Here is a 72089-nt window from a genome sequence, read left to right on the forward strand (position 1 = left end):
TCTTAGTAAATTCCGTCAATCCTCCTACGATTCAGATAATCGCTTGATCAGACATATATTCACAATGAAGAAAGCTTAATACCAAATCAGAGCTTCTATGGAATGTGACTATTATTATTTGCTGTGAGATGTAAACGACACTGACAAACTCGGTGGACGGAACCTTTGACACAAATCCCATGTTAAGCTGTAATCATAGCTTAGCCGTACTGAATTAAATTCTTGAATTCGAAATTAAAAGAAATAACGTAAATTTTTTCCAAAGTTTAGCGATCTTGTTTTCATCTAATTACTGTTATCGAAATTTTTTCTAGTTCAAAAGTAGTCCATCGACGGTTTAATGTTGACAAATTTGAATACATCAATACATTAGGATCAAAATTACTCGACCCAAAAAAACTCGAATTGAACCAAACCCAAAAATTGAGAACCTAAATCATACTGTATTTCATTCTAAAAGAATCCAACCTGATCCGACTGAACCATTTCTCAAATTTAGTTATCTTGATTAAATACTCCATATATGCTAAATATATACTACCGGAAACACCAAAGCGGCCGATCGCTCCTTCAAATCCACGGTTTCATCGTCGGCAACAATCTCAATACTAACCTTAATGAGTTAATGGGGTTTGTTCGGGATATTTATATGTTTTTGTTCTTGTCGAAATCTTGTTGCTCAAATTTGTACAAATGGGAAGGGAAACAGTTGCATAGTCTGTTAATTAGAAGTGGGTTTTGTTCGGATTTGTTTGTCTCGACGTCGATGGTGGATATGTCTGCACGGAAGGTGTTTGATGAAATGCCTAAGAGAAGTGTGGTGTCGTGGACGGCTTTGGTATGTGGGTATGCTAAATCAGGGGATATTTTCAATGCTAGGAAGTATTTTGATGAGATGCCTGATAAGGATGTAGCAGCTTACAACGCGATAATTGATGCATGTGTGAAAGTAGGGGACACGAGATCGGCTCAAAGGTTGTTTGAAATGATGCCGCAGAGGAATATTGTCTCTTGGACTACTATGATTTCTGGGTTTTGCAATAATAATGACACAGTGACAGCCAGGAGAAAGTGTTGCATTCCATGCCGTATGAGGCTAATGAGATAGTCATTAGCTCCTTCCTGTCTGCTTGTGTCAATCGTAAAGATTTATTTCGAGCTGAAGAGTCTTAAATGAAGTTGCTAAAGTGAACCCGTTAAAATGTTAAATGCCGTAAACTATGTTTTACTCAGGAACTTGTATGCGATGGAAAACAGATGGGCAGAAGTAAGAGGAGTAAACGGATTAATGAGGGCCAGTGGTGTAATAAAAAAAAGAAGCTGGTTTTAGTGCAATTGAAGCTAATGGTATGCTTTGGGATTTTGTATCGGGTGGTCTAACACATTCTCGGATCAAACATATACAGTTAGTTTTGGGGCATCTCGAGATGCATATGAATATGGAGGAGGAATGCCTGCAAAACAGACTTTAGTTATTGCATTTTGCAGTGAAACTTGGGTGAAGTTGATAACAAACGGCTAATAAAATTGAGGTAAGGTCTTGGTAATTGAAAATTTGCGATTTTTGTGCCCTCAGAGGTTTCACTATTTTCAATCCCCTGTCTACTATAAAAGAATAGGGAATCTCTCAATTTTTCCCTCTAAAAAGCATTAAATAAGGAAACTAATACTCTCTCATATTCTAGATAAATGTCTCATTTCGTGGATGGCACAAGAATTAAGGAGATGAGTTAAATAATGAGGTAATTGGAGAGATATAAAGGTATTGTGGGGTATTATTGTGAGTAGAGTCAGTGGCGGAGCCAGGATTTAAAATTAGGGGGGCGAACGACTAATTTCATAATGTACATTTGAAAAAATTTCAGTAAATTTAACTAAAAACTTCGAAAATTTCATCCGCCAGGGGGGCGACCGCCTCTGCTATATTAACAATATACCTTCCTCTATTAACATATCACAAGATATTCATTAGTCTCTTCCTCAAGAAATGTATTATTGCATTTCTACTGTAATCTTAGCAAGTAAATATTTTGTGTATACTCTTAGCATTAGTATAAATACATTGTAATTGGCATTCAATAAAATCATCCTTTACAATATCAAAACCCTTGTCTTATATGGTATCAGAGCTATCGTAGGTAGCCTACAATACTTATCCCTAACTCGACCTGACATAGCATTTACTGTCAACCGACCAGCACAATTTCTCCACCATCCCACTCACAACCACTGGACGGCACTCAAACGTCTTCTTCGCTACCTTCAAGGTACTCAAACTCATGGCATTCAATTGCATAAGACAACACCTCTCTGCCTTCATGCATTTTGTGATGCGGATTTCGCTGGCGACAAAGACAATTTTTTGTCCACAACCGGATACATTATCTACCTTGGATGGAACCCTATCTCATGGTCCTCGAAAAAGCAACGAGGCTTGGCACTCTCTACCACCGAAGCTGAATTTCGTGTTGTTGCTTCTATCACCACCGAAACTCTTTGGCTACGAAACCTCCTCACCGAACTCAACATTCAAATCACTCGACCTCCAGCTCTTTACTGCGACAATATGTCAGCTACTCTATACGCAAAGAACCCAGTCTTTCACTCTCGCATGAAGCACATGGCACTCTCCTTCCATTTTGTTCGAGAACAGCTGCAGCTAGGCCACATTCGAATCCAACATGTCGCAAGCAATGATCAACTCGCAGACGCTCTCACAAAACCACTTCCAAAGCAACGATTCCTTGAGCTACGAAACAAGATTGGCCTTCATCCATCGACGTCCATCTTGCGGGGGCGTATTAACAATATACCTTCCTCTATTAACATATCACAAGATATTCATTAGTCTCTTCCTCAAGAAATGTATTATTGCATTTCTACTGTAATCTTAGCAAGTACTACCTCCATTCAACTCCACTCTACCTATTTCATTTTTGAACACTATTCACGAATGAGTATTCAATTTCAATTTTCTCTCGATACGTAAGTGAAAATATATTCATGTGGGATCTTGTTTGATTCGTCTTTACGAGTACATTAAAAATATCTAACTTTTATATTTTTTGGAAATACGTAGCTAACGATATTTAGCGCGTAAAACACGCGTTGGCAAACGTGAAAAAAGAAAGTGGTAGAGTGGAGTTGAATGGAGGAAGTAAATATTTTGTGTATACTCTTAGCATTAGTATAAATACATTGTAATTGGCATTCAATAAAATCATCCTTTACAATATCAAAACCTTTGTCTTATATGCTAGCCCCCCTAGCTCCACCACTGAGTAGAGTGCGTGATTAAAATAAGTATTGTTGTGAGTTGAGGTGGACTATTGTTGTGGGTTGAAGTGATTAAAATAAGTATAAAAGTTTAACAAAAATAGACAATGAGACATTATTGTGAATAGACCGAAATAGACAATGGGACGGTTATGTAGAATAGGAGGGAGTAATATACTTTATTTCATTAACTTATTATCTTCTCATTAAAATTAACCTTTTCATCAAATTATATTATTTTCACTAAACACTAAAGTATAATATCTTAATTAAAATATAGGGTTATTTCATAACAATAATCCATCCTATTGGTGATATGCAATAATCACTTCATCTTATCAATAATCCCAATCACCTGATATTTTTTTAAGTTTATGTTGTAATATTTGATAGTTTTGGACAATTTAGCTGGTATATGTGATGTTTATGTGTAATATTTTCAAGTGATGAATCAAATTCTTGGTTTATTTGATACACATAAACAACAACATTACCAGAGTGCCTCCATGGTAAGGGGGTCGGATGTACGCAGTCCTACCCTTATGTTAGCAACACAAAGAGACTGTTTCCGAATGACCCAAAATGAAAATTGCGTTGAAAACTACATCGAATGACGGGTTCATCCTATTTTCAGTTTAATAACAAAGGGGAGAAATTGGTTCATCCTATGTTAACCAAAATGAAATCATGAAATCTCAAGTTATGAAAATGAATGCAGTAGCGAAAATTCAAAAATAATTTCTTGATTTCAGGTACTCTGCAAAGTCTTGAGGTGCATACTGATGTAATTTGTGGCTACTGCTGATAAAAGAAGAAAAAGATGACGGCAGATTGAGATTATCAGGCATTTATGGTCTCCATTGATTCAGATTGAGATTTTCACGAAAGGTAAATTCTTTCTGCACCTTTTCTCGCTGATTCTCTCCTAGTTTGGTGCATATGTACATCAGTACATGATCATTATACCCTTTGTCATATTCTTTGCAGAGTAATGGTGTTTCTTATGGAAAGAGTGCACTACGGCAGGGTGATTCCTAATCTCCTCTTCTCTTTGCCCATTATATGGACGTGCTTTCGAGACATCTTTGTCTATTGAAGAGTCAGCCTCACTTCTCTTATCATCCTATATGCACCAGGCTGGGATTGACACACCCTTTGTTTGCGGATGTCATCGAGGTGATCTTCCTTCCATTGTTGCAGTTAAAAGAACTTCGGAAATGCTTTCTGCCACTTCTGGTCTTATTCCTAATCCCTCCAAAACTAGTGTTAAAAGAAACATCTTGCAGTGTACAGAAATATCCATTTAAATTAGACCCGATTTTGGGGTTTACTCCAAAAAAAAAAATAAAAAAATAAAAAAATAAAAAAAAAATAATAATAATAATAATAATAATACACCTAATGTATTAGACTCAAACGTTTAAATATTATAATAATAACTTTCCAAATTTACTCCCACGGTTCTGTAAGGTGGAACTACATAAATTACCAACGTAAAAACTACTGTATAAAATACGCGTTTCCTAATTCTGACCTGATTCTGCTTTGGTATAGTATAACTTACAACAGAATTAGGTCTTCCGTTTTGTGTTAAAGGAGCTACAAGGGCGTTGCAAATTAAATACAAGCCGAAAAAAATTCAAACCTGCAATGTATCGTCCACGGTCCACAGACTCGAGAATTTGATTTTGTTTTCCGCAACAATGTATTCTGAAGACGACGATATATATTCTGAAGACGAAGATATATACCCTGATGAAGACATATATTCTGAAGATGAAGACAACTATGAAACTGACAGCGAATTTGACACCAGCGATTTTGCAGCGAATGACATGTTTCAGAAAAGTTACAGAGTCATGCAGGAGGCTGATGTCCGAGAGCTCCTAGACAATGTAGTTGGACATGTTTCCTCTGCTCTCTTTATCTCCGAAGATGAGGCAATCAAAGTGCTTTATCACTATAAGTGGAATGACTCGTTGCTACTCGACGAGTGGTTCTCCAATGAAGAACGGGTTCGAGAGGACGTTGGCTTGCCGACCACCCCTGCCCAGTTTAGCTGTTCTGGACAATTGACTCGCTGTGGGATTTGTCTCGAGTCGTTTCCTCTTGATAATCGCCACTTTTATCCCATACTGTGTGGGCATCTCTATTGTGTAACATGTTGGAAAGGTTACCTTAGTATATCAATAAAAGACGGCCCTGGATGCTTGTCATTGAGATGCCCGGATCCTGCGTGCCACGCTGCTGTTGTCGGTCAGGATATGGTTGATAAACTTGCATCAGATGAAGAGAGAAAAAAATATGCGCATTATTTATTTCGGTCATATGTCGAAGAAAACAAGAAGATGAAATGGTGTCCAGGTCCCGGATGTGAGAATGCCGTTGAATTTGAGATTGGAAGCGAGGGCGTTTATAATGTTACCTGCCTTTGCTCACACGCTTTCTGTTGGAACTGTATCGAGGAGGACCACCGACCTGTGGATTGTGACACAGTGGCAAAGTGGACCCTGAAGAACACGTCGCAATCTGAAAATACAAACTGGATTGTTGCCAACTCAAAGCCGTGTCCAAAGTGCAAGCGTCCGATTCAGAAGGACCAAGGTTGTATGCATATGACATGCAGCAAGCCCTGCCTCTATGAATTCTGCTGGCTATGCCTTGAACCATGGTCGAACCACGGTGCAAATACAGGGGGCTACTATCTATGTAATATATACAAGGCTGCAAAAGAAAGTGGCAAGTATGATGATGAAGAACGGCAGAAAAAAGTGGCGGAAAAAAATTTAAGGAAATACGTACATTATTATGAAAGATGGGTAGGTAACCATAATTCAAGGGAAAGGGCTATTGACGATTTGCGCAAGACGAAAACTGATTTAAATCAGCTTAGTGACAAGTTTAAGATTACCGATACTGAACTCGTGTTTATGATAGAAGCTTGGGAACAGATTATAGAGTGCAGACGGGTTTTAAAGTGGACTTATGCATATGGCTTTTATTTACATGAGGATTTAGTTGCCAAGAAAACCTTGTTCGAGTACTTACAAGGTCAGGCCGAGGCTTGTCTTGAGAGGATTCATCAATGTGTAGAACAAGAGCTATCGGTTTTCAAAGTTTTCCTTAAAGACGACACAGAAGTAGAAAACCAGGATGAAGAAGATTCCAAAACATTGTGCAAGGGAGATACAAGGGAAGAGTTCAAAAAGTTACTCAGGGAAGAGTCCGAAAAGAAACAGAAGCTAGAAGCGGAACTTAGAGCATTACGACTCAAGCTGACTAATCTAACCAGTGTGACGCGGTCATATTTTGACAATTTGGTTAGGGGACTGGTGAATAATTTGTCGGAAGTTAAATCAACATGTAAGAGGAAGTACTTGAAGCCGACAAAGAAGAAAGGACATAAGCAGAGGTATTTCAATAGAATAGTTAGATCACAAAGGTAATACTCCATCAATCAAAATGTAGCAACAAATGGTTTCAGATTACAATTCTGTCAACATATTTTTGAGCAGCAGGAATAAAATCAGATTTTTATAAGCATGCATCATGGAAATCGGAAAGGATGCTGAAACCAGGAGCGAATCTAGGCCCGGTTTACTAGGGCTATAGCCCTAGATGTAATTAAGTATTCATGTAGTAGAGTATCATTGCAATTCGTTTGTGTTCAATTCTCCCATCAGGCAGTTTTTGGGCTACCTACCATTTTTATTCTCCATTTGGTTTCTCTTTTCTTTTGGCCCATGCGTATGAGTTGCATTTTGAAAAATTTAATCGTCATGCATTTTGACGTTCATCCTTAATTCATGTAATCGATGGATTTGGGTTTTGCTTCTTTTTATAAAGTCGTATGTCTATTTTATGGTCTTTTATAGGTAGGAAGTTTAATAAAGTTGCTCATAGACTTGCCTATAACGTCGTGATGCTGGCTAGGAACTAGAAAGTGGTTATCGAGTCTTAAAACTTGTTATTTGATTTATTTGGCCCAATTCTTCATTTGTTTAAAAATCCAAATTTTCGATCATTGTTGATTGTATAATAAAGATCGATCTAGCTTTGATGAAATTTATATTCTATTTGTATTTACTATGTCACATAAAATTTACACATGCATTCCTTATATATGGAGTGTATGAAATGAGGAATAGAGAAAATTTACTACTCATAAAATACCCGTTTAAATTTTTTTAAATTTAGCCCTAGGTAATTGTAGTTCCTGGTTCCGCCCCTGGGTGAAACTTAGATAGATAGCATAAATTTTACCTTTAAGGACACATGGATGTAAGGGCAGGTCTTGCTGTTTCATGACCAACTCTTGTACACTTCCGGTATTTGTTGATATCTGTCCTCTAACAAAGCACATAATCTGCTGAGGGAAATACTCTTTGTAACTTCCATCAACTCTCCAACAATTCAATAAAATAATCGCTCGATCACACATATTTTCACAAATGAAAAAAGTTTGATGAAAGAATTACGTATTTTCTCCGATCCTCAATGCTTGAATTTAAAGTTAAAAGAAATAACGTCACCCTAAATTCCTAATTCCTAATATATTTTGCCAGGTCCGAAGTTTAAGTAGTCCCATTGATGGTTTAATATCTTAACGAATTTGACCATAACAAAATTCACCACTCAATAGCTTTGCCGATTAATCGATTATAAACAAACTGAACATCAATAAATTAGAATCAAAATTCCACAACCTAAAACAAACTCGAATTGAATCCAACTAGTCCCAATTTTTTTATTTTCCAAAACGGAGAACCCAATCCGATCCGACTAAACCGTTTCTCAAATTTAGTTATTGTTAGTTAAATTTTGACACCTTGGCACCTAATAATTTTACCCAACGATAATACAAACATATAAATAGAAAGAGTTTTGAAAAATACCAAAACAGAGAGCTAAATGAATTGGCTATGGAGTCCAATTGAACGGAAATGTATCTCTCTACTCCAGCAACGCCAAAGCGGCCGAACACTCCTTCAAATTCACGGCTTCATCGTCTGCAACAATCTCGACACTAACCTTAATATCATCACTAAATTCATTGCTGCCTGTTCTGCCCAATTGTTTTCGAAACCCGGCATTCAGCATGCACGCCAAGTGTTCGATAAAATTCCTCGCAAAAACGACACCTTTCTCTGCAATGTTATGATTAAATCTCATATTGGTAATGACCAATTTGATGAGGCATTGTTTCTTTTCAGGGATTTGTTGAGAACGACGGAGTTTGTTCCGGATATTTATACGTTTTTGTTCTTGTCGAAATCTTGTTGCTCAAGTTTGTACAAATGGGAAGGGAAACAGTTGCATTGTCGGTTGATTAGAAGTGGGTTTTGTTCGGATTTGTTTGTCTCGACGTCGATGGTGGATATGTATGCTAAAATGGGTGATATGGGTTCTGCACGGAAGGTGTTTGATGAAATGCCTAACAGAAGTGTGGTGTCGTGGACGGCTTTGGTATGTGGGTATGCTAAATCAGGAGATATTTTCAATGCTAGGAAGTATTTTGATGAGATGCCTGATAAGGATGTAGCAGCTTACAACGCGATAATTGATGCATGTGTGAAAGTAGGAGACATGAGATCGGCTCAAAGATTGTTTGAAATGATGCCGCAGAGGAATGTCGTCTCTTGGACAACTATGATCTCTGGGTTTTGTAATAATAATGACACGGTGACGGCCAGGATTGTATTTGATGCTATGCCTGAGAAGAATCAGTGTTCTTGGAATGCCATGATCGGTGGGTATTGCCAAAATAAACAACCACATGAAGCTCTTAAGCTATTCCATGAATTGCTGTTGAATAGAGTTCTTGAACCTGATGAAGTTACCATCATTAGCATTCTGCCGGCAATAGCTGATTTGGGTGCACTCGATATGGGATGTTGGGTTCATCAGTATGTTAAGAGGAAAAAATTAGACCAACGGATCAAGATAAGCACTTCACTGATAGATATGTATGCAAAATGTGGCGAGATCACCAAGGCCATGTCTGTTTTTGAAAAGATCCCTCGAAAAGCCACATGTTCGTGGAATGCCATTATAAATGGGTTAGCAGTCAATGGATATGGCAATGAAGCACTACTAGTGTTTGATGACATGATAAAAAGTGGATATAAACCAAATTCAGTAACAATGATCGGTGTTCTATCTGCTTGCAGCCATAGCGGTTTGGTTAAAGAGGGAAAGAAGTGGCTAAAAGATATGGAGAAGTTCGGTCTCACCCCACAAATTGAGCATTATGGTTGTGTGATTGATCTTTTCGGCAGAATAGGGGACTTGGATGAAGCCGAGAAAGTGTTGCATTCCATGCCGTATGAGGCTAATGAGATAGTTATTAGCTCCTTCCTGTCTGCTTGTGTCAATCGTAAAGATTTATTTCGAGCTGAGAGAGTGTTAAATGAAGCTGTTAAAGTGAACCCGTTAAATGCCGGAAACTATGTTTTACTCAGGAACTTGTATGCCATGGAAAACAAATGGACGGAAGTAAGAGGAGTAAATGGATTAATGAGGGATAGTGGTGCAAAAAAAGAAGCTGGTTTTAGTGCAATTGAAGCTAATGGTATGCTTTGGGAGTTTGTATCAGGTGGTCTAACACATCCTCGGTTTGACGATATACTGTTAGTTTTGAGGCATCTCCAGATGCATATGAATATGGAGGAGGAATGCATTTTGGCAGCGAAACTTGGGTGAACTTGATAAAAACAAAAAAAATTGGGGTAAGATTTTGATACCTGAAAATTTTCTACTCGGGTCATCGTGTGCATCTTCTATCACTAATTTCACTCTGGTTACTCCCTCCGACCCAGACGAAAGGTAACATGGTGAAAAATGGGTTATTTAAGACAATGGGTAAAACGGAGGGGCAAAGATGGAAAGATTAGTGAGTGGGTCACATGCCATTTATAGTATGTTACCTTTGGTATGGTTCGTTCATTTTAGGTAATGTTACATTTGGTCTGGGTCGGAGGGAGTATAAGGTAATTTTCACACTTCATTATGTAGTCAATCATCATTAACTTAGATGAAGGTGGTACAAACTGGGGTAGTTTGTTGTCGCTATTAACGATAAAAGAAGATAAAGATGATGGCAGTTGCAGCTTCTTATTCACTTTAAAGTCGGTTACCATTGATTCAAATTGGCTGTTGTCGCGGAAGGTAAATTCTTTCTACACCTTTTCTTCACTTTTCTCTCCTTGTTTGGCGCTTATGTAAATGTTCACTTACCCTTTGTCAATACTCAATAGTCATGTACTAATATAGCTATTAGAGAAATAATCGAAGAGCTCTTAATTTAGTGGAAGACATGTGTCTTATGAACTGTGGCGTAGCCACAAGGAGACTAATAGGGGGTGTAATCAAACACAGTTTGAGGGTTCCAAATTTCAAATACATTTTCTAGATCGGGAAAATGTGGATACAGACATCTTTGTCTATTGAAGAGTCAGCCTCACTTCTCTTATCATCCTATATGCACCAGGCTGGGATTGACACACCCTTTGTTTGCGGATGTCATCGAGGTGATCTTCCTTCCATTGTTGCAGTTAAAAGAACTTCGGAAATGCTTTCTGCCACTTCTGGTCTTATTCCTAATCCCTCCAAAACTAGTGTTAAAAGAAACATCTTGCAGTGTACAGAAATATCCATTTAAATTAGACCCGATTTTGGGGTTTACTCCAAAAAAAAAAAAAAAAAAAAATAAAATAAAAATAAAAATAATAATAATAATAATAATAATACACCTAATGTATTAGACTCAAACGTTTAAATATTATAATAATAACTTTCCAAATTTACTCCCACGGTTCTGTAAGGTGGAACTACATAATCAAACAAAATCTTCTAAAATTACCAACGTAAAAACTACTGTATAAAATACGCGTTTCCTAATTCTGACCTGATTCTGCTTTGGTATAGTATAACTTACAACAGAATTAGGTCTTCCGTTTTGTGTTAAAGGAGCTACAAGGAAAATGAAATTACATAAGCATAAATAAATCTAAGGGTTCAAGTGTGCGGATCGTCACACTCTCCCCCACCTAATCTGTTGCCGCCCTCGGCAACACAAAAAATCTTGAATGGTGCTTCAGTGAGACATCCTATGTGAGCTCTGACTGTCCATGCAGTGTTGGGGATTGGCTTGTACAACTCGGCTTGAATGTGCGCTTCGTCCCAAATAATGATCGGCCTCTTCGTCCCCTCAAGGATAGGTGGAGTTCCTTGACATAGAAGCCGCCGAACGTCATGTTCTCCAAGTTCACCACGTGCTCCTTGTCTCTCGGGAACGCCCACTTTGCCGCCGTCTTGAAAAGTGCTCTCTTGGGCTTTCTCCAAGCACGGCCCCAACGGACCTTCGTCTTGTCTCTCGTCACTTCAAAGACACACCGCATTCAAGGGAATGTGAGATCTCCAGGACGCCGAATCAGCATTTCGGCGCGGCCCCTTGATGGTACGAGGCCTTCTCTCTTGGGTCGATCGACCGCAAACCAGGACGTCGATTCAAGACATCGACGCGGCCCCCGATGGTACGAGGCCTACTTCTTTGGGCATCTCGGCCCTCATTGTCTACTCCTCGGTGAGAGGGTAGACTCTTCTTTCGTCCCCTAGGCCACTTAGCATCGTAGTTAGCCTGGGTCTTATTCGCCCTCGGCTCCACCGAACCTTTAGGCATTCTCCAAGGTCGCATCCCTTGTTTCGGCGTCGGTATCACCCTCATAGCCGAAATTCGATGCTGCCCCTTGTCTTCGTCGCTGTCTATCGTCTTCACTACGATAGACCCCATTAGTAGCATCGATCCGTCACTCGGTTTCAATACCACCAATGCTTTTCGAAAGAACCGCATCCCGAGTACTAACTTGAAGTCATCCAATGAACGGTGGTGAAGTCGAGCTCCCCGCCAACTCACCCACTTGACCGCGACCTTCTTAGCCACTCCTTGGACGCGTCTCATTTTCCCATTGACCGCTTCAGGCATTTGTTAGCATCCCGTAAAACAAGCCCCAACCGATCGCTTCCTCTTTCGTAACAAAGTTGTGGGAGGCACCCGAGTCGATCAAAGCTCGTGCGTGCTTCCCATTCACCATCATGTCCACGTACATGAGCCCGTCGGATTTCTTGGCGGAGGAAGCTTCGTACTTCCTCATCGCGCCGATCCTCCGAAGTGAGCCCATCCGTGGTTGGTCTTCACCATCACTCGAGTCTTCGTCACACTCTTGGTGATAGTCACCAACGCCCCATCAAGACGTTCTTGAGCCCCTTTCGGCATCTTCTTGAACATGGCATTGAACTCCGCTTGGTTCGGACAATCGGCCATCTTGTGAGGACCCTTGCACACAAAACACGCGAACGGTCTCTTCGTTGTGGAAGCGAGAGAGTTTCCCCCTTCGAAGACGAGCTTGAGGGCGAGTTCGTAGTGCTCGCCGATTGGGCTTGACTTCCTTGTGGTGAGGAACCGACCGTTCCCAACCGAAATGGTATTTGTTTTGTGGCCTTTGTCCATTGTACCCACTCGTGATGCACCAAGTATTCCCGTTGGTGCCACCACTCTTGGTGCCTCTCGCTCTCCGTGAAAGTCGAGTAGGCGCTCCTCCAGCCGATATGGCCGAAAAACGAGTTTTGGGATTCTCGCCTCATGACCTCTTGTTGTGCCCACCTCTTCAACCCGTCAATGAACTCGAATGTCCTATCCGTCTCGGACATTTCGCTAATCTCGAGCATGCACGCTGAGAATTCCCTCACATATTCCGAATTGATTTGGTGTGCTTGATTTCCTTCAACTTCTTCCGAGCAACAAACTCCGTGTTCTCGGGGTAGAAGTGATCCTTCAAGATCCTCTTGAAGTCGGCCCACGATGTCACCGTAATCGTGCCCGCATCAATTTCCTTGTACCTAGCCCTCCACCACATCTTGGCATCGTCGACTAGATACATGCTTGCCGTGACAACTTCCGCGTCTTCGTCGAGCCCACTTACTCGGAAGTATTGCTCCATATCGAAGATAAAGTTATCCACCGCTTTCGAATCCCTCGCCCCATCGTAGGCACGAGGTGGGGGTGCCTTCATCTTATGGCTCCCCATAGATTTCCCGTCATTGCCCACCGCTTTCACGAGCGTGGCACAAGTGTTCTCTAACATCTCGACCTTTCGGTGCAGATGATTGATCTCTTCCTCCCGATCGTCGGGGATCGCACCACTGATCGCTTGGATGCGAATGTCCATCCCGTCTACCTTCATCTCAAGGTCACAAACCGTCTTCTGCAACTCCTCGAGGCTCGCGGCCATCCGCATCACGATGTCCTCGAGTTTGGGAAGCTTGACGTCGATTGCGTCCTCTAAGGCATCCACTCGGTCCTCGATTGTTTCGCCCATTTTCTCGATCTCGATAAACAAATGCGGCTTGCAGACGCCCGTCCGAAGACCGGGCTCTGATACCAAATGTCACGGTCCGCTACTTTTGCCGGACCGTGGTGCGCACCCTTGCCCGTCTCGAGGCAAGATGCAAGCGACAAGCAACTTCGAACTAGTGAAGAATCGCTCACTAGCACGATACTCGAGTCTCGGGGGTGTGAGTCGGGATCCTAGTGTCGATCCCACAAACACGGCTTGTTAGAAAAGTGAAGGCAAAGAGTCGTTCACAACAAAGCAACAACAAGCAATACGAAGGCACAAGGTAGGAAGTAGATTTTCATTCACTAGTACTCCTTAAAGAGGGAAATTTGATATTTACATCCTGGTAGCAGGAAACATTGATTTTACAAGTTTAGTTCAGAATAGCGATATACCTATTTATGGAAACCTATTCTAAAACTACTAAGAAAATACTTACTACAAATGTACAAGGAAAATGAAATTACATAAGCATAAATAAATCTAAGGGTTCAAGTGTGCGGATCGTCACACCATGGCACGGGTGATATTTTTAGGTTAAGTAACATATAGTAGTAAATAGAACAATAGTCTGGAAGTAGCAAAATGGTGAACGACTCACGCAAGTTTCCAATGCTTCTTTAGTCACGGTTCCGCTATTTTTAGCATTTGCTTTGTTGGGGTACACAATATGAAAGCGAATAAATTCAACCAAAAATTTAAGAGAAATAATAAAAATAACACCAAGATTTTTTGGTGGAAAAACCCTCTTTGAATGGAGGTAAAAAACCACTTGCGAGAGAGAGCCAAGTATTTCACTATAATGATGTGTGAGTACAAGGATAATTTCCATAAAGACTATAAACCTCTTTGAATAGAGGTAAAAAAAATCACTGGCGAGAGAGCCCAAGTATTTCACTATAAGATGTGAGTGTACAAGGATAATTTCTTCAAAGACTATAAAATAGTCAAGCTAATAAACTCGCATAAGGTGTTAAATATTAGCACCCAAATGAATAATGGAGAGTATAATAAAGGAAGAGGAAGAGAGGATATATTTTGTGTTGTGAATAATTTGTGGAGGAATATGCAAGTATTTATAATATTCTTGGGAGTAAATGTTGAAGTGCGTTAGCATAGCATTTTCACGAGGTTGCATGCATTATCTTTACTCCATCATCAGTTGCATTGTATATGCATTAATCCATCACAAGTTTCTCGCATTTCCATTAGTACTCATATGTTTCATAATGAATTAAGAAACAATACTCTTATTAATTGAAAGTAGTAACGGTGAGGCACACATAACTCCAACAATCTCCACCTTAACTCGTCTTTCCCATTGAAATAATCTCGCTCTCTCTCGCCATGAAGCCTTGTTAAGTGTGAATAATACCAGCTAAGTTCAAGCAATGGTCTAACTTAGCTGGTGTGAGTGGTTTGGTTAACATATCTGCAGGATTCTCAGTTGTATGAACCCTTTCGACGGCTAGATTTCCTGCCTCAACAATATCTCGGATAAAATGGCGCTTGATATCAACGTGCTTGGTTTTTGAGTGATGCTTGCTATTTCTAGTCAAGTGGACTACACTTTGACTATCACAAAATACTACAAGAATATCTTGTTTCAAACCAAGCTCGCTCACCAAGCCTTGGAGCCATATCGCCTCTTCATGCCTTCAGTTGTTGCAATATATTCTGCTTCAGTTGTTGATAAAGCCGCAATGGCTTGTAATGAAGAATACCAACTAATAGCAAAGCCACAGGGAGTAAATAGATAGGTTGAAAGTGACCTTCTCCGATCCAAATCGCCACCGTAGTCAGCGTCAACGAATGTCGGGGTAGTGAATGTATTGGTGAGGGATATGATCCCAATCTTTAAAAGGGAGGTGAGAAATGGAATTTCATGTTAATAACCAGGTTGTAAGACTCCATTCAATGGGCAAGTTTTGATGAGGGCATGGAAAATGTAGCAAAATCCGCTAGGTCCAATCTATGATCATTATTAAACAACCGAAAAGTTACAAAAAGTATAAAACCTTCTCTTTTCGACCTATGAAATTCAAAAGAGCTCAAGAACTCAAGTGAGAGTTCGGGAAAGCTCTTATAGTCCATGGTGTAACAATGTTTCATACCAAGGTTCTTAAACAAGGCCTTAACATTCTTTTCTACACCAATATTGTTTAAAGAAGCTTGATTAATGAACTTAGTTGGTTTCATACCTTTGTTGCGTAAGATGACCCAATTATCCCACTATTTTTTGCAATTAAAGATTACTCTGGGAAATCGCGGATCATGTCATTCCGGTACCTCTTCCACTTCCATTTGAACATCCTCCGCAGCCCGGGAGGATTCCGCATCACCTCTTCTCCTCTTTGAAGAACCTTGGGTAGGAGGTCTTCTTGGTGCCATTTTTCTAAAATTTTAAGACAAAAATTAATCTTAAGGCAAACCAAAATCCATCCAAATAGACATAATAGAACAAATTAGTGAACTAGTTCATCCTATAAACATTAATAGAACATAATACAATCAATTTCTAGTACAAATAAGCACGACGTAAGAAGCTAATTTGATCAAGTTTCATCCATGAGCTCGTCACCATCCGAGCTTCCTTTCATAGCTCCTTTTGCATTCCGCATCCATTTGAAATTTTTCCAAGAAAAATTCCCTTTTCTTTTGGCACTCTTATCACTAGTGCCCTTAGCATCGTCACCTACAAAACAATCAACACCAATATCTTCCTCCAACAGATCCATCAGTAAGGATCCAAGTGTAGTAGAGGCATTAGGAGAGTCCATAGTGCTAAATAAATAACAAGGCTCTTGTAACATTGGGCTTCTAATGGTGTTGTTCTTGCTAAAGGTAATCCGGTCATCACCCACCTCCAACGTCAGCTTCCCTTTTTCACATCGATTAGCGCACCCGCGGTGTGTAAAAATGGCCTACCCAATATAATTGGGGTTTGCGCGTCCTCGGGCATATCAGGTATGAGGAAGTCCACGGGTATGAAAAACTTGCCAACTTTGACGGGCACATTTTCTAAGACACCTAAAGGTCGCTTTAAAGAACGGTCCGCCATTTGCAAAGTGATACTTGTGCATTTTAAAGCACCCATATTAAGTTTTTCACAAATGGAATAGGGGATGACACTTACACTAGCACCTAGGCCGCAAAGGGCCTTATCGATGGTATATGTGCCAATATTGCAAGAAATAGAATAACTACCGAGGTCCTTAAGTTTCGGAGGAGACTTGTTTTGTAAGAGTGCACTACACTCTTCGGTAAAAGCAATGGTCTCAACCTCATTGAAGGATCGCTTCTTTGAGAAGATTTCCTTCATAAACTTTGAGTAGGAAGGGACTTGGGTAAGCAATTCTATAAATGGGACGGTGACTTGTAAATTCTTAACAACTTCCAATACCTTACCAAACTTACCTTCCTCCTTGCGCTTTACTAGACGATGGGAAAACGGCACTTGACAACTTCCTTTGGAGGAGCATCCTCCACATCTTTCTGATACGAATGCGGAAGCGAATAAAATAAAAAGACGATTTTTGTGCTAGGGATCGAACTCGTGACTCGTAAGACCGAGAAACAAGTTTGATTCCGTAGGGATATTTGACTAGAAGTCAGCCTAGACTTCGAGTCAATGGGATATTTGCTCGAAATAGACCTATATCTCGAACAATGGGTGTTTAAGTTAAAGACCTATTTAACTTAAATCAAAGATTTGAAGTACTTTCTCAAATCTGAATTTTCTGATCAACCTTGATCGTTTTTCTGGAATTTTTATTAACTTTCAATGATTTAGAATAACGTACAACTCTAGCTTAAATAGCCCTAATTTGCTAACAGTAAAAGACTCCTAAATGAAATAGAAAACAATAAATTAATCTGACAACTAAAAGATAATAATCTAACTAATGAAATCTAATCTTTTGATTAGTTTTATTCCATCCTAACTACTCCTAATTGCATCAGCTACCACTAATTCGAACCCGTGTTTGATCCCTGGCAGTGCACTAAATTAATTTAATTAGTAGTGCCATCAGAATTGTATCATACTCCCTTTCTTCAAAAGAATCGTCCCGATTTTTAGAACCCTAGAATTCCCCTGGATCGAATACAATCCTAGCAAATTCAGATGCAAAATTGATGAAGAAGAACGGGAAGTTATTTGGGCAAATCATTAATTTCCTCTTCAGCTCATCATCTTCAATCTCTATGAATTTGCAACCATAGTAATCATTTATAACCCTCTTGTGTCGTCTCCACCCGTGCTTTCCACCCCTCCACCCTCCTTGCAAGAGAATAACTTCAAGATCAACCTCCTGTTGTTTCCTCATCAATATAATCATCAAAAATAGGAGGCAATGTCGGATCAAACATAACATTCTCCTCATAATCGCTTTCAAACGAGAAAAATCCCAACATGTTTTTCCCCCGGTGAACAGTACCACGTGAATAGTAATTTTTTTTTTTTTTTTTGGTCTATAACCGTGCTCCTGGGATGAGTAATCAAAACCGATTAACCCTCAAACTTCCTGCCCGAGTTTAACCCTTGAACTCCAATCGCAATCAGAAATTCAACTAACAAGTTGGCTTTGACGCACTTAGGACCGTCTAGATTTAAGGAAATCGAGAGCCGAAGCTCTGATACCATATGATACGAATGCGGAAGCGAATAAAATAAAAAGACGATTTTTGTGCTAGGGATCGAACTCGTGACTCGTAAGACCGAGAAACAAGTTTGATTCCGTAGGGATATTTGACTAGAAGTCAGCCTAGACTTCGAGTCAATGGGATATTTGCTCGAAATAGACCTATATCTCGAACAATGGGTGTTTAAGTTAAAGACCTATTTAACTTAAATCAAAGATTTGAAGTACTTTCTCAGATCTGAATTTTCTGATCAACCTTGATCGTTTTTCTGGAATTTTTATTAACTTTCAATGATTTAGAATAACGTACAACTCTAGCTTAAATAGCCCTAATTTGCTAACAGTAAAAGACTCCTAAATGAAATAGAAAACAATAAATTAATCTGACAACTAAAAGATAATAATCTAACTAATGAAATCTAATCTTTTGATTAGTTTTATTCCATCCTAACTACTCCTAATTGCATCAGCTACCACTAATTCGAACCCGTGTTCGATCCCTGGCAGTGCACTAAATTAATTTAATTAGTAGTGCCATCAGAATTGTATCATACTCCCTTTCTTCAAAAGAATCGTCCCGATTTTTAGAACCCTAGAATTCCCCTGGATCGAATACAATCCTAGCAAATTCAGATGCAAAATTGATGAAGAAGAACGGGAAGTTATTTGGGCAAATCATTAATTTCCTCTTCAGGCTCATCATCTTCAATCTCTATGAATTTGCAACCATAGTAATCATTTATAACCCTCTTGTGTCGTCTCCACCCGTGCTTTCCAACCCTCCACCCTCCTTGCAAGAGAATAACTTCAAAGATCAACCTCCAATTGTTTCCTCATCAATATAATCATCAAAAATAGGAGGCAATGTCGGATCAAACATAACATTCTCCTCATAATCGCTTTCAAACGAGAAAAATCCCAACATGTTTTTCCCCCTGGTGAACAATTACCACGTGAATAGTAATTTTTTTTTTTTTTTTTTTGGTCTATAACCGTGCTCCGGGATGAGTAATCAAAACCGATTAACCCTCAAACTTCCCGCCCGAGTTTAACCCTTGAACTCCAATCGCAATCGAAATTCAACTAACAACTTGGCTTTGACGCACTTAGGACCATCTAGATTTAAGGAAATCGAGAGCCGAAGCTACGATACCATATGATACGAATGCGGAAGCGAATAAAATAAAAAGACGATTTTTGTGCTAGGGATCGAACTCGTGACTCGTAAGACCGAGAAACAAGTTTGATTAGTAGGGATATTTGACTAGAAGTCACCTAGACTTGAGTCAATGGGATATTTGCTCGAAATAGACCTATATCTCGAACAATGGGTGTTTAAGTTAAAGACCTATTTAACTTAAATCAAATATTTGAAGTACTTTCTCAAATCTGAATTTTCTGATCAACCTTGATCGTTTTTCTGGAATTTTTATTAACTTTCAATGATTTAGAATAACGTACAACTCTAGCTTAAATAGCCCTAATTTGCTAACAGTAAAAGACTCCTAAATGAAATAGAAAACAATAAATTAATCTGACAACTAAAAGATAATAATCTAACTAATGAAATCTAATCTTTTGATTAGTTTTATTCCATCCTAACTACTCCTAATTGCATCAGCTACCACTAATTCGAACCCGTGTTCGATCCCTGGCAGTGCACTAAATTAATTTAATTAGTAGTGCCATCAGAATTGTATCATACTCCCTTTCTTCAAAAGAATCGTCCCGATTTTTAGAACCCTAGAATTCCCCTGGATCGAATACAATCCTAGCAAATTCAGATGCAAAATTGATGAAGAAGAACGGGAAGTTATTTGGGCAAATCATTAATTTCCTCTTCAGCTCATCATCTTCAATCTCTATGAGTTTGCAACCATAGTAATCATTTATAACCCTCTTGTGTCGTCTCCACCCGTGCTTTCCAACCCTCCACCCTCCTTGCAAGAGAATAACTTCAGCATCAACCTCCTCAACTGTTTCCTCATCAATATAATCATCAAAAATAGGAGGCAATGTCGGATCAAACATAACATTCTCCTCATAACTGCTTTCAAACGAGAAAAATCCCAACATGTTTTTCCCCCTGGTGAACAGTACCACGTGAATAGTAATTTTTTTTTTTTTTGGTCTATAACCGTGCTCCTGGGATGAGTAATCAAAACCGATTAACCCTCAAACTTCCTGCCCGAGTTTAACCCTTGAACTCCAATCGCAATCAGAAATTCAACTAACAAGTTGGCTTTGACGCACTTAGGACCGTCTAGATTTAAGGAAATCGAGAGCCGAAGCTCTGATACCATATGATACGAATGCGGAAGCGAATAAAATAAAAAGACGATTTTTGTGCTAGGGATCGAACTCGTGACTCGTAAAACCGAGAAACAAGTTTGATTCCGTAGGGATATTTGACTAGAAGTCAGCCTAGACTTCGAGTCAATGGGATATTTGCTCGAAATAGACCTATATCTCGAACAATGGGTGTTTAAGTTAAAGACCTATTTAACTTAAATCAAAGATTTGAAGTACTTTCTCAAATCTGAATTTTCTGATCAACCTTGATCGTTTTTCTGGAATTTTTATTAACTTTCAATGATTTAGAATAACGTACAACTCTAGCTTAAATAGCCCTAATTTGCTAACATTAAAAGACTCCTAAATGAAATAGAAAACAATAAATTAATCTGACAACTAAAAGATAATAATCTAACTAATGAAATCTAATCTTTTGATTAGTTTTATTCCATCCTAACTACTCCTAATTGCATCAGCTACCACTAATTCGAACCCGTGTTCGATCCCTGGCAGTGCACTAAATTAATTTAATTAGTAGTGCCATCAGAATTTTATCATATGATACGAAAGTTGTGCGGAAGCGGTTTAATAGAATAACGATCAATAACGAAAAAGGGATATTTGCTTCGAAATCTGTCTAGAAATCGAAACAATGGGATATTTGCGCGATCTAGACCTATAGATCGAACAATGGTGAACTATAATCAAGACCTATTGATTATAACTCGGGTTAATGCTTGAAAACGCGTCAAACAATAACAATTTTGGAACGAACTCGTCGAACCTGTAAACGAAAACTCACTGTTTTTATTCAATAACTCAATCTTCGATAAACCATACATTAGACCTCCTTATATAGGAGTTAGAAACCAACCTAGCTAACCTAAAACACAATCTGAAAGTTACCTAAAACCGTCTTACCTTATTCTGTTAACTAGGAAATAAAATAAACTAATAATAATCTCTAATTAGGAAATAAATTAGTCCTAATGATTTATGGAAAACTTTTATTTTGTATCACTTTCTCTTTCTCTTTCTCTTTCTCTTTCTCAACCTCAATAGGAGCATCCACCTTCTTAGAAACGGAATCACCCTCCTTAGCATTAGGAGAGACCTCTTTCTCAACAATCACCTCATTACTCTCTTTGGTACCAAGCTTACTATTTCTCTTATGCCACAACAAGCGATGAGGAAATGGCACACGATCCCTAATAAGAGGCTCTTCACTGGCCTTCTTTTTATCATTTCCCCCAAGCTTGGGCTTTTTAACAACCACTTCGCCATTCAAAGTCATGGATGGCCCATCATAGCTTATACCACTTCTCAAAGAAATAGCATTAACGGTCTCATGTGGTTGCGTACCTTGGGGCGGTAGTTGGCCGGTCTTCCTTGAAGAGCTAGATGAGGCTAGTTGAGCCATTTGTTGCTCCACCATCTTGATTGCGGCATTATGAGCTTGATCACTCTTTTGGATTTGAGCCAACAATTCCCTTTGCATTTGTACCATCAAAGCCTCAAGTTTACCTTCTCCTTGGTTATTTTGTTGGCCATTTTGTGGTGGACCTTGATTTTGTTGATAATTTTGTTGAGGTGGCCTTTGTTGGTTTTGATAACCCGGTGGATGATTATACTTTTGTTGTTGAGGGACAAAGTTATATTGTGGTTGGGGCACAAAATTTTGTTGGGGTTGAGGGTTTAGCACATTGTTGCTTGTGTAAGACAAGTTCTGATGGAATTTTGAGTTCGAATTGTATGTATTTCAAAATGTACCCGGTGGATAAGAACTTTGTCTAAAAGCTTGATAAGGACATACCTCCTCCATAGTAGCTTGGAAATGAGCGGCATAATGACCCGCACCTCCACAACCTTCACACACAATGGAAAATGGAAAATCGTCAAAAGTTTTAAATTGGGTTAATTTGTACTTATTTACAAATGTTTGGGGTAGAATGCACATATAAAAACATTTAATTTGGGGCCAAATTGCGCTTACACCTAAACGGTTTGGGGGCATTTTGCTACTTCCCCTATTAACTCTTAAAGTTTATTGGAGATATTAGTCTATTAAGTTAGTTAACTCAACAACTAACTAAAACCTAGGTTAACTAAGGAACTCTAACTAACTCCCTTAGTTAGTTGAGGAAAGTTGTTAGGTCGTTAGTTTTTTACTATATATATCAAACACATCTCCTGATTGTACTCACTTTTACATGAATCAATATTACAAATCTATTCTCTCGATGTCTACAATCTCTATATTCGATATGGTATCAGTTTACCACGTTGATTGATCCTTCACATCTTCATATATTCTTCTTCAAATCTTCATCAAATCTTCATCAGTTCTTCATATCTTCATCAGTTCATCTTCATCTTCATATTTTTTTTTTACGCTTTCGCATATCAAATCAATCTCAAAACTCAGTTATACAATCAAAACTCCAATCTTTAATTCTTCATCATGCCTGAATCAGATTCAACTACAAATAATAGTAATACCAACTATGATTACTACGATGATCCACTTTTTCTTGCCATTTCTGATTAACCATTTTCACAGCTTTCTCAATCTCTGTTTGATGGTCATGATTTTCTTGGATGGAAACAAGATATCATCATGGCTTTTGCTTCTAAGAATAAACTGGGTTTCGTGGATGGTTCTTGTTCTCAACCTCCCAAGACTGACAAGAAATTCAATCAGTGGGTTCGAAGTGATCTGTTGGTGATGCGCTGGATTCTCAACTCTCTGGTAAAGCCTATCAGGGAAAACCTCAAGTATGTCAGATTAGCAAAGGAATTGTGGGGAGAAATGACAGAAAGATATGGGCAAGCCAATGCTATTGAGGTATATCAGTTAAAGAAAGATCTTGATGTCATTACTAAATCTAATATGTCTTTAGTTGATTACTACAGTAAGCTAAAGGTTGTCTGGGAAACTTTGGATAGTGTTGACCCCTTACCTCAATGTTCATGTGGCAAACTGTCTCTTTGTTCTTGTAATCTGATGAAATTAATCATAACCAGAGAAAATAATGCTAAACTCATACAATTTCTGATGGGTCTTAACAATGGTTATGACACTATTAGTACACAAATTCTGTCTATGGACCTCTTACCAACCATCAATAGGGTATTGGGGATGTTACAAAACATTGAGAGACAAAAGCAAGTTACTTAGTCAGTTGAAGTCTTAGCTGATGCTTCTGCATATGCTGCATATAAGTCTGTTAACAATTTTGCTAAGAATGTTAAGTCTGTTGGGAAGTCATCTAAGAATGTCAAGAAACATTGTTCACATTGTACCATGGATAACCATAATCTTGAGGAATGTTTTCGAGTGAATCCATGTGCTTATTGTGGGAAAGAAGGCCACAAGATTGAAAACTGTTACAGGCTTGTTGGGTTTCCTAATGATAAGAATGTGGACAAGAAAGGAAAAGGGAAAACTCTGCCACGCACACAATGTTGATGTTGTTCAGGGTTTCCCTCCACCGGAAAATCAGGATGATGATCAGGGTGTAATACATCTCAGGGGTTTTCTGTGGATCCTAGCATGCTTGATGGATTAGTTTCTTCTGTTGTGGATCAGGTGTTAAAAAGGATGAATGAAAACACACCTTCATCTTCCACTTCTAATTTTGCAGGTATGATACCAGATTCTCTTGCTAATTCTGTTAATGGCACTTTTATGTTGCTTGATTGGATCATTGACACAGGAGCCTCTGATCATATGACTTTTAATTTGCGTTTGTTGCATAATATTAGATTTCTATCTAAGCCTATGATTATATGACTTCCTGATGGCACTATAAAGATTGTTTTTAAGATTGGTGATGTGCATTTAACTTTTGATATTATGTTACATGATGTGTTATATCTTCCTGACTTTAAGCAAAATCTGTTACCAGTGAGTAAACTAATTGATAAGAATTCAGTTTATGCTTTGTTTACTGCAACCAAGTGTTTCTTTCAGGACCATTCCAATAAGACAATCATTGCCTCAGGGAGCAGGGTAGGAAATCTCTACATATTCCAGAATTTTAATACCAAGGCACTTATTGACAGGGTAGTTACTTTAGTCTCACAAAAATTAAGATCTAATAAAGCAAACATAGTCAAGAATTTTCAGCTAAATAATTGTATTGTTCAAGATGTATCTTCTCTTAATTTTGTTGCTTTGATTCATAGTAGATTAGGTTATACGTCATTTGACAGACTGAAGTATGTACCTGGTTTTCATATCAATAATAAAAGAAATGTTCATTGTGAAACCTATGTGCTCTCTAAACATCATTTATTGCCTTTTTCTGTAAGTACTTCTAGAGCATCTTGTTTGTTTGAGTTGATTCATATGGATGTATGGGGACCTTACAAGGTTCGGTCTGTGTCTGGGTGCAAAATATTTCCTTACTATATTAGATGATTATTCTAGAAATACTTGGACCATTTTGTTTCAAACCAAATATCAAGTTGTTGGTTTGGTCAGAGATTTCTTTTCTTATGCTGAGACTCAATTTGATGCAAAATTAAAGACAATCGTAAGCAGGATAATGGCACGTTTTTTTTAAAAGCAAGTTTGTGGTGAACTTTTTAAGTCTAAGGGTCTGTTGCATCAAATAAGTGTTGTTGGCAGGCCTCAACAGAATGGTAGGGTAGAAAGAAAGCATAAGCACATACTTGAGACTGCTAGGGCACTTAGATTTCATGCTTATCTACCTATAAAATTCTGGGGTGATTGCATTCTTACTGCAACTCATCTGATAAACCTGATGCCTACTTATGTTATTGGTTGGAAGACACCTTTCAGTTTGTTGTTTAACAAAGAACCTGCCTATGATACTTTGAGAGTGTTTGGCTCTTTATGATACTCCACTATGCCACCAACTTTTTCAGATAAGTTTGGCCATAGGGCAAGAAAATGCATATTTATTGGATATCCACATCAACAAAAAGGATACAGACTTTATGATCTTTCAACACATAAAGTTTTTATTAGTAGAGATGTCATTTTTTAAGAAACTATTTTCCTATTTCAACAATCAACAGCTGCAAGGGACGGTCTTGTTCAAACTGATATTTGTAAACCCTGCTACTACTACCTTACTTATACCAAGTAATAATTCACATATTAACACTGAGGTCATTTCTGAACCAACTAGTCATGTGTCTGCTGTTAGTACTAGTATTCCAAATAATAATGAAATAATTACTCAAGGCCCTCAAGGCTCTCAAGGCACATCAGTTGATCATCAAAATTAAAGAGATACCAATATGGATTCCGCTGAACCTTCAATCAGAAGGTCTGTCAGAGATAAACAAGTCTCTGTTTGGTTAAAGCCATACCATTGCCCTGTGAAGTTACCAGTACAGAAACCTTCAGACAAGTCAGCTGTACTTCATGCTACTGTCCTTCAAGATCTTCAAGTTTTTTTCACCAGCTTATGTAGCTTCTTTGGCATCTACAATGCAAGAAGTTGAGCCATATACTTTTAAACAAGCAAGTAAAGATCAAAGATGGGTTGATGTTATGCAAATAGAGATCAAGGCTTTAGAAGACAATAAGACTTGGGAAGTAGTTGAATTACCAAAAGGACATAACCCTATTGGTTCCAAGTGGGTTTTTAAAATCAAGTATAAGGCAGAAGGTTAGTAGCCAAAGGTTACAACCAGGTTAAGGATAAGGACTATAAGGATACTTTTTCACCAGTAGCAAAATTTACTACTGTCAGAACTTTACTGGCAGTTGTTGCAGCAAAGGGTTGGCAATTGCACCAGTTAGACATCAACAATGCCTTCTTGCATGGTTACCTAGATGCGGAGGTTTATATGAAACCGCCAGAGGGGTACTCCATTTCTGATGGCCAAGTCTGCAAATTAAAGAGATCTTTGTATGGCTTGAAGCAAGCTTCAAGACAATGGAACAAAGAGTTAACCAAATATTTAACTGGTATTGGTTTTCAGCAATCTAAACAAGATTATTCCTTGTTCACAAGACTTTGTTCTACTACCAAAGACTTTCACGGTTGCTCGGTGTATGTAGATGATGTTCTACTCACGGGCACTGATGAATCAGCTATCAAAAAAGTAAAAGAGGGTATGGATTCAGAATTTTCTATCAAGGACTTGGGGTATATAAGGTACTTCTTAGGGTTGGAGGTCTCTAGAAATGAGACAGGAATAATGCTCAATCAGAGAAAGTATATCCTTGATATACTTAGAGATATGAACATGGAGAATTGTACTTCATCAAAATTCCCAATACCAAGGAATATGAAAGCGTCCACGATAATGGTGAACTCTGCGGGATCCTAAGCAAAGATAGAAGATTGGTAGGCGATTGTTGTACTTAAATTCTTCCGGCCGGACATTTCTTATTGATCCAACATCCGAGTCACTTTATCGTCAACCTCGTGTTCCTCACATGCAAGCTACAGTCCATGTATTGAAGTATCTCAAAGCCACTATCAAGACTGGGCTATTTTATTCAGCAACATCAGATTTGACACTCTCAGCTTTCAGTGATGCTTATTGGGGTCAGTGTGCATTCACCTGCAAGTCATTGAGTGGGTACTGCATCTTTTTAGGACAGTCCTTAGTTTCATGGAAAACTAAGAAACAAAGGACTGTAAGTAAAAGCTCAGCCGAGTAAGAGTATAGGAGTATTTCCTATACCACTTTAGAGAATGTTTGGCTTGACAGCATTCTTCAAGATCTTAGAGTACATGTTCCTAAACCAATTTCTTTGTTTTGCGATAATAAAGCAGCGGAACATCTCACCTAAAATCCTGTCTTCCACGAGCGCACAAAGCACCTAAACATTGATTGTCCTTATGTTAGAGAAAAGCAGCAGGATGGATTCTTACATACCAAGCATGTACGTTCAGAATTACAGTTAGTAGACATTATGACCAAAGCCTTGAGAGCTCATCAACATCACTTTCTCTCTACCAAGCTTGGTCTCATTTCCACTCCAACTCAAGCTTGAAGGGGAACTATTGGAGATATTAGTCTATTAAGTTAGTTAACTCAACAACTAACTAACCTAGGTTAACTAAGAAACTCTAACTAACTCCCTTAGTTAGTTGAGGAAAGTTGTTAGGTCGTTAGTTTGTTACTATATATATCAAACACATCTGCTAATTGTATTCACTTTTACATGAATCAATATTACAAATCTATTCTCTCAATGTCTATATTTGATAAAGTTCAATCTTCCAATACTAAAAATGTATTATCCTGACATATCATAGACCATGTTAATTATAAATAAAAGAAAATCACGTCTAGATGAAAGTATACTACAAGTACTATACAACGTTTTTTTTTGGATGAATATGAAAGGAAACAAGGGAAACGAGGGAAGCGAGGGCATATGGCACAATTTTTCTAGTTTAGATAATTGGTTAATTGAATGTAATGATCATTTCTCTTTTGTAGATCAGGTTAAAATACGTCTACTCTAACCTAACATGTCAATAATTTCAACGGCCCGTCTTGCTTATGATGGAATAGTGCCGTCACAAATGAGAATTTGTGTAATTTCAAACAAAATTGGAATATAACTCACTTGGAAAATAGAGATGGTATCAGGTTCTGTTCTTTTCGGTTGAAAAAAGTTAAACTGGACTTAACTTAACTTAACTCAACTCAATTAAGCTAACTGAACTGAATAAAGCTGAATTAAACTAAAATGAGAGTTAATTTGTGAGAAGATGAGCTAAACAGAAGCGAATGGGGCTGAACCGAATTAAGCTAAACTAAATCATTTTATTTTCCCATCGAATTTTTCAGATTATTTTACCATTTTGAGTTGATTTATGGTCATTCTTAGCGAAGTTATTAGGTTAGTTGACTTTAAATACTTTATGAAATTCGTTCATAATGTTGTATTTTTGGTTTTCATCGCTTGATCACTTTTTGTTTATGTCGAGGACATATTTCGAGTTAATGTTGCATTTTCGGGTCATGTCGAGTCACGTTTGCTCAGGTAGGGTTAGGACACTCGGGTCAGGATACTCGGGTCAGGTCAGACTTGCCAGCTCTGTTAACGGTAAGCAAAATAGTGTAATCTTATACTAGTTGGATTGATTTATTAAAACATTAAAATAATGTAATATAAAAGAAGATACAAAACTAAGACATGAATCCACCTAAAAATAATGTAATATAAAAGGTTTATTATTGCATACGGTGTATTCCAAAAAACTTGATAACAATCCACCTAAAAATGACCCGAACCCGGCCAAAATGACAAACTTGACCCAACCTGTCGTGAATTATTACAAACCCGAACAATTTTAATTCGAATTGACCAAATCCAAACCTTGACTTGTTTGTCGGGTCTACTTAACCCTAGCATAAGAATCTGGATCCTCTCCAGTAAGGCAGTAAGGCAGTATAACTGGAGGATCTAGTACTCTTTTGGACAAAAGAAGAAGAGGATAAATGGATGGTGTAATTACCAACTTACCCTCTCCTTTTTTTGAAAGAAAAGAACAATTCATTAATAGAACAACATATGACACTTACAAAGGATAGCTATAATCGAAAACCAATCTAATGGAAATAAACAAAAGAAAAATAATCAACATAAATTTATATTTGAGGCTTTTTTCGAGCGACGTAGTTGTCTCCAACTTTTTTAAAACACTTAACTAAATTTTAAATTTAATTACTTACAATTTTCCTATTAGAATTAGGAAATAATTAATCATTTACAATTTTCCTATTAGAATTAGAAAATTATTTTTGAATATTTGTGCACTTATTATTTTAGAATTACTTTTTTCAACTTACAAATTAGGATTAGAAGATTTCTTAATATTTGTATTTATTTATATATATGAAAACTTTGATATACTATAGAAAAAAAACTTAGATATATATTCATAGTCTCCAATTTTATACGGATTATTCAATATATTAATTCACAACATAAAACGTCTGTAAGCTCAAATATTTTTAAACATTTAAAATAAAATTAAAAATTAACATAAAGAATAATATAGAAATAGATTTTAGTACTGTAATTAGCTAATCATCATATTTCAAATATTGTATTTAATAACTTCATAGTAGTTTCAAGTCTTTGTAATCAATCTGAGTGACTTAATTTGTTTAGTACTAACTACTCTCGAGAATGTAAATGAATTTCATAACAATTCTATCATTCTAGAAATTTTGTTAAATGACTTGATTGCTCATTGCTTCCTATGACAAGCTGAAATTGATCATTATACAGTCTATTCATTGTGTATTTTATCATTATCAGAATGGCGGAGCCAGGATTTAAGTTTAGGGGGCGAAGTGGTAATAATATAAGGTACACTCGAAGTGGTAATGATATAATGATATAAGCTAAAATTGATCACTACACTCTTCTATGTAACAAAAACATGAAACAAGTAAAAAGAACGTAAATAGATAAAGAATATAATGCTTTTGATGGGATCTCTCAAAATAATCATATAGCATGAAAAAAGATAAATAGAACTAAGACAAATAAATGTTTTCTGAATTACAGTTCTTTATATGTTGACATGCGTTTATGTGTTCAAACTGTAAAGGCAATTGGATTTTTTTTATTCGGTTTGATCAATTAGAAAAACATCTTAAAAATATTAGCAAACCCATTTTTAAGGAATTTAAACATAAACAAATTCAAGTTTGCAGTAACTTTTCATAAATATTCCAAGTTTTAACAACCCACGCGATTACACGGGAAAGAAGGTCAACTTGAATGGCAAGTAGTACACTCAAAAGGGGTAAAAAGTTGTACACTTGAAAGTTCATCCCTTAACCACTACTCTAAATGATCTCGGGCAATCCAACCAATTGATGCGAATAATACACACCAAAAGAGAAAAAGTACAAAAGGAGACGGCTACATTCATTTTGTGCCATCGGAAATCAGGAGGGGCCTATTAGATTGGGTTAACAGGTGTTTTAGGTCAGGTTTTAAGAGTGTTGACAACAGGTCAAGAAGAGCAATGAAAATGAATAGAAGAAAATTACTGCGGGTCCAAGGGGTTTAACACTGAATTGACCAAAACCACCAAAAGATTAAGGAGAAAAGATCAGGGTAAATCATGACGAGTTGAAGTGATCAAGGTTTGGAATGAGTCTAGAATAAAGGTCAATTTAAAGGAGTCTAAGATAAGCGTGATAAGGTTATTTCAGTCATTGGCCTTAGTCAAAATAATTCATATACTACTACTAACAATATAGCTAGTGGTAAGTCAGGGTCGAATCCACAGGGAGACAGTGATTATCTAGTTTGTTTATATTTAAATTTGTCTTAAAGATAACAATTTTATGGGGTTTGATTGAGTTTGTTTTCTAACAACTAATAGCAATTTAAATAAAGATGATAAACAATAATATTAAAGAGTCTAGAGATTCGGGTTCACTAGGTAGTCATCAAAGGGTAGGATTTAATTCATTGATTGAGCAATTTATATTATTGAAAGTCATATGATCAGTCGATTCAATATTCCTTTTTAGATCTAATTTAACATGCGATTGCTATCATTAAATTATCTCTAGGGATGTCAGCGGGGCGGGTACAAGTGGGTACCGCCCCGCACCCGCCCCACTTGGGGTGGGGATGGGTAGAGGTTTGGCGGGTGGTGGGGCGGGTGCGGGTACGAAAATTGTACCCGTCATGGGTCATGGGGCGGGGATGGGTTTTGCATCTTACCTACCTAATACCCGCCTACCCGCCAATAATTTAAAAAGTTAGGAGGATTATGATAATTTTATAAATCTTATTTAGTTATAATTAAATATAATGTGAATAATAGATATTTTATAAAGTTTTTTACTAATTTATTTGGTGAAAAAATTAAATTATAAAGATAAAGTCAAAAAATGGAAATTAATATGATTAAACTAACTTTTACGAAAAAATTTATCAAATAAATTTATGGTGTAGCGGGTTAATGGGTAAGCGGGGCGGGTACGGTTTTATATTTCCACCCGTTGGGGCGGGGATGGTTTTGGAAACTTGTACCCCCCTTTGGTGGCGGGGCGGGGATGGGTACGAGTTTTTCTTGGTGGGTACGGGTACAGGGGAGCCTATATCCACCACCGCCCCGCCCCAATGACATCCCTAATTATCTCTATTCAATTATCGTGGTCTATATTAGTCTTAACCCGCTCGGTGAAAATGCTAGTTTAAGCGATACTAATTAATCAATTCTGATCAGTAATCAACTAATTAGAAGTAGAACAATAATTGAACAATAGAAACCAATTTAACAATCAATTCATAATAACCCCTTTTCTAACAACCTAGATCCGCTTTCACCTTAGATGATAAACTTAGCTACTCATGATGATAACAATAATAACAATAATTGATGAAGACATAATCAAAGACAATAAATAAGAACCAAGAAATAGTAGCATGAACTGAATTAATAATTAACAAGGAAAGATTAAGAACAATACCGTAAATAGCTAGATCCGGAAATAAAAACAATAATTAAACTAAACTAAGTATTTGAGAGAGTTTTCTAAGGTAGCTATACTAAACTACGGAAATAAAAGCTCCATAAACTAGGGTACGAGTTTTGGTATTTATAACAAAACAAAACCGATTTAAGGAAAGTTGCGGAATCTTCTAGAACCAAGTGGTTCCTCGATCGAGCCCCAATGTACTCGATCGAGTCACCAAGTTCCTCGATTGAGCCCAGCTCTAGTCGATCGAGGCACCAAAGTTCAGGAACCCCAACTCTCGATATTGCATATGTTAATTAGTTTAATTGATTAGGTTGGTTCCTCGATCGAGCCTGGCTGCAGTTGATCGAGGAACCAAGTTCCTACTTCGCGCACTGAACTTCAAACGGCCGCCATTTCTTCGTTACTAGTAGGAAACAAGCAATTTTAGCGGTGTTGAACAGCTAAGAAGATAAGCTTTCACCTCCAGTTGGAATCACTTGAATATCAGTTGTAGAACTCGAGATATGGCTCTTCAAAGTAGGCACTAGTAATAAGAAGCTCTTCCTTAATTCTTCTAGATTCTCGTGCCATGCTTCGTGTATTCCTTCATGCCCACTCCGCGATGCCCATTTCATTCCTTTCTCCTCAAATGCATCATTCCTGCATTAAACATCAAATGGCGGAAGTATCAACGTTCTAACATAAAAGGCATGTAATTAATATAAATTACCACGGAAACCGTATCAAAAGCAATTAAGGGGAGGCATAAATATGTATATAATTATGACTCATCAAACTCCGCCAAACCATCTCTTTGCTTGTCCTCAAGCAAAGCATCACACAATTACAAAAGACAAACATACAAATGGTGAATAAACAACTCAGAGCTAATGTCTAATGCACATACAAATCTCAAGCTATCCATATCTGTAACAAAGTAATGACAAAAGTGTACCAATAAAACAAATTCAAAGATACGGGAAATATAAAACGTAGCTAAGTCTTAAATCACCATACTATAGACAAATGTCAAATACCTTTTGATCTTGCAAGACAAATTAGTCGGATTCTCGCGGATTTCACTCCTGCACTCATAAGTATATAGGGTGAGTTATATGTGAAGATAGAAGAAGTAGAAACACTCACTCGACTTATGAAACATGCAAGCAATCTAATGTGATAGAGATTTCCCCAACTAATATGCAATCACATATGTAAACAAAAGTACATGTATCAAGGACAATAAGGGTGGCAAATGGGTTAAAAGGGATAAATGGTTTGTGCCAAAGCACGTTATTGATATGTGGAGCTAAGACGGTAGTCGCAGCACTAACCAAAACCAAACCTTTGATAATAAATGAACCCAAGTTAGAGAAATGATCTCAACTTTACAACATATGAGAGATAACAAACTACTCTCCAATTATGCAGTAGACTCTAACAACCATCCTTTTGATCCTTGACAAAACCAAATGAAGCAATCAATTTCTTTTCTTTTCTTCTTTCAATTCTCTTTTTTCGATTTTTCTTGTCTCTTTTTCTTTTCTTTTTCTGTTTTTTTTTTTCTTTTGTTTTGCTTCATATTTTTCTTTTTCCAACACAAGGATACATCACAACTGCTAAAAGAACTTTGCTAAACCCACAATACAACAATAAGTCCCAACCCAACCATAATAGCAAAATAAACATGATAAACAAGCAATTGCGACTGTCTCGAAAAGGTAGGCAAATTTTTGGATTGTAGCTAATAAATGTAGGATATAGAACAGCTACAAGGGTTCAAACGATGCTAACAAAAAGGATAATTGTAAGGCTTATTTGAATGGAAAGAACCGCCTATCCATATGTACTTAGTCAAATGAAAGTAATAAAAGTATCAAGAAATCAATGTCACACTTATGCAGTTTGATATTACATATTCCACAAGGAGAAACCACACTCAAGCTTAATTGACAAATGAGACCAGTTTATTGATGTTCTGGCCTAGGAAGCTCTATAGACCTCAGAATTTAAGTAGTTTACCAACTTAATTGTGTCAAATCTGATTAGCATGGCATGTCAAATACGGTTAAGACTCGAGTAATGAGCTTTGTTTCCATGAATAATGGGTCAAAGCGATGTACATGGACAACTATATGGGATTCAATGCAAAAACAATGAATTTAACGTCATTGTTATTAAATTCACCAAGAATTGACTCAAAATAAAGGAAAAGACGTGTTTTTGTTTTTTGAAATTTTTTAAATTTTTATGGATTTTTATATAAATGCACACAACAATAAGTAAAGCACGAAACATAAATAAACTCCTCCCCCAAACCTAAATGTCACAGTGTCCTCATTGTGACGCCTACAGCAAAGCAATCACACACAAATCCAGCAACCTAGAGGACACAACTAACAAGAGGAATGGAAAAGAAATAGACAATACAATTAAAGAAGGTACAAGGGAAGAGAATACCGGGTAAGAGCGTAGAAATTCCCCCAAACCAGCTGCAAAAATAGGGGAAAATAATCAACCGCGCAATTCCTATCATCGTCTGGCTACATCACTGACCCAACAGACCTGGTTACTCGATCGAGCCTAATGCTACTCGATCAAGGAACCAATTTCCAAAACACGCCCAACTTTCGACATTTGATATTTTAATCAATTTAGGTGATTCCTCGATCGAGCCCTCCTTCCACTCGATCGAGCATGCAAGTTCCTCGATCGAGCCTCCTTACCCTCGACCGAGGCACCTGTCGCCGTCCTCTTCCTTTCTTTATATATCGATTACCCGCAATTGGGCACAATCAAAACAGCTCAAAGCTCTTAATAGTCGATCATAAATCTGTGCATGTGCTACACAAAAGCATAAGTAGCACCAAGATATAACAGGAGCATATAAAATCAATGTTAAAGACCGTCTCAGCATATCAAATTTTTGATGACAATTATAGCAAAACCGCATCAAATTTATAGTCCAACCAAGAGAATATGGAGTATCAAAACACAAAGTAGAAGTCATACGGGATAATTTATCACTCACCACACCAGTAATCCTCATGAAATTATCGTCAACAATTACATCTTGGTCAGGAGGTCTACCACTCCTAATGTCAGAATCGGTGGCAAAATAATATATTACCTGAACCGTGCTAGGAGTATTCACTGACTTGTATACCTTCGTGTTCCCTTTGTTGATAGGCTCTATCCCATATATTTGACCTCTAAAGCATCCATTTCGACTTTCCAAATGGGAATTCACTTGTACATGTCTCCAAACATATCAAAGCATCTGAAGGGTCCTTATTAGGGGGCCCTCTTGCAGAGCATTCATCAACATCATCTTCATCATCAGAAACATCAAAATATCCATTCTGCATAGGTGTAATAAAATGAACCTCACTAGACTCAAAATTAGAACCAAATTCAACAACTGAAGGGGAAGTATCCAAAGAAAGAGTCAGCATATCGTCACATGAGTCCCATTTAACCTCATGATCTTCGAATCGCGCATCCTCACTCTCCTGATCCCAAGACTCATCACAAAAAGGGTACTCTAAGGGGGCTGTCAAGTCTTCCTCATGTGACTCACTGTCTGTAAAATCGTCATAGAGGGGTTCTAGAATGTCATCAAAGAATAGGTTATCAACTGAGCATATGGTCTCATCCTCTATGTTTCCCTCAATATCATTTTCATTCTTTAAAACTGTAACACCCCCTCATACCAAGGTGCCTTACCAGGACCACCCTACCATGAAAGTGTGTTACCATCTCGGTTACCCGAGGTTAGTACATATCAAAAGTGTCTGAACTGAGCACATTTATTAAAATGCCATAAAGGGTTAAAGTTTACATCAAACCAAAATCCAAAAACTGAATCAACAATACAACTCCAATGTCTGTCAACTAATAAAATCAAAACTAAAACTCGGACGGTGATGCTATGACTGGTGATGACAACGCTCCCATGACTGCCCCAAGCTCACCACTAGCAAGAATGTCAAGCACGCTCACCATCCCGAATGGATCACCGCAGATTCCACAAACAACAACGGGGTCAGTATTACTCAAGCAATATAAGACAAACAGACGAGATAACCGGTTGATCATCCTCCAACCCCAGTCTCCGATCTTACAACGAATCGAGGCTACACACCAAAGTGTGTAGCCCCGCCAGATTACCCATCGCAGCGGGTAATCCTCGCCTTGATGGGTGACCGCATGCCGCTCCCACCTAGTCCGGCTCATCAACGAGCGACTAACAATCCCTGTCCCTTAATGTGCACATCCCCTTCCGTGGCGGGTTCCACGGAGGGCGAACTAGGGTGTGAAGCCACTCCCGCAAGTGACTCCACCAGAATCACAATCACACAACATCACAGCCGTCACAACGTCTCCACACCAACACCGTCACCACAACACCCACACTCCGATGATCAGCAGATAACAATATTTACAAAACAAACACGTCTTAACAATGAACGATGGCGGTAGGAAACCCTACCTTAGCAATCAACAGTAGCACGAAACTCGGACAATCAGAAAGGCTCCTCTACGAAGTCTTCTCCTATACAATGATCACATAACACAATTACACATTGCACAATCCCCCATATTCCCAATTCCGTATATGTATACAGTAACCCCAAAGTACAGAAACAACATAGAAATAGAACTTACCAACAATAGAATGAGGAATTATACACAAGAACCAAGAAGATTGCACACACCACGATGCTAGGGAATGATTAGGAAGTGATTAGGGTAAACGTAAAATGATGAAGTTTGAAAATAAGGTTTTAGAAACTGACGCGGGATATAAAATAACCTTAAACATTCCCTAATCAAACCATCAAAATACGCTTCGCCAGACCGGATACTCGGTCGAGTAAAGTGTATACTCGGCCGAGTATCCTCTACTCGGTCGAGAATTCACTATACTCGGCCGAGTATTCCTCGGCAGAACCAAAACAGACTATAAAAACAGCACTACTCGGCCGAGTAGGCTCTACTCGGTCGAGTAGTCACTAAAGAAAAATCCGTAGTATTACAGTCTTCCCTCCTTAAAAAGAACTTCGTCCCGAAGTTCACACTCCACCCTTAAACAAGACACTACACAACACAAAAGGACAACACTAACAACATCTATCAACGCCAAAGAACCACACAAAACACCACAAAACTCATCAACCCGACTCAAAATAAGATAAAACATAACCGCGACCATCTCCTACCCCCCTAAAAGACAACGGTTATGTCCCCGTAACCAAACAAACCTGATAAAAAAGACTAGGAAAACGTTCTCGCATGGCTTCCTCGGGTTCCCATGTGGCCTCTTCCACATTATGATTAGACCAAAGGACCTTGAGTAAGACCGTCTCACCATTCCTTGTCTTACGAACCTTGCTATCAAGAATCTCTTTAGGAATCTCGGCGTAGGACAAGGATTCATCAAGCTCGATATTATCCATCTCAAGAATATGTGATGGATCACTCACATACTTAGAAAAGTCGAGAAACATGGAAAACATTGTGGACTCTATCCAAAGCTGGTGGCAAGGCTAATCTATAGGCTACCTCACCTATACGGTCCAAAATCTCATAAGGACCTATAAAATTTTGACTTAGCTTACCCCGCTTCCCAAATCTCATCACACCTCGCATAGGCGACACTTTCAAAAGGACCTTGTCACCTACTGCGAACTCAATGTCCTTGCGGTGTAAATCGGCATAGCTCTTCTGACGATCTTGAGCTGCTCTCATCCTTTGCCGAATTAGCTGAACTTGCTCCACCATATCCTGTACCAGTTGTGGCCCTAAAACCACTGTCTCAGAACTATCATCCCAACAAACTGGACTTCGGCACTTCCGGCCATACAAAGCCTCAAAAGGTGCCATCCCGATCCTCGTATGATAACTGTTGTTGTATGAAAACTCGATCAGATCAAGCCTGTCTTCCTAGCTGCCCCCAAACTCCATAACACATGCCCTCAACATGTCCTCTAAGGTCTTGATGGTTCGTTCTGTCTGACCATCGGTTGCCGGATGAAAGGTTGTACTCATCTTCAAAGTTATACCCATCAACTCCTGCAGTTCTTGCCAAAACTTGGATATAAACCTCGCATCACGATCAAAAACGATATCTTTAGGTATACCATGTAACCGAACCACATGCCTCCTGTAACCCAGTGCCAGCTGCATCTTAGACCAAGTATCTTTCATAGGAACAAAGTGAGCCGACTTGGTTAACCGATCAACAATCACCCAGATCATGTTGTGACCTAGGCAACCCCTCAATGAAGTCCATAGAGATTGACTCCCACTTCCACTCGGGTACTTCCAAAGATTGTATCTTACCTTGTGGTCTCCTTTGTTCACCCTTGACCCTTTGACAGGTCAAACATATGGCCACAAACTCAGCTACATCTTTCTTCATGTTTGGCCACCAGAAAGTCTTCCTAAGATCTTTGTAAAGCTTGTCACCACCCGGGTGAACTGAATAAGGAGTACAATGAGCCTCCGTCAAGATCACTCTCCTCAACTCTGCATCCTCAGGAACACACCATCTCCCATCAAAATGGACACTCCCATCTATATGGATAGAAAACCTGGAAACCGTCCCACTCTCTACTCTGGACTTCCACTCCTGAATCTTAGGATCAAGCTTATGCTTACTCTTGACGTTCTCATATAACTATGGCTCGATCGTCAAATCCCCGATGGTATCTCCCTTCCTTAACATAAAGATCCTCATCCTGGACATCTCATCCCTCAGCTTTAGCAAGGACATGGTCGTACATAGCGAATGAACGCTCTTCCTACTCAGTGTATCTGCAACGACATTAGCCTTACCCTCGTGATAGATGATCTCCATATCATAATCTCCGATAAGCTCCATCCACCGTCTCTGTCGCATGTTAAGCTCCTTCTGAGTGTAGATATATTTTAAGCTCTTATGATCAGAAAACACCTTAAAGGTCGCTCCATAAAGGTAGTGCCTCCAAATCTTAAGAGCGAAAACAAGCGCACCTGACTCAGGATCATGAGTAGGGTAGTTCTCCTCATATGGCTTCGGTGCCTCGAAGCATAAGCGATGACTTTCCTGCCGCATCAAAACACAACCAAGACCATTCTTTAAAGCATCGGTATATACCTCAAAGTTCTCACATCCCTCTGGCAAAGCTAGGATAGGAGCTGTGGTTAAGCGTTCCTTTAAGGTCTGAAACGCCGTCTCACAACTCTCGTCCCAAACAAATATGGTCTATTTCCTCATCAAAGATGTCATAGGCCGTGCTATGGTAGAGAAATCTTTCACAAATCTCTGTAGTAGCTTGAGAAGGCCTAAGAAACTCGAATCTCAAAGACAACATTCTTCGGTGATTCCCACTTGGTTCTGACCTCAATCTTACTAGGATCCCTGAGATACCTCCTTCTTAGATATCACATGGCCCAGAAAAGCCACCTCTTCCAACCAGAACTCGCACTTAGATAGCTTGGCATAAAGTTGATTCTCTCTTAGAGTCTGCAAGACTATCCTCAAGTGCTCCTCATGCTCTTCCTTAGTTTTAGAATAGACTAAGATGTCGTCGATGAAAACAACCACAAACCTGTCTAAAAACGGTGTAAAGATCCGGTTCATCAAATCCATGAAAGCTGTTGGTGCATTGGTCAACCCAAAAGGCATCACCACGTACTCATAGTGACCATATCGAGATCGGAACGCGGTCTTAGGAATATCCGCATCTGCTATCCTCAGTTGGTGATAGCCTGACCTCAGATCAATATTGGAAAACGCACCTGCTCCACTTAGCTGATCAAACAGGTCATCAATCCTAGGCAAAGGATACTTGTTCATCACTGTGACACGATTCAGCTCTCGGTAATCAATGCACAGTCTCATACTCCCATCTTTCTTCTTTACAAAAAGAACTGGGGCTCCCCACGGTGACACACTAGGCCTGATATAACCCTTGCTTAGCAACTCATGTATCTGCTTTTTCAACTCCGCTAACTCTTTAGGTGCCATACGGTAAGGTGCTTTGGATATCGGACCTGTTCCCGGTTTAAGCTCCACGCTGAAATCAACATCCCTCTTGGGAGGCAAACTCGGTATATCCTCAGGAAAGACATCTTCGAACTCTCTCACCACAGATATCTCGAAGGTTTCGGCGGCTCTACTCGGTGATCCTCACATGACGAGAGAATCAAGGGGCACTTCTTCCTCAAACATGACTTTAAAGTCATCACGGCTATGAACTTACACTTAGGTTTTACCACAAACCCTCTATAAGACACCCTAACACCCTTAGGACCCTTTAAAGACACTCTCTTCTCACAATCAATCTATCCGGCATCATACTTACCCACCAATCCATCCCGACAATCACCTCAAACCCATCCATAGGAAACTCTAACATATCTATCGGTAAATCTACCTCTCCAACCACCATGGACACACCCTTATACAACTTGAGACACGATACCGACTCCCCTGAAGGTATGAACACATCATCTTTTACAACCTCGAACTTACCCAAACCCATAGACATGGCATGACTCTTAGACACAAAAGAGTGTGTAGCCCCTGAATCAAACAAAACAAAGGATGGTACATTATGAACAAGAAAGGTATCGGTAACTACATGAGCATCATCCTGTGCTTCCTGTTTGTCCATCATGAAAAGCTTCCCACTGTTTTTCTGTCCTCCACCCTGAACTGAAGCATTGGAGGTACTTGGCTTGGCTGCGGAATCTTGGGTGGTGCTGTTGTTCTGGCGCTGATATGACCCACCACCACTGCGGTTATAAGCGCTCGGTAGCCCTGTCCGTCATTTACCCCATGATCCTCCCGGTCGGTTACTAGCAAAGCTACGAGTTGGCCCCGAGAGAAATTCCTTTGAAGCTCTTGAACCGATCTCCGGGCCTGTAACTTGTGCATTCCCGTCTCCTGTGGCCTACACCACCACAGTTGAAGCATGTAAGGTTAGAGTTGTCACTCACACTCTGACCTCCATTCTTTCCCCAGCCACGAGATCCCTCCGAGAAACCAGCTCCACCAGAAAAAGCCTTTGCATGATTGAAGTTCCCTTTCTTGTTGGCCGACTGACTGTTGCTTCCACTGTCAGCCTTCCTCTTTTCAGCAGCAGTCCTCTCATCAATCTCTCTTGAGAGATCCACCATTCTCTCAGCTTGACCCGCTCTCAGGTACACTTCCTTGAGGTCAGTAGCAACCCCAGCTGGCATACGACTCACGATCTTGGCAGATAAACCCCTCTCAAAACGGAGAGCTAAACCCCTCGGTCCTAGCTGCATGTCGTCAACATAACGAGATAGCTCCATAAACTGATGATAGTAGTCAATGACTGTCATCTCCTCCATCATGGTGAAGGAATCAAATTCGGATCTCATCTTGTGTCGGATATGCTCCGGCACAAACTGCTCTCTTATAGCGTTCTTCAACCCGGACCAAGGAATAGCTCTCAGACTCTCTGCCTGGTAATAAGCTCTAACATCCTCCTTGACATTTTGCCACCAAACTGCAGCTTCACCTCGCAGATAGTATACTACCTGTTCAACGATCATGTCCTCGGGGCACTTAACCATTTCCATGAGAGCTTCAATCTCACGGTGCCACTTCTCGAGCAGCTTTGGTTCACCTGCCCCATCATATGTGGGAGGGTTGAAGCGAGTAATGATGATGCTGAGCTGAGTAGCATCCATCGACTTCTCATTCCCCTTTCCCACATTTTTTAGAGCTTTAAGGAGAGCCTCTTGTTGCTCAATCATGCGAGCAACCTCACCAAGAGTCATCTCAGAAGCTTGTATCTGTGCGGGGGTTCTTTTGGGCGGCATTTTAAGCTGATAAGAAACAAGGAAACGTAAGCACAAAAGCCTACAACTCAAAATGTAACAATCTTCTGCCAAAGGAACACTCGGCCGAGTATACTACAATACTCGGTCGAGTAACGACTACTCGGTCGAGTATCCCAGATACTCGATCGAGTATTCGACTCCAGTAGCTAACGTCAAAACCCAGAAACAACGCTCGGTCGAGTAAAAACAATACTCGGTCGAGTAAAAACAATACTCGGCCGAGTAGTCACTACTCGGTCGAGTATACCTACTTACTCGGTCGAGTTAGCACATACAGTAGCCATTGCTACTCACTGCCAAACAACACTCGGTCGAGTGCTTGGTTACTCGGCCGAGTACTCCCTACTCGGTCGAGTACCTGCCCTGCTCGGCCGAGCCATACTATAGACGGGTTAAAACAGTAAAAGTCCCCTATCATGCTTTCTGTTTCCCCAACAAACATATATCAACAGGAACGGATTGCCACGTTATAAACATATAATCATACAAATCATGCACATGCTAAATCCGATGCACCAAAAGTTCACAAACCCGTCCCCTCAACTATTTCTCAAATCACCAAACTACAAATTCCATATATACGTTTCCAACCATCAATTATCATCAACAGGAACCTTCACAAATATGCACATACAAGACACAACTCTCATCACACTTCCCCATGTGACCGGCTCGAGTTAATGAGGGCCAAATTGCGACTCCGGGACGTCTCCCGAGTCTTTGCGGTAGCTCCAAACAACTCTCCCCGGGTTCATTTTATTTAGACTCCCTAAGTTCTTTAGATTCATTGGTTTAGGTGCCGGAATCTTCGGCTCTGATACCACTTTGTAACACCCCCTCATACCAAGGTGCCTTACCAGGACCACCCTACCATGAAAGTGTGTTACCATCTCGGTTACCCGAGGTTAGTACATATCAAAAGCGTCTGAACTGAGCACATTTATTAAAATGCCATAAAGGGTTAAAGTTTACATCAAACCAAAATCCAAAAACTGAATCAACAATACAACTCCAATGTCTGTCAACTAATGAAATCAAAACTAAAACTCGGACGGTGATGCTATGACTGGTGATGACAACGCTCCCATGACTGCCCCAAACTCACCACTAGCAATACCTGTCAAGCCTGCTCACCATCCCCGAATGGATCACCGCAGATTCCACAAACAACAACGGGGTCAGTATTACTCAAGCAATATAAGACAAACAGACGAGATAACCGGCTGATCATCCTCCAACCCCAGTCTCCCGATCTCACACAGTAACCGACTACACACCAAAGTGTGTAGCCCTGCCAGATTACCCATCGCAATAGATAATCCTCGCCGCCAAGGGGTGACCGCAGCCGCTCCCACTTAGTCCAGCTCATCAACGAGCGACTAACAATCCCTGTCCCTTAATGTGCACATCCCCTCCCGTGGCGGGTTCCACGGAGGGCGAACTAGGGTGTGAAGCCACTCCCGCAAGTGACTCCACCACAATCACAATCACACAACATCACAGCCGACACAACATCTCCACACCAACACCGTCACCACAACACCCACATTCCGATGATCAGCAGATAACAATATTTACAAAACAAACACGTCTTGACAATGAACAGTAACTGAGTAGGGAAACCCTACCTTAGCAATCAACAGTAACACGAAACTCGGACAATCAGAAAGGCTTCTCTACGAAGTCTTCTCCTATACAATGATCACATAACACAATTACACATTGCACAATCCCCCATATTCCCAATTCCGTATATGTATACAGTAACCCCAAAGTACACAAACAACATAGAAATAGAACTTACCAACAGTAGAATGGGTAATTATACACAAGAACCACGATGATTGCACACACCACGATGCTAGGGAATGATTAGGAAGTGATTAGGGTAAACGTAAAATGATGAAGTTTGAAAATAAGGTTTTAGAAACTGACGCGGGATATAAAATAACCTTAAACATTCCCTAATCAAACCGTCAAATACGCTTCGCCAGACCGGATACTCGGTCGAGTAAAGTGTATACTCGGCTGAGTATCCTTTACTCGGTCGAGTATTCCTCGGCAGAACCAAAACAGACTATAACAACAGCACTACTCGGCCGAGTAGGCTCTACTCGGTCGAGTAGTCACCAAAGAAAAATCCGTAGTATTACAAAAACGGTTTCTATGTTCTCACCCACGCCCTCATCCATGTATGGCTGAAATGAAAAGAGTGGGTTTAATGCATTCAATAGCAAGCCATTCAAAGAGAGAAAGGACATCTTTAATATTCTTACCACCAAAATCTCCCATACCTATGGAGTCAATATAGGCTTGGGTTTGTCTGTTCATACCTTTTATGATGGTAAGGCACATAGTAAGCCGTGGAATTTTGGCCTCGTAATTATGAGAACGAATCCAATCATTTCATCTATGCATGTAATCATGGTAGTTTTCTTCTTCACTCTGTAGAAACTAGATGGAAAACATTAGAACGGTCACAAGGAGCTGATGTTCCCTGAGACAGTACAAAAGACAAACTAAACAAAAACAAAAAGAAAAATTGTTGCCTCTCCGGCAACGGCGCCAAATTTGATAAGGTTATTTCAGTCGTTGGTCTTGATACGGTCGTTATGTACCCAAAATAAATACCTATTACAACTAACAGAAGTCAGCGGCAAGTAGGGTCGATCTCCACAGGGAGGCGGTCACTATCTACTTGTCAATTTAGTCCGTCTGAGGTCACAAGATGGGGGTTTGAATTGTTTAAACTAAACTAAATAAGATTAAAGCAAGAGGAAAGAATAAGAGTGATTAACAAAAGAGAGAGAACTAGGATTGTCGAGTCATCAATGAATGTCAGTTAATTGCAGCTAAGGTCACAGATCAGTCGCGTGTATCAGTCTAAGGGGCAGCGAATATCTCCTTCCGGTCTCAATTCACCCTAAAACACTATTAGCTTAGCTTCCGCCCTCACTAAAGCATCCTAATGTTCACTGCAGGTCTCACCCCTTCCAACCTTCCGGTCTATGTTAAGGCTTACCAAATAAATTAGCTAAATGCATCGATTCAAGCAGCTAATGACAGTTAATTGCAGTGATTAATAACAAAGACATGATAACAACGAAAGATCTGTAAACCTAATTAGAAACTAACAATAATACATTGAATCCCCTAAATCCTAGCGGGAGAATTAGCTACGCATATTAGTAAACAAATCAAGAGCGAAAGATAAAGGAATAATAAGAATCGTAAATTAAAGAGAGTAAAGAGTAAGAGAAGATTTTAGATTAGGATCCGGAAAATAGAAAGAAAAGCAGTGCTCAACAGTAAGGGAAAGAAAAGTAATGTATGAAGTCATCCTCTAAATCTCCCTCTCGTCTTTCCTATTTACAGGAAAGACAATTATTAAACCTAGAATACGAAATTAAACTAAAAAGCCCGAGCCCATTAGCGAGTTACTCGATCAAACAGTTTAGAACTGCTCGATCGAACACATTCATGGCAAAACCTCTCGATCGAGTAAACAGACCACTCGATCGAGGAACTCCTAAAAAGCATACCTCGATCGAACACAAAAAGCATTCGATTGAGTCTTGTTATCCTCTAAAGTACTCGATCGAGCAATAAAAGCCTTCGATCGAGTGACTTTGACTCAGCCAGCTCATTGCATCGTTAGTTCCAGCTATGACTTGCCGATTTAGCTTCCGAAATGACTTTACGCGTCCCACGGCAGTAGCATTTCCGATCCAAATCCACTCACCTCTTAAATGCAAGCAAAATGGACGATAAAAGACTTGATTCCGTTACTTTCAGGTCCATTCCTGAAATTAAAGCAAAACAAACCAAAGTAGAATATTCGGGGCATTTCGTAGCATAGAACCACGAGAATCGCATAGAAATACGTGCATAAAGAGGCCTAAAAAGACTATATAAAATGCACGTATCAAATCTCCCCAAACCGAACCTTTACTAGTCCTCGAGTAAACTAAATGCAAACTAATGGAACGGAAAAGAAAGCTCAGAGCTAGCTACAAATGCCCACTTAAACCAATTTAATGCAAGTAAACTAACACTTAAAGCAAAATCTGTCAAATGCAAACGAGTTTTGGGATGTTTATAATGAAGCTGAATCGTCGACCGTGCAAGACCTTTAATGATGGACTCTCACGGGTACTCTTCTCTCATAAAGTAAAGGGTAAGCAATTAAATGTAAGAGAGAAAGAAAAATAGTTGCTCACCTAAACTACGACCCACATAAACATACATGCAACTAATATGATAGACAATTCTAACTACCGTACATACATTCCAACTAAACAAGGTCCGTCACAGCCGAGGGCTTACAAAAATATGGTTTAGTGGGGCAATGGGTAAGAAAAGGCAAAACATTTTTGGAAATGTGAGGTTATAGGCGGCCAAGCTAGTACCTAAACAGAACCAAGTGGAACAAATTCATTTCTAATCCATCAAAATTAAGCACAACGCCTATATTTGGAGTTCAAACTCACGAAAGCGAACTGAAAATACTCCTCAATAGCTATAAATAATGCATAGGAGTGAAACCGTCAATCAAACTTTATTTTTCCTTTTTTCATTTCCCTTTTTTTCTGTTTCTTTTTATTTTTCTCTTTTTCTGTTTTTTTTTTTTCACTTTTCAATTCTTTTTTTTTCATCTCATCCTGTAACACCCCCATATTCAGAGGAGCCTTAACTAGGCCTTCCTTAGCATATAAGGGCATTACCATCTCGGTTGCCCGAGGACAGTAATAATCAAACGTCGATAAAAGAACTATTATGTTATATTACAAGTGATTTAAAACAAACTGATGATACAAACGATACAACTCAAGGACTACTCGCTACAACTATCAAATCTCGTGAGGACTCGTCCCTGCCCGGACTCCAGCTATCCACGATATCAACACCTGCTAAGACAGACTGCTCACCATAAGGGATCACGGCAGACACATAGACAACAAGACAACCACACAAGGTCGATCGAGAGAAGACACAACAAAGCCAACAAAGACATCTAACAATACAATCCAACACAATCGAGTCACACGCACAAACACACCCACTCCAACCAATCTCCATCACCGACCGTCCCTTTGGACCAGCCACGCGATGGGGGACCGCAGCCGTACCCACCAAATCCCCGCTCATCATACCGAGCGATAACCCCGTCCCATTAATGTGCACATCCCCTTCCGTGGCGGGTTCCACGAAGGGCGAAACTAGGGCGTGAAGCCACTCCGCAAGTGACTCACCACTACCGAGAACGCATCTCGAGAACTAGAGAGAACAATCACAATCACAATACAATATCAACAACCTTTGAATCAATCAACAACGACACAACAATCGACACACTAGACTATCTCGTAAAACCGAGTAGGCGAACCTACCTTTAAGCAACTGCAACCAATCCATGCCAACATATGACATATCCAGCAACCAAGCAAAGCCTATAACCACAACACAATCATCTATTACTACCAAGCAAACCCTAATCGTAAACACAAGGACACGGATGATGATGACGACATACCTATGAGGAGAAACCCGGCAAAAGACCGCTACCCGACTCAAGCTATGCTTTTCTAAGGCGCAAGGACCTTCAAGAGGCTTCCATGGAAGTTTTATGGTGAAGGGAAGGGAAAGAGGCGACCAAAGGATAGGAGGAATGAGGCAGAAATGATTTGCGGATTTAACAAAACGCGATTAAAAACCCTCGCTGAAAACTCGATACTCGATCGAGTACCCCACATACTCGATCGAGTGACCCCCTACTCGATCGAGTAACTACGCTACTCGATCGAGTAGCCTCTACTCTATCGAGTACCACACATAACACGTAACCCAAGATAGTTTTGGCACGCACTTCTAAGAACTATTCCCGCTCCCAAGGTCAGTCAACGCTGGTCAAAGGGTCCCTAAAAGGGCGGGTATTCCAGTCTTCCCCCCTTAAAAGAACTTCGTCCCCGAAGTTCAACTCACCTATCTCAACGCACAAGACACGGGAAAAACACGGCATCACCATTCTTCCTACTCAAGTTATTATTCCCCTGAAATGCCATCCCCCAAGTCATCATCATCATTGTCTAACGCTCTACATACATGTATATCGACTCTTGTCAGCTATCATATAAAACACCAACCTCGCACTGCAAACCAACACCAACAACGATCACCCATCATATTACGGGATTACTTCATTTACTAGTAATAATCATCAACACGAAACACATCCCACATCAATCTATCGCATGACTATACTACCATGTTACTCAACAACGCGATTCTATTACTACACATGGCACCACATCTAACACTTCATGACCGACCTTTAAAACATACTATCATATTCACTTCAACGCATGAATTACTCAACAAACCAAGGTAACCAATTACAACTTCATACAAGCAAAGTGACCAAGGTACTAGAAATTTTGTAATTAAGCAACAAAGTATTATAAACGAACAACAACATACATTTCAAAATCAGCCTTTTTATTTTGCGACATTACTCTTCCCCTCTAAAAAGGAACTCCGTCTCCGAAGTTCACTACCAATATTACCACACATGTGACCTATTACTTGCATCGTAACATAAATTAGAACCATATTATTTATTATGGACATTACTCACTAAGCCTATACTCGTTAAATTATAAATCATACACAATCCACCGGAATAACTAGCCGCCGTCGATAAAGCATGTTAATATCGTATGCACAAGCGTATGAAAAGATGTAACTCCGGCGAATAGATCGTAATATGGCGGATGTAATATTAAAGCAATAAGAGACCATCACTACTCCACTATTTGTTACGGATATGTATATAAAACTCAAGCACGACTTCTAACATATGAAATTAACGGTTCAAAGGTGTTACTATGCACTAATAACCACGTTAAACATCAAACTTGCAATTATAAAACAATTGAACACTTTTAATATTTGAAAACTTCCTGTAAAAGTGCTACTCGATCGAGTGTCTTGGCTACTCGATCGAGTAGCCCTGAGATCAGAATGTCTCTTTTCTGCAACACCTATAGCTACTCGATCGAGTACAGGGTACTCTGTCGAGTACCTATAGGTCGAAATTCTTGGGAAACCTGCCATAACCACACATATATATACAAAATCGTCACATAACTTGAGTCGGAATGACCTCCCAACTCATAAAATCCTGCAACAAAGTCAAGTAGTAAATCCGGCCTTATGGCCAAGCATACAAATCCGAAAAATAAAAGGTTCTAACAACCAACAACTACCAACATCCACGACCAACAATCATAACCAAGATAAAGAAATAGGAGTATCACTCCTGCTGCTGCTGTTGCTCCTCCTCCATCACCTCATCACCACCACCATCACCTCCCGAGGTGCCCGCTCCCGATGACCCGATCCCTGCATCAACTCCTGCTCCATCTCCCGGACCTACGTGCCAAGGGGTCAAACCACCATAGGGAAAGGACTGAGGCGTCCCCCAAGCTGACTGATCCACCCCGTAAGAGTGGAAAACCCCACTATAATCCCCAACACCACTCCACCAAACCGGATACGGTCCCTCGGTCCCAATTCCCTGAGAGTACGCCATCTCATGCATGTTCCGGAGTGTCAAGGTAGATGACACACTCTCTGCTAAGTAACTCGATCGCGTCTCCGGGGTGTCAAGGTAGGGGTAGCACGGAAAAGGGTGCTGCTGTGGTGGTGCTACCGGCCGTGGTCTGGTCTCAGCGGTCCTCTCTCTCACTCTACGGGGTCCTCTCCCCAACACGGGCCTCTCCTCGACCGACCGCGTTCTCCCCTTCTTTGGCTCGGGCATCACCTCTAGAATCGCGTCATCGATGAGGTAGGTCGCAAGGCGGCGGGGCACGTCATCATCCTCTTCCTCCTTGTCGAAGTCAACAGCTGTCACCACCGGCTCTAACGGCTCGGTCGGTGGAAGGTGCTCAGGAGCCGGGATTCCCATCCAACTCATCCCCCACACTCTCCAGGCTAGGCTACCGTTGGCCAAGGTTCTCAACCATTCAGGTCGAGATAGTAGTCACGGTCCATCGTAGGCACCGGTGTAGCCAGAGGCACATAATCCGCACAAGCCTCAAAGGAGGTTAGCTTTTCAGCTAACCGAGTAGCGATGGCGCCACAACTCAGGTACCGGGAAGAGGCAGTGGCCATCAAAGCAAGGTTAGCGCAGAAGATGGTAGGAGCATTAAAGACCACTTTCCTGGCCCGCTCCGGGTTGAGGTAGGACATCAGAAGCAACACCTCATGGTTGTTCAGTTTACTGATATCTGGTCTATCATAAAGGAGGTTCGAAAGAGAACGGAGAAAGACTCTCAAGGTAACATGCTGAACGTCATTAATCAACATGTTACTTGAGGTGGGAGCTGGCTTTCCGGTCAGACAAGGCATTAGGCGGCAGACACCGCACTCAGCAGGAATATCAGTGATAGAGTCCTTGTGAGGCTTGGCCAACCCAAGGTGAGAAGCAAAAAGGTTCATAGTCAACAGAAAACTGGTGTTCATCAACCTAAACTCAACGGTTTGGGCAGCTGGATCATAACTAAAGGAGCTCATAAACTCCAAACTGAGAAAAGGGTAGGAATGTTTCCTCAGCCTATACAAACCCGTAAAGCCCAAAGTCTCAAATATATGACGGACATCTGTCTCTATTCCCAAATCCTCCAACAGTGTAGTATCTATACACCTCGTCGGCCTCATCCTGCGTTTTTGCAAAACTACAAAACGCTCTCTCTGTTTGAAATCTACAAACACAACATAAGGGTACTCCGGAACTGCGGGTACCACGGGTCCACTCCCCTCCCCAATCTCAGGCTGTGTCACCCTCCCCCGTTTACTCTGACGGGTCCCTACGTTCGGTCTCGGCATCTGTTTCAGCATATGATTTAAACAAACTTGTATAAACATGTAAAGCATACCATTCACGCAATTGAACTTGGATGCAAAACTAAGTACACACTTTCACCAGTAATTTCCCAATTTGATATGCACATTCAGTTTATAGCTACTCATGTTCACTAGTTGTGAAAAGTTTATCATGGTGAATACACATGCTTAACAAATTCCAACATCCTAGCATGATTCTAAGATCACTCCATACACGCTCCTAATAACATGTGAGGCATTTGTACAAGCTCATGGAAAAGTAACTTAGGACATATCATCATCACCTTCAATATTAGAAATAAACAATTCAATTAGGCTTGTCAGACGGTCTTTAAAGCTGTAAAAAAAATTTTGATATATTCCCCATCCATTAACATTACCACTATCATATAGGAGTTTATCCCTTACCTAAACATTCATATTCAACACCCAATCTCAAATATAGAAGACGAATTTCAATTTGGGGCACTTTTAAGACGAAGTTTTAAGGCAACTTTTTAGGGTGAAAATCATCAAATATCATCCTTCAACAAGTTATAAACAAGGTATAGTACTCAATTTCATCATCTAATCCATGTAAAACAACCCAAATCGATTTTGAATTTTTTGTAAGCCCTAGAAATTTCGGCTTCCATTGGGCAATTTCTAGCCTAATTTACAGCAATTAATCACCAACATTCATGAAAGGGAAGCATGTGAATCATATTTCAGCAATTAAAAACAACAAATTGATCATATGAATCGAAGTTTCAGATTATACAATCATTCTAACAAATTTAAAGCAACAAAAACATGTAAATATGGAAGAAATCATACCTTGATTAAGTAGTAAAGTAAAAGAACGAAATCAAACAAAGAAAATAACCCCAAATTAACCACTACCAACACAAGAATATGAGAGATTATGAGGGTTTTGAGAGCTTAGGTTTCGAAATAAGAAGGAATGAGAAGAATAGGAAGAAATAAGGGTTTTAAGAAACCCGTAAGATTCGCTGTACAGTAACCTACTCGATCGAGTATCTACGGTACTCGATCGAGTACCACCCTACTCGATCGAGTAGGAGCTATTTCGTCGAGTATCTGCAGAAATTTTTCCACATCCCGACGTCATAGCTTCCTAACTAGATCGAGTGAGGTCTACTCGTTCTAGTAAGCACTCGCACTCGGTCAAGTATAGTTAAGTACTCGGTCAGAAATACGAGATAATTCGAAGATTCCTGCAAAAACAATACCGCATGTCGATTCCAAACTGAGTTCGGAATTCGCCACTAGTCATCACACTTACTCACGCATTACCATTATTACTCAAGCTTACCATATCGTCTCAACAATTAAGGCTTATGCCATACTATGCTACAACAAATTACCCAACTCGGTTTACACGCTCACGGAGTCATTCATAAGCATAATCACGTTATCATACCTTACTTAAACTTATTTTACCGCATTACTACCAAACTCGTGTTCACATCCACATGAAACATATAATTAACATTAATTCGTTCTTTCACATGTCATAAAAATATAATGTATACTCCACATAACAAATTAATCTATCATATTCCAAATCCAATCATAAGCAAATCATCTTACATAAATCGTTAGTCACGCAGCGGAAAAATCTCAACCACTAAACAAGGCATATATGCATTACTATATGCTATGTTTCATATTATAACTCAACAATTCTATAACTATACCGTTATTAACAATCCTGAAGCAAATACCAACACGATTACTATTCATACCATAGAATACACTTCCACATTTTACCACTCTATCAACCACACCTTTGCCACGTTTCTCATACTCATCGTATAAACCCACTAATCATGCCAATACTTCACTAAGCACCATCCAAATGCAACTACTATACCCACCTCTACGTTAGCAAAGACTCAACCTCAAATGATTCCGACATAACTAACATACACATCACATATATACACACGGACTCCACATTCCCATACCCTGTGACTGGCTTAAGTACTATGGGGCCAAGATTTTGAAATGAGGGCGCCTACTCACCCAAAATCTAGCATCAACTGGGGCTCCCATTATACATACACCAGGTTCATTTTATTAGACTCGCTAAGTTCATTAAGTTCATTTGTTACAGGTTCCAAAATCGTCGCTCTGATACCACTTTGTAACACCCCCATATTCAGAGGAGCCTTAACTAGGCCTTCCTTAGCATATAAGGGCATTACCATCTCGGTTGCCCGAGGACAGTAATAATTAAACGTCGATAAAAGAATTATTATGTTATATTACAAGTGATTTAAAACCAACTGATGATACAAACGATACAACTCAAGGACTACTCGCTACAACTATCAAATCTCGTGAGGACTCGTCTCTGCCCGGACTCCAGCTATCCACGATATCAACACCTGCTAAGACAGACTGCTCACCATAAGGGATCACGGCAGACACATAGACAACAAGACAACCACACAAGGTCAGTACTGAGAGAAGACACACCAAAGCCAACAGCATCTAACAATACAATCCAACACAATCAGTCACACGCACAAACACACCCACTCCAACCAATCTCCATCACCGACTGTCCACTGGACCAGCCACGCCGATGGGGACCGCAGCCGTACCCACCAAATCCCCGCTCATCATACCGAGCGATAACCCTGTCCCATTAATGTGCACATCCCCTTCCGTGGCGGGTTCCACGAAGGGCGAAACTAGGGCGTGAAGCCACTCCCGCAAGTGACTCCACTCAGCCGAGAACGCATCTCGAGAACCAGAGACAACAATCACAATCACAATACAATATCAACAACCGTCTGAATCAATCAACAACGACACAACAATCGACACACTAGACTATCTACAGAAACTGAGTAGGCGAACCTACCTTTAAGCAACTGCAATCAATCCATGCCAACATATGACATATCCAGCAACCAAGCAAAGCCAATAACCACAACACAATCATCTATTACTACCAAGAAAACCCTAATCGTAAAGACAAGGACACGGATGATGATGACGACATACCTATGAGGAGAAACCCGGCAAAAGACCGCTACCCGACTCAAGCTATGCTTTTCTAAGGCGCAAGGACCTTCAAGAGGCTTCCATGGAAGTTTTATGGTGAAGGGAAGGGAAAGAGGCGACCAAAGGATAGGAGGAATGAGGCGGAAATGATTTGCGGATTTAACAAAACGCGATTAAAAACCCTCGTTGAAAACTCGATACTCGATCGAGTAACCCACATACTCGATCGAGTGACCCCCTACTCAATCGAGTAACTACGCTACTCGATCGAGTAGCCTCTACTCTATCGAGTACCACACATAACACGTAACCCAAGATAGTTTTGGCACGCACTTCTAAGAACTATTCCCGCTCTCAAGGTCAGTCAACGCTGGTCAAAGGATCCCTAAAAGGGCGGGTATTACACATCCTCCTTCTTTCTTCTTTTTCAAGGCTTTCTCCTTTTCTTTTTCTGTTTATTTTCGGATTCTTTTTTTCTTTTCAACTTCTTTTTTTCCATCCTTCTTCTCCTTCATAAATTACCAACTCCAAATCAAAATAATACAAACCAAACTCGGCACGATAAATCATATACCGCAAAACATACAATAAACTAGCTCGACAAGGCAGGCTAAATTTTGGGTGTAGTTAAGGGTCAAAAAGGCAAATTTGGCTAAACGTGCAGTTTAATGGGTAAAAACGGAAGAAAAGGGGAATGTAAGCACCTCCCTGCATGTGACACCAACCACTAACCCGGATATATGTAGGCAAAAAGCAATTGAATTTCATATATGTGCAAATTAATGAACATATTATGCAAGGAGTAACTACTCACAATCCTACATGAAACTTGTCACAAATGACACCAGTTTATAAGGCTCTAAATCTTAGAATTTATAAGTAGTTTGCCAAAATTTCAAGTCAAGTCTATTTGTTCAGCAGTATTTTAACATTAACTCGTAGGTATGCAAATGACAAAGCTATTAAGATGTCAGTTTTATGCATGGCTTAAGTAAAAGTGACAATTGCAGTGCAATATCATCAATGAAATCTACCGTTCTGACTCAACCTACGAGATGCATACGAAAATAAACGTGCAAATTTTTAATTTTTAATTTTCTAATTTTTATGAGATTTTTGATTTTTTGTAAAAAATAAATAACAATGCATACGAAAATTAAACGTGATAACAGAAATGCAAGAGAGACATAAATGCAGACACAGATATGGATGCATAACCTCCCCAAACCAAACCGTACAATGCCCTCATTGTACTCAAAAATAGGGAAAGGAAATGCAAACTAAAAAGGAGAGAGTGTAGATGCGGAAAACTCACAAGAATACGCGAAGAAGGGACCTCCCCAAACCAGCCAGCAACATGGGAGGTCGCTAACAGCTGCACAGTAGCGTCATTGGAAGCAAATCAAAACAAAAGCACTCGATCGAAATGACAGAATGATCGATCGAGTGACCTGGGCATCTAAGCAGTTTGATCGAGGAAGTATGGCTCTCGATCGAAAGATCCTCTTTGGCAGGCACTCGATCGAGAAGAAGATGTGTTTGATCGAGTGAAATCAGCAGCCAAAGGTTCGATCGAGTATATAAAGTACTCGATCGAGCCATCCACAATAGACTCTGCAAAGACGATAAAAGACCCTTGAAACTAACAAAGCAAGCTTAACTGTTCCAGTCTTATGGTTGTAAAAACCATTTATTACACACACAACTGAAATGTTTGAAAAATAACTAAAATTAAAACTCCGGGTTGCCTCCCGGACAGCGCTAGTTTCAGACAGGTCCCAGCTCGACCTTCTTTTCTTTTTCCAATTGCTCCAGTTAGTCACAATCAAAGCAATTCAAAGCCCTTAGCATTAGATCATAAATCTGCGCGTGTGCTACACAAGAGCATATGTAGCATCAAAATAAAAAAAGGGGCAAATGAAAGCAATATAAAGTACCGTCTCAGCCTAACAAATTTTCGATGACAAATATGGTGAAACTTTATTAAATTATTTGTCCAACCGGGAAGGGGTGGAGTATTGAAATACAAAGCATAAGACATATGAGGTAACTTACTTTTAGTCATAGCAATAATCATGAAATCATATTTAATTACCTCAGGTCAGTCGCTCCTAACGTCGGTATCATTGATAAAAGAATGTATTACCTCTTCTGTTCTAAAAGCGTTCTCTGACTCAGCTACCTTATCATTCTCCTCCTCTGTGGGTTCTATCCCGTAAATCGCAGCCTCTAAAGCATCCAACTCGGCTTTGAAAAGGGGAGATTCACCGTAACCATTGTCTTCATCAAAATCGTCATCCAAAACGAACCAAGATGACATATCATTGCTCTCCGTGGCTATATCACTCGATTGAGAATGCATAATGCTTGATCGAGGAGTTTCTTCACACAGTTCACTCGATCGAACAAGGAAAAGTATTCGATCGAGGTTCCCTTTTTCAGCATTACTCGATCGAACAGTGTGGGATGTTCGATCGAGGTCTTCCTCATACAAACCGTTCCACTCGATCAAATTCCTCCTCATAGAATTTACTCGATCGAACAAGGTGGGTCATTCGATCGAGTGTTTGATGTTGAACCGTAGTGAAGTGCACGAGAAATGCTTCGTTTCCAATAGCTTCTTCAATTTCCGAGTCGTAAAGATCTGCATCATCAATAAGCAGCTCACGTCCTTCATAGGAAGGACCGCTCTCGGTACAGATAGCAAGTACCTCCTCTGAATGCGTATTGTCCATCTCGGCAGCTAATTGAGCTATTTCAGATTCAAATAGCTTGACACGAGCTTCCCTGGCCTTCACCAAGTATTTCAATTCAGCACCTTCTTCATTCTCTTCAACGGGAGGAAGGGTTTGTTGTCGCGGGGGCCAGATAAACGGAGGCTTTTGACAGCCTTGTTGTTGAAGCGGATGTGGTGGCACATATGCAAAGGAATGAATGGCTTGCCTACGCTGCCTAAACGCATAGATTTAATCGCGCCAAATTTTGACACAGTCGTTTCCCGCCAGACAGGTAACAGCATTGTGCCCCGCAGCACCACATCTCTCATAGTAAACCACCTGTTGCGCCATAGGATGGAACATAGGTGGAAGATCAAAGGTACTCAAGCCTTCCCTTTGATAATCTTTTACCTAGAACTGTCTAGGTAGGACCTGTAGGGCCTATCAAAACAACACTAGAGAAAAAGATGAGAACTGCCTCAAGGAATAAATCCCTTGAGGCTAAAAACAGACAAAAATAAACAAGTAAATAAAATAGTTGCCTCCCCGGCAACGGCGCCAAAATTTGATACGGTCGTTATGTACCAAAAATAAATACCTCTATTACAACTAACAGAAGTCAACGGCAAGTAGGGTCGATCTCCATAGGGAGGTGGTCACTATCTACTTGTCAATTTAGTTCGTCTGAGGTCACAAGATGGGGGTTTGAATTGTTTAAACTAAACTAAATGAGATTAAAGTAAGAGGAAAGAATAAGAGTGATTAACAAAAGAGAGTGAACTAGGATTGTCGGGTCATCAATGAATGTCAGTTAATTGCAGCTAAGTCACAGATCAGCCGCGTGTATCAGTCTAAGGGGCAGCGAATATCTCCTTCCAATCTCAATTCACCCTAAAACAATATTATCTTAGCTTCCGCCCTCACTAAAGCATCCTAATATTCACTGCAGGTCTCACCCCTTCCAACCTTCCGGTCTAGGTTAAGGCTTACCAAATAAATTAGTTAAATGCATCGATTCAAGCAGCTAATGCCAGTTAATTGCAGTGATTAACAACAAAGACATGATAACAACAAATGATTTGTAAACCTAATTAGCAATTAACAATAATACATTGAATCCCCTAAATCCTAGCGGAAGAATTAGCTTCGCATAGTAGTAAACCAATCAAGAGTGAAAGATAAAGGAATAATAAGCATCGTAAATTAAAGAGAGTAAAGAGTAAGAGAAGATTACAGATTAGGATCCTGTAATACCCCAAATATTTTAAATACTCATTTTGATATATTATTTTCCTTAAGATTTTTCAGAAATAATTTTAAATGTTCATTGAAAAAAAAAAAAGATTTCATGTTGGTTGGTTGTAGGTCGGTTCCTTTTGTTTGCTATTACTAGCTTTAACACTTATCACTTTGGAATCCTAAGAAATGTCAAACTTCCTTTTATTTACTACACCAATTTTTTTTTGGTTATACCTCCATCCTTATTATTTTCACCACTATTAATCTATTACAAACTCATGGGCTGGGTAATATGCTTAATCTTATCACATGAGATCCTCATATGTCGTTCTTCGTCGGCCATGCTTTCCTTTGTTGGGTTGTCTCTAGAATCAGCACCATCTACCTCCTTTATTTTGAAGTTCGTATTTGGTACATTTGTAAGCGAGTATTTGGATTAATTTCTTAATTAAAGGTAAAACGATTCTCCCGATCTTATTAATTATTATATATTGTTCGAGGTTAATTGATTATGTGCTGATTGTTTGTATTCATCAAGTACGATGATCAAGGTGACTGTTTATGATAATTATTTGTAGTAATTGTGATAATTAATTTTATCAGTAGTTATAATATTGTGTTTTCTATACTGCTATTATAATAGGTGAGATGAGATAAAGATTGTATGTTGATTAGGTTTTAAGAAAAGGCTTATTGGGTTTGATCTACTTTATGAGCTAGTTTGTATTGGAGACGGGTTGTTGCGTAAATCCCTGAAAATCAGATAGTTTGCTCATCATAATGGAGAATCTTGTACACACCATGATCATAAATAAAGTAGACGAGAGTTAGAATTTATCATCCACTTCAAGTATTATGTTGTTATATGCAGCAGTGGTTATTTGTTTAATATTGATGGAGATTTAAGATGTTATTTGATTTTAGCCATGTACGACAATTGGATTTGGTAACTTGAGCAATGAATATTTCGTGGATTGTTTCGATAGTTTGTTCGATTTGTCGATTCCTTTGACCTTAATTAGTGGTAGTAAGTTTCCTTTAGTTATATTTTACTTGTATAAAAATGATGATGTAAGTTTATAGCATTGATTAGTGGCTAATAGAAGGATAACTATAAAACTGAGACGAAGAGTTTATAGAAGAATCTCTCTGAACCACTGGAACATGTTTTGTCACTTTGAAGGTAAGGGACTAAACTCGATTGTTTTGAAAATATTGATTTGTAAGTGATGATTGTCCTCTATTTATTTTATAGTATCATCTATAAAAAAAGTGAGTAAGTTTCCAAGTTATATTATTTTTGGAAGTAATTATACTATATTCTTAATAATATGACAACTCAGCTTTGTTTCACAATTTTACAATTTATTTAGCGTATTCGCTAAAATTGAAAGCTATAAGATTAGAGGATTAGAGATTGGCTCACAACCCGCAGTGGCGAGCCGGCATACAAAAATGCCCAGAATTATAGTTTGGCTCACAACCCGCAGTGGCGAGCCCGGCATGAAATAATGCCTTAGTAGTTGTATGGAGTGGATTGATCCCCACTTCCGCCATTAGATGCTCGTATCGGCGCGGACACTGGTGTAGAGGTGTGCACATTAAGTCTATGGCCAGTCGTTTCTTGTTAACCTCTTAGTCTCAAGGAAGTAAAGTTCTTACTATATAATTGTTGCCTACTTTGTTTATTTATGTCCCAAGGTGAATTATCCTCACTCTAATATTATTTATAAATAAATAGAGATAGCTAATGTAATTTTACTATATCTAGAGATATGTTATTTATGATAAGGAGGCCAGGTATGTGGAGATTTAAGAAGTATTAACTAAGTGAATGTGAGTGCAGGAGAACACGCTATGAATTAAGTTGGTGTCCATATGTTGTTAGAAGGCTAATTATTTATATTTGACAGAAGAAAGATTTTAAGAATATTAAGTTTCACATTGGTTTTGAGGTTGTGATATTTATGGGATTGGGCAGGGTACTTTGTACCTTTGACAGTATGGATTGAGATTGGTTACTTGTATTGGGGATAGTTTCTTTCTGTCTTCTGATTTTATTTCAGGTTACTTCCGCTGCAGTTCAACAAGATTTTATTTCAAGAGAAGATTTTTATTAAATAATTTATAAAGTTTTGGTTCCATTTTGTATTCTTTCATTTTTAAAAGGATTTGTAATAAGAGACTTTGTATATTGATTATAATACCTCTCTAGTTTGGCTGAGTATTGTATATAAATATAAGTTTTTAATTAGCCGATAATGAGGGGTGTTACAATTGGTATCAGAGCGGTTTCTTTCTTGGTTAGGTGTTTAGATCGTCATATCTTAGCACCGCCCGTTTTAACTTTTGAAACTTTTCTTAATTTTTGAGTTGTCATTTTATTCATTTTGAAAAAATTTACGTTCGAGGACGAACTTTATCTTTAAGGAGGATGGAGTGTAATACCACTCAAATTTTATAGTGTCCTTATTTACTATATCTAAACTTCGGGGACGAAGTTTCTTTTAAGTGGGGAAGATTGTAATACCCCAAATATTTTAAATACTCATTTTGATATTTTATTTTCCTTAAGATTTTTCAGAAATAATTTTAAAAGTTCATTGAAAAAAAAAAAAAAAAAAAGATTTCATGTTGGTTGGTTGTAGGTCGGTTCCATTTGTTTGCTATTACTAGCTTTAACACTTATCACTTTGGAATCCTAAGAGATGTCAAACTCCCTTTTATTTACTACACCAATTTTTTTTGGTTATACCTCCATCCTTGATTATTTTCACCACTATTAATCTATTACAAACTCATGGGCTGGGTAATCTGCTTAATCTTATCACATGAGATCCTCATATGTCGTTCTTCATCGGCCATGCTTTCCTTTGTTGGGTTGTCTCTAGAATCAGCACCATCTACCTCCTTTATTTTCAAGTTCGTATTTGGTACATTTGCAAACGAGTATTTGGATTAATTTCTTAATTAAAGGTAATACGATTCTCCCAATCTTATTAATTATTATATATTGTTCGGGGTTAATTGATTATGTGCTGATTGTTTGTATTCATCAAGTACGATGATCAAGGTGACTGTTTATGACAATTATTTGTAGTAATTGTGATAATTAATTTTATCAGTAGTTATAATATTGTGTTTTCTATACTGCTATTATAATAGGTGAGATGAGATAAAGATTGTATGTTGATTAGGTTTTAAGAAAAGGCTTACTGGGTTTGATCTACTTTATGAGCTAGTTTGTATTGGAGACGGGCTGTTGCGTAAACCCCTGAAAATTAGATAGTTTGCTCATCATAATGGAGAATCTTGTACACACCATGATCATAAATAAAGTAGACGAGAGTTAGAATTTATCATCCACTTCAAGTATTATGTTGTTATATGCAGCAGTGGTTATTTGTTTAATATTGATGGAGATTTAAGATGTTATTTGATTTTAGCCATGTACGACAATTGGATTTGGTAACTTGAGCAATGAATATTTCGTGGATTGTTTCGATAGTTTGTTCGATTTGTCGATTCCTTTGACCTTGATTAGTGGTAGTAAGTTTCCTTTAGTTATATTTTACTTGTATAAAAATGATGATGTAAGTTTATAGCATTGATTAGTGGCTAATAGAAGGATAACTATAAAACTAAGACGAAGAGTTTATAGAAGAATCTCTCGAACCAACTTTGGAACATGTTTTGTCACTTTGAAGGTAAGGGACTAAACTCGATTGTTTTGAAAATATTGATTTGTAAGTGATGATTGTCCTCTATTTATTTTATAGTATCATCTATAAGCAAAGTGAGTAAGTTTCCAAGTTATATTATTTTTGAAAGTAATTATACTATATTCTTAATAATATGACAACTCAGCTTTGTTTCACAATTTTACAATTTATTTAGCGTATTCGCTAAAATTGAAAGCTATAAGATTAGAGGATTAGAGATTGGCTCGCAACCCGCGATGTGGCGAGCGGCATACAAAAATGCCGGAATTATAGTTTGGCTCACAACCCGCAATGGCGAGCCCGGCATGAAATAATGCCTTAGTAGTTGTATGGAGTGGATTGATCCCCACTTCCGCCATTAGATGCTCGTATCCGCGCAGAATAGGATGTAGAGGTGTGCACATTAAGTCTATGGCCAGTCGTTTCTTGTTAACCTCTTAGTCTCAAGGAAGTAAAGTTCTTACTATATAATTGTTGCCTACTTTGTTTATTTATGTCCCAAGGTGAATTATCCTCACTCTAATATTATTTATAAATAAATAGAGATAGCTAATGTAATTTTGCTATATCTAGAGATATGTTATTTATGATAAGGAGGCCAGGTATGTGGAGATTTAAGGAGTATTAACTAAGTGAATGTGAGTGCAGGAGAACACGCTATGAATTAAGTTGGTGTCCATATGTTGTTAGAAGGCTGATTATTTATATTTGACAGAAGAAAGATTTTAAGAATATTAAGTTTCACATTGGTTTTGAGGTTGTGATATTTATGGGATTGGGCCGGGTACTTTGTACCTTTGTGTATGGATTGAGATTGGTTACTTGTATTGGGGTAGTTTCTTTTTCTGTCTTGATTTTATTTGAGGTTACTTCCGCTGCAGTTCAACAAGATTTTATTTCAAGAGAAGATTTTTATTAAATAATTTATAAAGTTTTGGTTCCATTTTGTATTCTTTCATTTTTAAAAGGATTTGTAATAAGAGACTTTGTATATTGATTATAATACCTCTCTAGTTTGGCTGAGTATTGTATATAAATATAAGTTTTTAATTAGCCGATAATGAGGGGTGTTACAATTGGTATCAGAGCGGTTTCTTTCTTGGTTAGGTGTTGAGATCGTCATATCTTAGCACCGCCCGTTTTAACTTTTGAAACTTTTCTTAATTTTTGAGTTGTCATTTTATTCATTTTGAAAAAATTTACGTTCGAGGACGAACTTTATCTTTAAGGAGGATGGAGTGTAATACCACTCAAATTTTATAGTGTCCTTATTTACTATATCTAAACTTCGGGGACGAAGTTTCTTTTAAGTGGGGAAGATTGTAATACCCCAAATATTTTAAATACTCATTTTGATATTTTATTTTCCTTATGATTTTTCAGAAATAATTTTAAAAGTTCATTGAAAAAAAAAAAAAGATTTCATGTTGGTTGGTTGTAGGTCGGTTCCTTTTGTTTGCTATTACTAGCTTTAACACTTATAACTTTGGAATCCTAAGAGATGTCAAACTCCCTTTTATTTACTACACCAATTTTTTTTTTTGGTTATACCTCCATCCTTGATTATTTCCACCACTATTAATCTATTACAAACTCATGGGCTGGGTAATCTGCTTAATCTTATCACATGAGATCCTCATATGTCGTTCTTCATCGGCCATGCTTTCCTTTGTTGGGTTGTCTCTAGAATCAGCACCATCTACCTCCTTTATTTTCAAGTTCGTATTTGGTACATTTGCAAACGAGTATTATGATTAATTTCTTAATTAAAGGTAATACGATTCTCCCAATCTTATTAATTATTATATATTGTTCGGGGTTAATTGATTATGTGCTGATTGTTTGTATTCATCAAGTACGATGATCAAGGTGACTGTTTATGACAATTATTTGTAGTAATTGTGATAATTAATTTTATCAGTAGTTATAATATTGTGTTTTCTATACTGCTATTATAATAGGTGAGATGAGATAAAGATTGTATGTTGATTAGGTTTTAAGAAAAGGCTTACTGGGTTTGATCTACTTTATGAGCTAGTTTGTATTGGAGACGGGCTGTTGCGTAAACCCCTGAAAATCAGATAGTTTGCTCATCATAATGGAGAATCTTGTACACACCATGATCATAAATAAAGTAGACGAGAGTTAGAATTTATCATCCACTTCAAGTATTATGTTGTTATATGCAGCAGTGGTTATTTGTTTAATATTGATGGAGATTTAAGATGTTATTTGATTTTAGCCATGTACGACAATTGGATTTGGTAACTTGAGCAATGAATATTTCGTGGATTGTTTCGATAGTTTGTTCGATTTGTCGATTCCTTTGACCTTAATTAGTGGTAGTAAGTTTCCTTTAGTTATATTTTACTTGTATAAAAATGATGATGTAAGTTTATAGCATTGATTAGTGGCTAATAGAAGGATAACTATAAAACTGAGACGAAGAGTTTATAGAAGAATCTCTCTGAACCACTGGAACATGTTTTGTCACTTTGAAGGTAAGGGACTAAACTCGATTGTTTTGAAAATATTGATTTGTAAGTGATGATTGTCCTCTATTTATTTTATAGTATCATCTATAAGCAAAGTGAGTAAGTTTCCAAGTTATATTATTTTTGGAAGTAATTATACTATATTCTTAATAATATGACAACTCAGCTTTGTTTCACAATTTTACAATTTATTTAGCGTATTCGCTAAAATTGAAAGCCATAAGATTAGAGGATTAGAGATTGGCTCACAACCCGCAGTGGCGAGCCGGCATACAAAAATGCCCAGAATTATAGTTTGGCTCACAAGCCGCAGTGGCGAGCCCGGCATGAAATAATGCCTTAGTAGTTGTATGGAGTGGATTGATCCCCACTTCCGCCATTAGATGCTCGTATCCGGCGCGGACACAGTGTAGAGGTGTGCACATTAAGTCTATGGCCAGTCGTTTCTTGTTAACCTCTTAGTCTCAAGGAAGTAAAGTTCTTACTATATAATTGTTGTCTACTTTGTTTATTTATGTCCCAAGGTGAATTATCCTCACTCTAATATTATTTATAAATAAATAGAGATAGCTAATGTAATTTTGCTATATCTAGAGATATGTTATTTATGATAAGGAGGTCAGGTATGTGGAGATTTAAGGAGTATTAACTAAGTGAATGTGAGTGCAGGAGAACACGCTATGAATTAAGTTGGGGTCCATATGTTGTTAGAAGGCTGATTATTTATATTTGACAGAAGAAATATTTTAAGAATATTAAGTTTCACATTGGTTTTGAGGTTGTGATATTTATGGGATTGGGCAGGGTACTTTGTACCTTTGGCAGTATGGATTGAGATTGGTTACTTGTATTGGGGGTAGTTTCTTTCTGTCTTCTGATTTTATTTCAGGTTACTTCCGCTGCAGTTCAACAAGATTTTATTTCAAGAGAAGATTTTTATTAAATAATTTATAAAGTTTTGGTTCCATTTTGTATTCTTTCATTTTTAAAAGGATTTGTAATAAGAGACTTTGTATATTGATTATAATACCTCTCTAGTTTGGCTGAGTATTGTATATAAATATAAGTTTTTAATTAGCCGATAATGAGGGGTGTTACAATTGGTATCAGAGCGGTTTCTTTCTTGGTTAGGTGTTGAGATCGTCATATCTTAGCACCGCCCGTTTTAACTTTTGAAACTTTTCTTAATTTTTGAATTGTCATTTTATTCATTTTAAAAAAATTTACGTTCGAGGACGAACTTTATCTTTAAGGAGGATGGAGTGTAATAGCACTCAAATTTTATAGTGTCCTTATTTACTATATCTAAACTTCGGGGACGAAGTTTCTTTTAAGTGGGGAAGATTGTAATACCCCAAATATTTTAAATACTCATTTTGATATTTTATTTTCCTTAAGATTTTTCAGAAATAATTTTAAATGTTCATTGAAAAAAAAAAAAAAAGATTTCATGTTGGTTGGTTGTAGGTCGGTTCCTTTTGTTTGCTATTACTAGCTTTAACACTTATCACTTTGGAATCCTAAGAGATGTCAAACTCCCTTTTATTTACTACACCAATTTTTTTTTGGTTATACCTCCATCCTTGATTATTTTCACCACTATTAATCTATTACAAACTCATGGGCTGGGTAATCTGCTTAATCTTATCACATGAGATCCTCATATGTCGTTCTTCGTCGGCCATGCTTTCCTTTGTTGGGTTGTCTCTAGAATCAGCACCATCTACCTCCTTTATTTTCAAGTTCGTATTTGGTACTTTTGCAAACGAGTATTTGGATTAATTTCTTAATTAAAGGTAATACGATTCTCCCGATCTTATTAATTATTATATATTGTTCGGGGTTAATTGATTATGTGCTGATTGTTTGTATTCATCAAGTACGATGATCAAGGTGACTGTTTATGACAATTATTTGTAGTAATTGTGATAATTAATTTTATCAGTAGTTATAATATTGTGTTTTCTATACTGCTATTATAATAATAGGTGAGATGAGATAAAGACTGTATGTTGATTAGGTTTTAAGAAAAGGCTTACTGGGTTTGATCTACTTTATGAGCTAGTTTGTATTGGAGACGGGCTGTTGCGTAAACCCCTGAAAATCAGATAGTTTGCTCATCATAATGGAGAATCTTGTACACACCATGATCATAAATAAAGTAGACGAGAGTTAGAATTTATCAGCCACTTCAAGTATTATGTTGTTATATGCAGCAGTGGTTATTTGTTTAATATTGATGGAGATTTAAGATGTTATTTGATTTTAGCCATGTACGACAATTGGATTTGGTAACTTGAGCAATGAATATTTCGTGGATTGTTTCGATAGTTTGTTCGATTTGTCGATTCCTTTGACCTTAATTAGTGGTAGTAAGTTTCCTTTAGTTATATTTTACTTGTATAAAAATGATGATGTAAGTTTATAGCATTGATTAGTGGCTAATAGAAGGATAACTATAAAACCGAGACGAAGAGTTTATAGAAGAATGTCTCTGAACCACTGGAACATGTTTTGTCACTTTGAAGGTAAGGGACTAAACTCGATTGTTTTGAAAATATTGATTTGTAAGTGATAATTGTCCTCTATTTATTTTATAGTATCATCTATAAGCAAAGTGAGTAAGTTTCCAAGTTATATTATTTTTGGAAGTAATTATACTATATTCTTAATAATATGACAACTCAGGTTTGTTTCTGAATTTTACAATTTATTTAGCGTATTCGCTAAAATTGAAAGCTATAAGATTAGAGGATTAGAGATTGGCTCACAACCCGCAGTGGCGAGCCGGCATACAAAAATGCCCAGAATTATAGTTTTGCTCATAACCCGCAGTGGCGAGCCCGGCATGAAATAATGCCTTGGTAGTTGTATGGAGTGGATTGATCCCCACTTCCGCCATTAGATGCTCGTATCCAGGCGCAGACCTGGTGTAGAGGTGTGCACATTAAGTCTATGGCCAGTCGTTTCTTGTTAACCTCTTAGTCTCAAGGAAGTAAAGTTCTTACGATATAATTGTTGCCTACTTTGTTTATTTATGTCCCAAGGTGAATTATCCTCACTCTAATATTATTTATAAATAAATAGAGATAGCTAATATAATTTTGCTATATCTAGAGATATGTTATTTATGATAAGGAGGCCAGGTATATGGAGATTTAAGGAGTATTAACTAAGTGAATGTGAGTGCAGGAGAACACGCTATGAATTAAGTTGGTGTCCATATGTTGTTAGAAGGCTGATTATTTATATTTGACAGAAGAAAGATTTTAAGAATATTAAGTTTCACATTTGTTTTGAGGTTGTGATATTTATGGGATTGGGCAGGGTATTTTGTACCTTTGACAGTATGGATTGAGATTGGTTACTTGTATTGGGAGTAGTTTCTTTCTGTCTTCTGATTTTATTTCAGGTTACTTCCGCTGTAGTTCAACAAGTTTTTATTTCAAGAGAAGATTTTTATTAAATAATTTATAAAGTTTTGGTTCCATTTTGTATTCTTTCATTTTTAAAATGATTTGTAATAAGAGACTTTGTATATTGATTATAATACCTCTCTAGTTTGGCTGAGTATTGTATATAAATATAAGTTTTTAATTAGCCGATAATGAGGGGTGTTACAGATCCGGAAAATAGAGAAAAAAGCAGTGCTCAACAGTAAGGGAATGAAAAGTAATGTATGAAGCCATCCTCTAAATCTCCCTCTCGTCTTTCCTATTTATAGGAAAGACAATTATTAAACCTAGAATACGAAACTTAACTAAAACGCCCGAGCCCATTAGCGAGTTACACCATCGAACAGTTTAGAACTGCTCGATCGAACACATTCATGGCAAAACCTCTCGATCGAGTAAACAGACCACTCGATCGAGGAACTCCTAAAAATCATACCTCGATCGAACACAAAAAGCATTCGATCGAGTCTTTTTATCCTCTAAAGTACTCGATCGAGCAATAAAAGCCTTCGATCGAGTGACTTTGTGAAGCAAAAAGAGCCACGCCTAAACCATGCTTCCACCCGATTTTGATCCTTCACGCAAAACGAGGTCCAAACTCCAAAATCCGTCTAAAAAGGCACGGTAATTTTTGTCATGTCTCATTTCTTTAATGAATTTGGAGACTTTTTGGCGAGGGACTTTTATTTAAATAAGGATCCGAACTAAGATAAAGTCACAAGACAAAACCGGGTAACGGGTTTATCGGTTTTCAACAATCGACCTTAGTTCGCTTCCAAATGGTCCTATTCTTTCTAGTTAAATAAATCAAGATAATACTAGGCTAAATAAGAGTTGGTTGGTCGTCCAAGAGAGTCCAAGAGGGCTGTTTTATCATTTTCAAATGAAGATCAAATGTCGCTTTCGAGGAAGGTCCACATGTCGCTTTCACTCTTACATGTGTGTAAGGCTTGTGTAAGGGCTTTTGTTTGACTCTATGATGGCTACTCCAAGGCTCTATTTTAATTTGGTATGAGGACTATTTGAAGCTTCCAAGGAGTCCAAATAATCAAGGAAGGCAAGGAACAAAACCGGTGGCCCCTTTTTGCACGGTTTACAACATCAAGGACAAAGGTCGCTTTCAAGCTTCCCAATTTGTCCAAGACAATCCCTTGAGCTTTTCTTACATGTTCTAACCCTTATACACCTTGGTGGCCGGACCCTTGAAGCCTCCAAAAGGGTTTTCCTCTATGTTTACATCATCCTTGTCTTACTAGTTTATTTTCCTTGTTTTTAGCTTTTGATTTTTAGCTTGTGTAAGAACTTGTGTAAGGCTTTAGGGCCACTTTTGTACCGGTTTTCCTAGGTGCTTTAGAGCCGTTAGATTACTAGGTTAGATGGATGGATAGGATTGTTTTGCTTAGACTATAAAAGCAAGGCATTCCTTGTTGTAAAAATCAGATTTTGGATGAATGAAAAAAACACAAGTTAGAAACATTGATTTCTACTAAACCTCTTTTGCTTAGTGCTTAGAGTCGGGTATTCTTCTTTGCTGTGTGCTTGAAGATAGTCCTTGGGTATTTTTCTTTGCTGTGTGCTTGAAAATTATCCTTTAGTCTTAACCTAGTGGCTGTGTGCTTGGGTTAATTCATATCCCCATCGCATCCTTTACTCTATTCGATTGTAGAGTTCTGGAACCGTGATGTTTAAACGATTCGTCGATTGTTCGATTTCGATCTTCAGTTTATTTCATTGAGTTTTTATTCGTTTTTATCACGATTAAACAGTCCCTTTTACTGTCCAAATCGAGTCCTTTTCAGTAAAAATCCGAGTCCTTAGAGTTTCACTTCAAATTGGTATCAGAGCTTTAGGTTTAACACAATTCCATTGTTGTGTTAGTCTTGGGTTGGTAATCTTTCTTGTGAGTTCAATATAAACCTCAACCACATTCAAAAACACAAAAATATCCATGAGTGAAATGAGTGAAGAGAGATTGAGTGGTCTTGAACAAAAGTTCAATCGGCTAACAACAAATGTCGATTTGATCTTGCAATCCATGACCACAATGATGGCAAATGTCCCTACACTACCAAGAGGAGGAGTAAGGCCACCACCACAACCACCACCGGGCAGAGGTAGATGTCGTGGGTTCATAGGGAGAAGAAGAGAACACGAGGTTGTTTAAGGTGTCAATAAAGGTGAGCCCAACTCGGATTCGGAGGATTCTATGGCCAAAGCTTTCCAACAAGAGCACACCAAGGATTTGAAGGTAATAATTCCTGATTTTTATGGTAGCTTAAACCCCAATGATTGGTTAGATTGGTTTGAGACCATGGAAAAAATCTTTGAGTTTAAAGATTATTCGGATAGAAAATCTTTCAAAGTTGCAATCTTGAAGCTCAAAGGCCATGCTTTTCTTTGTTATGAGAACTTAAAATTTCAAAGGAGAAGAGATGGTAAGGAACCTATTAAGTCTTGGTCTAAGTTGAAGGAGAAGCTTATGAGAAAGTTTGTGCCTAGAAACTACACCCGAAACATGTCTACCACCACAAAATGGTCGTCCAAAATAGTCCTTCATAAACCCCGACCCAAAACCGAAATGAATGAGCCTATCACCACAAAATTGCCCTCCAAAACAGTCCCCCACAGTGTTCAAACCGTGACCAAGGTTTTCAAACCAAACCCTCAAAACAAAACCACAACTTTTGACAAAGGTAAGGAAACCGAAACCTCACAAAAAAAGGTCACTACCCTCAAAAAATGTTGTCAATGTCAAGGCTTTGGTCACTTTGCTAAAGAATGTCCAACAAAGAAAGGCCTTAACACATTTGAGTTAGTGCATTGGGGTGATGATGAGATCCTTGTGTTTAATAAGGATGTGGAAGAAATGGGTCATGAGGAAATGGGTGATGATTTGGCGGAAACGGGCATGGGTCTTGGCTTGGTTACTTGGAAAGCATCTACTAATCACATTGAGGTGCTAAATCAAGAGGTGAGTGGTATGGAGAATGTCCATGTTTTCCCTACCAAAGATATGTCCAAAGAGCAAGAGGAACCATTTCCTACCAAAGTTCAAGGATTGACCAAACTCTATGAAGATGTTCCACCAAGTACCACCATGGAGTTGATGACCGAGGTCCCTAAACCTCGTTTGGGCAGCCGTGATATATACAAATCCGATGGCAAGGTAGAAGAATGCCCACTTAAACAAAGCAAGCTCAAGTGGAATGATTCCAAGGGACGAGTTGAAGGGAAGTCGTTCACCAATGATCAAACCGAGGAAACTTTCAATGGTTTGCAATGTGATTATCCTACTTTCTCTATTCCAAATTTCACAAGTTCGTTTGGGATTGAAAGTGAAACTAGTAGCATTTACAAGATGGCTTTCCTAATGCAAGAAATCATGCTAATTGTTTGCTCTAGCAAAGGATGTCATGTTGGTAAAGAGCAAGTCAAGGAAAGGTTCTCAATCCATGTTCAAACCAAGGAGGACAATGGGACTTGGGAGGAAAGGTCCAAGAGTCCTATGCAAACCAAAGTATTTGATCCCGGAGATCCCGTGTGGATACTTTTCAGCAAAGGAAGGGTGTTCAAGCAAGGAGAAGAATGGTCCATGGCAAGTGGAAGAGGTCCTTTCAAGCTCACCGAAATTGTTTTTCTTTTAGGGTTCTCTGCAAGAATTGAACAGTCCCCTCATCCGTTTAATTCTCCCCTGTCCGTCCAAAATCTCAGTCCTTGTTTCACAAACAAACAGTCTGTTGCACTGTCCAGTTTGCAGTTCTTGTCCAAAAACCCGAGTCATAGTTCAATTGGGTTGATTCTTTTGGGCATCCGTGTCACCTTTGATGTTGGGAACTTAAGTCAATACTATGAGAAGGTCAAGGGTGGTGATGTCGAGGACTTGAGGACAGTCCTTTTTAAGAGGGAGAGTTTGAAGCAAAAAGAGCCACGCCTAAACCATGCTTCCACCCGATTTTGATCCTTCACGCAAAACGAGGTCCAAACTCCAAAATCCGTCTAAAAAGGCACGGTAATTTTTGTCATGTCTCATTTCTTTAATGAATTTGGAGACTTTTTGGCTAGGGACTTTTATTTAAATAAGGATCCGAACTAAGATAAAGTCACGAGACAAAACCGGGTAACGGGTTTATCGGTTTTCAACAATCGACCTTAGTTCGCTTCCAAATGGTCCTATTCTTTCTAGTTAAATAAATCAAGACAATCCTAGGCTAAATAAGAGTTGGTTGGTCGTCCAAGAGAGTCCAAGAGGGTTGTTTTATCATTTTCAAATGAAGATCAAATGTCGCTTTCGAGGAAGGTCCACATGTCGCTTTCACTCTTACATGTGTGTAAGGCTTGTGTAAGGGCTTTTGTTTGACTCTATGATGGCTACTCCAAGGCTCTATTTCAGCTGGTATGAGGACTATTTGAAGCTTCCAAGGAGTCCAAATAATCAAGGAAGGCAAGGAACAAAACCGGTGGCCCCTTTTTGCACGGTTTGCAACATCAAGGACAAAGGTCGCTTTCAAGCTTCCCAATTTGTCCAAGACAATCCCTTGAGCTTTTCTTACATGTTCTAACCCTTATACACCTTGGTGGCCTGACCCTTGAAGCCTCCAAAAGGGTTTTCCTCTATGTTTACATCATCC

The 72089-nt window shown here is 38.8% G+C and overlaps 3 protein-coding genes across 3 annotated transcripts; all 3 read left to right on the top strand.

Annotated features, from left to right (window-relative positions):
- Window positions 1–5095: 5095 nt before the first annotated feature.
- LOC141594953 (putative E3 ubiquitin-protein ligase ARI5) lies at window positions 5096–6807 on the top strand. Its single transcript, XM_074414932.1, has one exon. It carries the CDS (start codon window positions 5112–5114, stop codon window positions 6720–6722), a length of 1611 nt encoding a protein of 536 aa, XP_074271033.1. The 5' UTR covers window positions 5096–5111; the 3' UTR covers window positions 6723–6807.
- Window positions 6808–7947: 1140 nt separating this feature from the next.
- On the top strand, window positions 7948–24828 carry LOC141594259 (pentatricopeptide repeat-containing protein At2g44880-like). Its single transcript, XM_074414388.1, has 2 exons — window positions 7948–10443; window positions 24582–24828. The coding sequence occupies exon 1, from the start codon at window positions 8188–8190 to the stop codon at window positions 9976–9978; it is 1791 nt and encodes a 596-aa protein (XP_074270489.1). The 5' UTR covers window positions 7948–8187; the 3' UTR covers window positions 9979–10443; window positions 24582–24828.
- LOC141594954 (uncharacterized) lies at window positions 23226–25867 on the top strand. The gene is made up of 5 exons (XM_074414933.1): window positions 23226–23738; window positions 23832–24029; window positions 24141–24354; window positions 24517–24983; window positions 25655–25867. The coding sequence occupies exons 1-5, from the start codon at window positions 23226–23228 to the stop codon at window positions 25865–25867; spliced, it is 1605 nt and encodes a 534-aa protein (XP_074271034.1).
- Window positions 25868–72089: the final 46222 nt, after the last annotated feature.

Source organism: Silene latifolia, chromosome 8 (genome assembly GCF_048544455.1).
Source record: "Silene latifolia isolate original U9 population chromosome 8, ASM4854445v1, whole genome shotgun sequence".
In the NCBI taxonomy this organism is placed as follows: Eukaryota; Viridiplantae; Streptophyta; class Magnoliopsida; order Caryophyllales; family Caryophyllaceae; genus Silene; species Silene latifolia.

What these genes read in the sequence shown, in the direction of transcription:
- LOC141594954 (XM_074414933.1), top strand. Translation starts at nt 23,226, where the DNA reads ATGGCTTTTGCTTCTAAGAATAAACTGGGTTTCGTGGATGGTTCTTGT. An exon ending in TCTTACCAACCATCAATAGG is followed by an intron (nt 23,739 to 23,831) that starts GTATTGGGGATG and finishes GCTGCATATAAG; the next exon opens with TCTGTTAACAATTTTGCTAA. An exon ending in GGTTTCCTAATGATAAGAAT is followed by an intron (nt 24,030 to 24,140) that starts GTGGACAAGAAA and finishes AATACATCTCAG; the next exon opens with GGGTTTTCTGTGGATCCTAG.
- LOC141594259 (XM_074414388.1), top strand. Translation starts at nt 8,188, where the DNA reads ATGAATTGGCTATGGAGTCCAATTGAACGGAAATGTATCTCTCTACTC.
- LOC141594953 (XM_074414932.1), top strand. Translation starts at nt 5,112, where the DNA reads ATGTTTCAGAAAAGTTACAGAGTCATGCAGGAGGCTGATGTCCGAGAG.